General features: G+C 39.0%; 5 protein-coding genes across 5 annotated transcripts; all 5 read left to right on the forward strand.

The window, feature by feature from the left end:
* Positions 1–16,356: 16,356 nt before the first annotated feature.
* On the forward strand, positions 16,357–23,292 carry LOC104217603 (uncharacterized). Its single transcript, XM_009767894.2, has 5 exons — positions 16,357–16,399; positions 18,362–18,566; positions 20,703–20,955; positions 21,953–22,054; positions 23,005–23,292. The coding sequence occupies exons 1-5, from the start codon at positions 16,357–16,359 to the stop codon at positions 23,086–23,088; spliced, it is 687 nt and encodes a 228-aa protein (XP_009766196.2). The 3' UTR covers positions 23,089–23,292.
* A 10,727-nt stretch (positions 23,293–34,019) lies between these two features.
* Positions 34,020–35,418, forward strand: LOC104217600 (uncharacterized). The gene is made up of 3 exons (XM_009767891.2): positions 34,020–34,585; positions 34,675–34,791; positions 35,106–35,418. The coding sequence occupies exons 1-3, from the start codon at positions 34,256–34,258 to the stop codon at positions 35,181–35,183; spliced, it is 525 nt and encodes a 174-aa protein (XP_009766193.1). The 5' UTR covers positions 34,020–34,255; the 3' UTR covers positions 35,184–35,418.
* Positions 35,419–36,686: 1,268 nt separating this feature from the next.
* On the forward strand, positions 36,687–37,757 carry LOC104217601 (vacuolar iron transporter homolog 4-like). The gene has a single exon (XM_009767892.2). The coding sequence runs from the start codon at positions 36,790–36,792 to the stop codon at positions 37,693–37,695; it is 906 nt and encodes a 301-aa protein (XP_009766194.1). The 5' UTR covers positions 36,687–36,789; the 3' UTR covers positions 37,696–37,757.
* Positions 37,758–40,402: 2,645 nt separating this feature from the next.
* On the forward strand, positions 40,403–44,692 carry LOC104217602 (uncharacterized). Its single transcript, XM_009767893.2, has 4 exons — positions 40,403–40,656; positions 41,077–41,265; positions 41,666–41,800; positions 44,238–44,692. Exons 1-4 carry the CDS (start codon positions 40,582–40,584, stop codon positions 44,370–44,372), a joined length of 534 nt encoding a protein of 177 aa, XP_009766195.1. The 5' UTR covers positions 40,403–40,581; the 3' UTR covers positions 44,373–44,692.
* Positions 44,693–59,029: 14,337 nt separating this feature from the next.
* On the forward strand, positions 59,030–59,826 carry LOC138885034 (uncharacterized). Its single transcript, XM_070165919.1, has 2 exons — positions 59,030–59,338; positions 59,422–59,826. The coding sequence occupies exons 1-2, from the start codon at positions 59,030–59,032 to the stop codon at positions 59,824–59,826; spliced, it is 714 nt and encodes a 237-aa protein (XP_070022020.1).
* The last annotated feature ends 12,263 nt before the right edge of the window (positions 59,827–72,089 follow it).

The following is a 72,089-nucleotide window of genomic DNA, read 5'->3' on the forward strand; positions in this document are numbered from 1 at the left end:
TCAAACTTCCTAGGGCGCACCTTCTTATTATATGTTCTCGCCATTCTCTTCTGGTATAGCTGACCATGGCACACTGCTGCCAATTTTTCTCATCTATCAAGCTCAACTGTTCCAATCGAGCTTTGACCCATTCCTCATCATCAATCCCGGCCTCAGCGACAATCCGGAGGGACGGAATTTCGACCTCTGCCGGTATTACAGCCTCATTCCCGTACACCAACAAATAAGGAGTTGTACCTATGGAAGTCCGGACAGTAGTGCGGTAACCCAACAAAGCAAAGGGTAATCTCTCGTGCCATTGTCTGGATCCTTCCACCATCTTTCGCAGTATCTTCTTGATATTCTTATTGGCTGCTTCGACCGCTCCATTCGCCTTGGGACGATATGGGGTGGAATTGCGGTGGGTAATCTTGAATTGTTGGCATACCTCTCTCATCAGGCTGCTGTTAAGATTCGCACCGTTATCCGTGATGATCACTTTTGGGATTCCAAATCTGCAGATGATATGGGAGTGAACAAAGTCCACCACTGCCTTTTTGGTTACCGACTTGAAGGTTTTAGCCTCAACCCATTTGGTGAAGTAATCAATGGTCACTAGAATGAACCTATGACCGTTGGATGCTGCCGGCTCGATGGGCCCAATGACATCCATGCCCCATGCCACAAACGGCCAGGGTGCTGACATCGTATGTAACTCTGTTGGCGGAGAATGAATCAAATCTCCATGTATCTGGCACTGATGGCATTTCCTCACGAAAGTGATACAGTCGTGTTCCATGGTGAGCCAATAACACCCTGTTCGAAGGATCTTTCTTGCCAATACATATCCGCTCATGTGTGGCCCACAAACTCCAGCATGTACCTCTGCCATAACCGTCGTTGCTTGACTGGCATCTATGCATCTCAACAATCCCAAATCCGGGGTTCTTTTGTACAATACTCCTCCACTGAGGAAGAAACCATTCGACAAACGCCGAAGGGCTCTTTTTTGGTCTCCAGAGGCATGTTCTGGATATATCCCCATTCTGAGGTATTCCTTGATATCATGAAACCAGGGTTCGCCATCTGGTTCCTCTTCTACGGCGTTGCAATAAGCGTGCTGATCATGGACCTGGATGTGCAGAGGATCAACATACATTTTGTCAGGGTGGTGCAAGCATTGATGCTAAGGTGGCCAAGGCATCCGCAACCTCATTGTGAACTCTCGGGATATGTTTGAACTTCACCGATCGAAATCGCTTGCTCAGATCATGCAAGCATTGTCGGTATGGTATGAGCTTTAGATATCATGTTTCCCATTCACCCTGAATTTGATGTACCAAGAGGTCCGAGTCTCCCAAGACCAAGACGTCTTGGACATCCATGTCCGCAGCTAAGCGCAGACCCAAAATGCAAGCTTCATACTCGGCCATATTATTGGTGCAATAGAAGCGTAGTTGAGCCGTAACAGGATAATGGCGTCCTGTTTCAGAAATGAGTACTGCTCCTATTCCAACCCCTTTCGCGTTTGCAGCTCCATCGAAGAAAAGCTTCCAACCCGGTTCCTCAGTTAATTCCATCTCATTTGATTACCTCCTCGTCGGGAAAGTACGTTCTTAAGGGCTCGTACTTTTCATCAACGGGATTCTCTGCCAAATGATCGGCCAACGCCTAGGCTTTCATGGCTGTCCTCATCACATAGACGATATCAAACTCTATGAGCAGAATTTGCCATTTTGCTAACCTTCCCGTGGGCATAGGTTTCTGAAAGATATACTTCAATGGGTCCAAACGGGATATGAGATAAGTAGTATATGAGGACAAGTAATGCTTCAACTTCTGAGCTACCCAAGTTAGGGCGCAGCATGTTTTCTCGAGTTGAGTGTACTTGACCTCATGTACTGTGAATTTCTTGCTAAGATAGTAGATGGCCTGCTCCTTCCTTCCTGTGTCATCATGTTGCCCCAGTACACAACCAAATGAATTTTCCAAGACCGTCAGGTAAAGAATTAAGGGCTTCCCAGGCTTAGGCGGGACCAATACGGGTGGATTAGACAGATACCCTTTGATTTGGTCGAAAGCCTCTTGACACTCTGTCGTCCAACCTTCTGCAGCATCCTTTCTCAGTAGCCGAAATATGGGCTCACAAGTTGCTGTGAGTTGAGCGATGAACCTGCTGATGTAATTGAGTCTACCCAGCAAACTCATTACCTCTGTTTTGTTCCTTGGCGGTGGCAAATCTCGGATGGATTCAATTTTGGATGGGTCTAACTCAATCCCCCGTCGACTGACGATGAATCCTAGCAGCTTTCCTGATGGAACCCCGAATGCGCATTTGGCCGGGTTGAGCTTGATATCATACCTTCGGAGTCTTTGGAAAAATCTCCTTAGGTCTGCTACATGGTCCTCCTGACGCCAAGACTTTATGATCACATCATCGACGTACACCTCGATTTCTTTGTGTATCATGTCATGAAACACGGCAGTCATTGCTCGCATGTACGTTGCCCCGGCGTTCTTCAATCCGAACGGCATTACCCGATAGCAGTAGGTTCCCCATGGCGTAATAAACGCTGTCTTCTCAGCATCCTCCTCGTCCATTAGGATCTGATGATAACCCGCATAGCAATCCACAAAGGATCCGATCTCGCGCCCAGCGCAATTATCGATCAGGATATGAATGTTGGGTAACGGAAAATTGTCCTTGGGACTTGCTTTGTTGAGGTTGCGGTAGTCGACGCACACCCTGATTTTTCCATCCTTCTTTGGGACTGGTACCACATTGGCCAACCACTCGGGATATCGAGTGACCCGAATGACCTTTGCCTGCAACTGCTTAATCACCTCTTCTTTGATTTTTACACTCATTTCTGTTTTAAATTTCCTTAGTTTTTGCTTGACCGGAGGGTATGCCGGGTCAGTGGGCAATTTGTGAACCACTAAATTGGTGCTTAATCCAGGCATATCGTCATATGACCATGCAAAAACATCTTTGAATTCCATGAGGGTTTTGATCAATTCTTCCCTAACATTCGGCTCAATGTGGATGCTAATTTTGGTCTCTTGGACGTTATCAGCGTCTCCTAGATTCACAGCCTCAGTGTCATTTAGGTTAGGCTTGGGTTTTTCTTCAAATTGGCATAGTTCTCGGTTTATCTCTTCGAAGGCTTCACCTTCATCACATTCAGATTCATCCTCACAAACGACCTCTTGCATCATGAGTCAGATTCAGATTGATTTATTAGACTAGGTCGAAGATCCGCTGTGCATGCCATGTCATTAGAACCAGTAAAAAGAGAACTGTTCAGAAAGGAAAAGAACAAAACAAAATTAAAATAGGGAAAAAGAGAGAACTTTATTAAATTTGCGGGATAAAAGGGTTCACACTTTTACAAAACAAAAGTAAAATTTGGATTACACCCTGAAATAATCCGGACAAAACAAAACACACAAAACATAAATCAAAGCCTACTACCAAGACTCCCCTCGGACAGGAAGAGGAGTAACTGTCCAATTGTTGGTCTTGGCCTCAGGCCCCACAAACTGTATCTCTGTTCTGCTGGAACCTTCTCCAGCTTCTACCATACTGACATCAGCGAATAGCCTCTCAAAACTCTGATTCAGGTCCCCATCCATACCAATCAACGGTCCTAGGATCTTCGGGACTGGCAACCTCTTGGCATTTGCTTTGACAAAAGACCTTGAGAGACGTGGCACCGGCTTAGGCAGAAACCAAACCCTCTTCTTCATTTCTCGCGCTTGCTTCCTATCTACTGTGGTTGGTTTGAAACCCAATCCGAAAGTTTCCAGATTTTTAGGCAAGGTGATAGGTTGGGCAATCCCCTGAAGCTTGACTCCTAGGCCCTTTCCCAACACGAATCCATTACCCAGCATTTCTGAGACCATCATGATTGTTGCGGCAGCTACCCTAGGGTGCGGGATGATTTCTCCTTCAGAAATTTTGTCGGCCGACCCTGTATCAAAAATCTGGTAGACCCAAGGACCTTTGTCATCAGCGGTCTCTATGAAAGGTACAATGGCTCCGCCCGTGGTGCATGTTGTATCCTCGCCGTGTAACACGACTTCTTGTCTTTCCCACTCGAACTTCACCATCTGATGTAGGGTGGAGGGCACCGCTTTGGCTGCATGAATCCATGGTCGTCCCAACAGCAGGTTATAAGATACTGTGGCGTCTAACACCTGGAATTCCATGGTAAACAGGACTGGACCAATAGTCAGTTCAAGTACAACATCCCCCACAGTGGCTGTTCCGTTTCCATCGAACCCTCAGACACAGATATTGTTCTTGTGGATCCTTCCGTGGTCGATCTTTAACTGGTTCAGGGTAGATAATGGACAAATATTGGCGCTTGAGCCGTTATCCACCAATACTCGAGTTACCACCGAGTCTTCACATTTGATAGCTAGGTATAGAGCTTTATTATGCTCCGTACCTTCCACCGGCAGATCATCAACTGAGAATGTTACCCTGTTCACCTCGAAAATCTTGTTGGCAATGGTTTCCAGGTGGTTTACAGAAATCTCGTTGGGTACATGAGCTTCGTTCAATATCTTCATCAAAGCCCGTCGATGCTCCTCAGAATGGATCAGTAATGACAGCAGTGAGATCTGGGCCGGTGTTTTTCTCAGCTGTTCGACCACGGAGTAGTCCTGCACTTTCATCTTCCTCAGGAACTCCTCAGCCTCTTCTTCGGACACAGGTTTCTTGGTTGCAACTGGGTTGGTTCTTCTTAGCTCCACCGGAGCAAAACAACGACCTGATCGAGTCAGCCCTTGCGCTTCACAACTGACTTCTTCCACCTGTTTTCCTTTGTACATCACCACCGCCTTTTCATATTTCCAAGGTACAGCCTTGCTATCAATCATCGGCAGCTGGACTACAGTCTTTATGGTGACCAGTTCTCTAGGTGCCCCCTTTAAAACAACTGCAGGTGCGGGCGGAATCCCTGATATTACCAACTTGTTTGGCTCGAGTTTGCTTGTTATGGCGGATGGGCTCTTTCCCAATATCACTACTGGCTTGACGCTCTCTCCCTGTGACTGTACCCTTGTTCCCCCGCTGGTTGAGACTTCTTTCGGGGCGGCCTGGATCATCATCACTGTTTGTGAGGGTTTTCTCAACTCTCCTCCCTCGTATACCAACTCAATCATATGAGTCTCGTGGTGCGCTGGTAGTGGGTTCTGGTTGATGTTAGGAGCCTCCGGTGTCTGGACCTCGATCTTATTGGTGTCAATAAGATCCTGTATGGCATGCCTCAATTTCCAGCACTTCTCGGTATCATGTCCGAGCATCCCTGAGCAGTATTCACAACTGATTGATCGATCCAAATTCTGAGGTGGGGGATTTGGTTCTCGAGTCTGGACAGGACTAACCAAACCCAATTGCCTCAATTTGTGGAACAAAGCGGTGTAGGTTTCTCCCAACTCCGTGAAAGTTCTTTGTTTCCGCAACTTGTCATTCCTAGCATCTGGATTTCCCCGAAAGCCTGCCCCTGAAGGGTTTCTATATGCTCTCGGTGGAGGATAGGTGTTTTGTGGGGGTGCATATATGTTCTGGGGAGCCGGCGCGCGCCATTGCGGGCGAACCGGAGGCTGAGTGTATGCTTGAGCCTGGTGTACGGAACAATGTGGTTCTCGAGGTGGATAGAAATTTTGTGGTGGGTTGTATGGGTAGTTTGACCTGTGAGGTCTGGGTTGGTTGTAGTGTGGCCTGCCAGCCCTGGACCAACTGCCTGCCTCGATCGTGGTAACCTCTTCTTTCTTTCTTCTCAGCGCACCTCCCGTGCCGCTCTGAATAGCCTGGGTTGTGGCCTTGAAGGCCGAGTAATTCAAGATTTTGTCAGACCTCAGACCCTCTTCTATCATGACCCCTATCTTGACCACCTCGTTGAAGGATTTTCCGACTGTCGTCACCAAGTGACCAAAGTAGGTTGGATCCAATGTTTGCAAGAAATAGTCCACCATCTCTCCCTCTCTCATGGGAGGATCGACTCTGGCCGCTTGCTCTCTCCAGCGGAACCCGAACTCGCAAAAACTTTCCCCGGGTTTCTTCCCAGTTCTTAATAATGTGAGACGGTCAGGGACTATCTCGAGATTGTACTGGAAATGACCTGCGAAAGCTTGTGCCAGATCGTCCCAAGTATACCACCTACTGGAATCCTGCCTGGTATACCATTCTAGCATAGATCCGCTCAAACTTTGGCCGAAATAAGCTATTAGCAGCTCATCCTTACGGCCTGCCCCTCTCATTTTGCTACAGAATCCCCGCAAATGTGCCATGGGATCACCGTGCCCTTCATATAGATCAAATTTAGGTATCTTGAACCCAGCCGGGAGTTGGACGTCTGGGAAAGGGCATAGATCTTTGTATGCTACGCTGACTTGGTTGCCCAGCCCGTGCAAGTTCCTGAAGGACTGCTCCAGGCTTTTGAACTTTCTCAATACTTCATCCTATTCAGGGGCCTTAGCCGGCTTTTCAATCTCTGCCGGCACTTCCAAATGTGGATTGTAAGCCTGTGGTTCGGGGGCATGAAATGTAGGCTTAGGGGGATAGTACTGTGTATCATGAGCCTGAAACAATGGCTCACTGGTCGTTCTTTGCAAAGGGGTTGATGTTGGTCCCACAAAAATGGGAATATTGGGTGTTGGAAGAGGTTGATGGGGTGGTGGAGCTTGGGAATCATGAGGGCTTCTTTCTTGATGATAAAGGGGATTTGGGCGGCTTGTGGAAGGGCCAGAGTGAGGGTATTCTAGCGTGTGTCCCAGTGTTTCAGGGCTTTTTTGTGTTTTGGCTAGGGCTAGCTGCATTGCATTCATCTCTAGTCCCATCCTTTCAATCTTTTCCATCGCTTCTTTTAACAATTGGCCCATCGGCCTTTCTTCCTCATTACTATTCTCTGAAGTAGTCATGCTTGTTGCTACCGGTCCTTTGGATCTGGTTTGGTAAGAGTGTGTTGCCAGAATTCTTTAACAACTAACTGTCTTAATCAGACAACAACAAACTTTGTTAGCGTTTAGTGTTAACAAATTTGATCACAACACATAGAGGATGCAATGCTCCTAGGCAGTTAACCGTTTCTACATGCTTTGTTTCAAACAACATGCGTCATCCCGGCTTGCTCATTTGTCCCTTTTTAAAGTATTTTGGAAACCCTGTATTTTATTTGTATTTTCTTTTCTTTCTTTATTAAAAGCGGTCGAATCTTATGGGGATTGCCTACGTATCACGTCCCCGCGCGAATCAGACCAGGCGTAGTTCTGCCATAAAGTAAAGATACATAGAAATTCTTTCGGAGTCACTTAATTTCATTATCAAAATTTGCTATTACACATTACTTCAGACAAAATAGCAACAATACAGACTCCACAATTTTTTAACTTGGTTTGACTAAACGAAAAGAAAACAACATATGGGAAAGCAACAAAGCCAAATAAGCAGGACTCGACCCAAGCCTAATCTTCCAACTTAGGGGCCCACGAGGCATCTTTCGGCCCTTTCGCGGCCCTAGGTGTAAGGTCTCTTTGCAGGCTCTTCAACTCGTGCATAATCCGGTGGACGCAGCCCATGATGGAAACAAGGAGGGTCTTCCGAGGTGTTCGCTCACATGCCAGGCATTTCATGTAGATGTAATGCCCGATTTCGTCAATCCTTGCTCGAATGTTATCCCTTTCACTGAACAACTGCCTGATTTGTCGGTTCTTCAATCCCAGTGCCTGAGCATTGTCGGCAAGTCGATCCTGGAACAACTCCATTTGTCTTTCCATGCGGGCCATTGCATCGTAGCACTGTCTTCTGTCGGCCTGCGCATCTCGTGCTTGTTTGATGATCCGATCATGTAGAGTGGAGTTCGTCTCTCTTAATATCCCGATGCTCATTTCATAATCCCTTATGACCTGTTGCAGACGCTGTCTTCGGGCTGTTGTGCCTTTTGCCCATTTGACCTTCATCCTTGCGATGCAAGCTTCTGATTGTTCTAATTCTTCTTGGCTCTGGATGACCTGATTTCTTAAACTTGCTATCAATCTTTCGTCGGAGCGACGTTTCTGTCGGTCAATGTTATTCTTACTGGCTTGGCGAAGGCGGGCCTTCAAGGTCTGGTTCTCTTGGGCTAGCTTGTTTTTTTCCGCCTGTTCCGAGGCGACTTGCACATTATTTTCAAATACAAGTCTTTCAACTTGACGCTTTAGCTTCCCGATTTCAGCTCGGTAACCTTCCTCTTTTGCGAGCCAGCCCCATTGTTCTTGTGATGACTCAACAAAATCTTGGAGGTGAGGCCGTTTGGTGGGCCGCTCCGCAATGTTCTTCTTATTATGCCAAGCAAGATAAGCTGGTGAGACTTCACCTCTGGATACATCACCTACCCGAGTATTTACCGTCAGGTACTGGCATTCTCCCCATATGCAACGAACTGTCTTTTCAGGAAATTGGCCGTCACTGCTGACCTCGACTGCATAAGTGCTGAGATCTTCGTCCGGGTGTACTACTTGACACCTTCCTAACTGCCTCATCACCCTGTAAGGGGCATAAGGTTGAATACCTCTGAGTCCCATCAAGAGGAAGTGAGGACCAGTGGCGGGCATGTATACGATTTCTTCCACAGAAAGCCAACCCAAAGTCCAGTTTATTTGATCTGCAGTTATGGCCCGGAGATAGGATGTCCATTCTTCGAACCCTTCTGGTAATCGGAAACCTGAAACCCTCAGGTTATAACCTTCGATGCAGTCCTCGTTTGTAGACATGTAGCGCATACACTGAGGATGGCGGCACAAGTGTTCGATCATCCACATCTGCAATAACAAGTTGCATCCTTCGAAGAAATCTGCCCCGGCCTTACAAGCCGTGAGGGTCGGTATATTTCCGACACTACCATAGGAGCAAGGATGCTTTTATCATTGGTAATCAGGACTTTAACGACCCCAGCCACCTTCAGATCGATATTTCTATCTTTTCGGGGAAACACCGCAAGGCCCAAGAATGCCACCATGAAAGCGAACCGCCTATGCTCATTCCACTTTACCAGATTTCCCCTACTGCAGACACCACTTTCTGGATCATTGAATCCTCCTATGTTCCCGTACCTCTGGTATATGAATTGCAGGGTAGAAAAACCTCTATCCAGTTCAGCGTATGGGACTCCCTTGCTTATCTTCAACAGATCCATGAATTTGTGTGAATTCACAGCTCTTGGGGCGATCAGGTATTTGTGCCTCAAACCATCAGTGACGTCCATGTAACCTGCCACTTCTTCTAAGGTTAGGGTGAGTTCAAAATCCGAGAAGCGGAACACAATGTGGGCCGGATCCCAAAATGTAACCAAAGCCTTTATGATGTCGCACCGAGGCCTGACGTTCAACAAATTAACCAAACCTCCCAGGTGCAGTTTGATCTTGTCTTGCTCTGACTTTTCCAAATCCTCCCACCATAATCGCACTTCCAGAGGGATTTTGCTTCTAACTGTTACCGGCAAACTTGGACTTATGCTCATTCTGCATGTTTATTGGGGTGATTAAGCAAAGATCCAGACTCATTGGACTCAAATACCAAATTGACACACCCTTTTTTTCCTAGAAAACGAAATTTGGTTGTTTCTGAAAAGTATGATGTCACCTTAAAAACTTTCGTTCTTTGGATTGTACTTACATTTTGAAAAACAAGTTGAGCCCGATGGGGGTTGCCTACGTATCTCGCACCCTGCGAGAATCAAACTGACGTAGTTCAGGCATAAGCCGAATTTTGGAGACACACTATTTTTCTCTTAAAAATAAATCAAAGACTCTTACTTTCTAAAACAAATTAATAAGGCACACATTTTCTTTTTTTCAAAATTCTGGCAGAGCTTTAACTGTTTTCTGGGTATTGATTTTTCAAGAATAAATAATTAACTCCCTAACCGTTATTCTTTTTTTCTTCTCTCTTTTTTTTTCAAACATTCCCGATATTCAGAAGCCGGTCAGCATGCAAGCCTTGAAACAAGTAAATGCATAAAGCAAACAGGATGTAGCAGGATGGTCTTTATTCTCAGGTTGCTTGTCCTAGACGGACCCAGCCCCTGTGCTGAGTCCCCTAAGTCAAATGCACATGATGCAAATAAGCGTTCCTACTAGGGATCCGGCATGAAGTTATGTTATACTAAGCTGTAAAACCTAGGTGTTTGTTCTAGACCTGGCTTACCCGAGCGGACAACTCGAGCCAAGGATGGGAGCTGTGTACCGGTAACCAAAAGGCCATCCGATTTTGCAACTCCTCCGAATCCTCGTTCTATTTTGGCATATGACACTAACAGAAAGAAGCCACGACCAGCGTGCGCTCCTCAAGAGAGAAGAGAAGGGTTTCGGCACAGTTTATATGTACAGTTCAAATAATATCAAAGCAATAAAAGCAGCATTTAGCACATTAGGCGCAAACATGTAAAAATCAGATAATAAATAAAGCCGAATAATAACAATTATTTTAAGCTCGAATTCTTAACCCTGAACCAGTGGTTCTGGGTTCGTCCCCAGCAGAGTCGCCAGAGCTGTCACACCTCCTTTTTACACACCCGCGAGAGCGCAAGGGAGTTTTTTCCAATTAAAGGACAATCGAAACGGGATTGGTTTATTTATTTCAGAGTCGCCACTTGGGAGGTTTAGGGTGTCCCAAGTCACCAATTTTAATCCCGAATCGAGGAAAAGAATGACTCCATATTATAGTCTGCGTACCAGAAATCTGGATAAGGAATTCTGTTAACCCGGGAGAAGGTGTTAGGCATTCCCGAGTTCCGTGGTTCTAGCACGGTCGCTCAACTGTTATATTTGGCTTGATTATCTGATTTTGTACATGTTAAACCTATGTGCAAGTTTTAAACTCTTGACCGCTTTTATTATTATTTTTACGAGAATTGCAACGTCGTGAAAATATATCTCGAACCACGTTACATCAATGCACCCGTGGTTATTGACATATCTCGACTCGGTTGAGATTTGGATTTGGGTCACATAAATGTGCACCCGAATTAAGAAAAATAAATTATTAAGACGCACCTAAAGCAACTAACGTATTGTTATTTTTTGGAAGGCCGTAAAATTTGCTAAACGGCATGTCCCAAATTCTAAGTATTTTTTAATATATATACATTTAAAAGGCCCCGCAGCTTCTACATTTTTTGTTTGTCGAGGCTCGTCTCATTTATTATTAAAAGGTATTTACAACGTCATGGAAATGCATCTCGGGCCATGCCATAATCAATATACCCGTGATTAGAGACACATTTTGATTCCGTTGAGATTTGGATTTGGGTCACATAAATGTGCACCCGAGTTTAAGGAAATAACATTATTAAACACGCGCTTAAAGAGGTTATCGCATTATCATTCCGGGAGGGTCGTGAGATTTGCTAAACGACCCACCTTGGAAACTGAATGCTTCGATATTTACATTTAACGAGGGCCCCGCAGCTTGTACGTTTTTCTTTATTTTTTTGTCGAGGCTCATCTCGTCCTTATTTTAAAAGGATATCCTATAGCAACTATGTTTCTTGTCGCGTTCGTCTCTACTAATAGAAAACGGAGATAGTCCTAGTTAATTACATGCTTGCCGGTTTATTTATAGCAGGATTCAAAAATGCTTTTACAGAATAAGTAAACTGGATTACGCACACGGACAGCTGATCGGACATTATGGGCCCAAATCCAGCTCATACGGGATGGGCCAGACCTGGGCCACTGTTCATCTGATGCGGACCTGCCTGGTCCGTTTCTACCTAGGCTCAACCTCCGTGAGGTTGAGACCGTAAACTTGTGTCTTTGTCCTGTAGGTGTGGCTGATTACTAATTATAGCAAAGCAATTCATCCAAGGGAGACGAGCTTAGCTAGGAATGGATAATTTCATGCTTAGCATGTATTAAACGACATGTTACACGATTAAACCGAATCTGGGATGCAACCTGTTGTATTGGGAATGTTTTACCTAACCGCATGCATATATAGACTTACATTCAATTGTCCTACATTGACGTCTATTAGACAGGCAAGCTACTTCCAGCATCCAAACAAGAATAAAATTATTATACATTACATGATATTTAATGTAACAATCTATGTATAAAAGACATTCTTCAGGTCTTTTCATTTGTATTCATGCTCAATTTTCCAATTACATCTGACAGTGTATTAGCTGTGTACCTGGTATAGAGAACAAAAGAAGGAAAAATCAGTTGAGTGGCACACAGCAAGCACAACAGCAGCAGGTAATCAACACAACACAACAACAAACAAAGCAGCCACAATGATGAAGCTCAGCGAGTGATCGAGCAATGAACAAACTATCCCAGAAAAACAGAGTAGGAAACAACAACCCAGAGTGTTGAATGTAACAACAATCCAGTAATCCCAATAACCCCAAAAGCTCAACAAATAACCAATACAGTTCCGATAATCAAAAACTCAAACCAACAGTACACAGAAAGCTCAGTGTAGTAACAATCACAGCAGAAGAACACAGACTTCTCTTAATGGAACAAATAACAATCCCAGTGAGGATAACCAACTTGGTTTCTTTGTGCAGTTTTTTGGACAGTGTTCAGTTACAGTATTTCTGGAAATTTCTTTCTGTTTTTTTCAGTTTTCTTCAACTCACAAGACCTCTCTTCAAGACTAAAATTTTCAGCCTTTCTCTTCCTCTCCCTTTTTAAGTTCTGAAATAGCCTATTTATAAGCCAAACAACCAGTGCAGTCAAGCTGCCTGGATTCTGCCCTTTGCAGACTGCCCATACCCTTTAAACCCCATGCCTAAGCATCTTTTTGATGCCAGCCATTTGTTCCCCACGCCTGGCTTATTCCTTTTGTTCAAGAGTATGGGTTCATTTAAGTATTCATTTTAAACCCCATACTCTTGTGTCTTGTTCCCCATTGGCATTAGTATAATCCTAAATTAGTACCCTACTTGTCAGCTCATTTAAACTAAGTTTTTCTGTTCTTTTCAAACCCCAGACTACCCCTGTTAGCCCTTGATTATTACTGTCCTGCCTCACTGCAGTATCAGGGCCTTTTGAACTTCTGGAAGTCCAAATTCAAGACTTCCCTAGCCTGATTCTTTTCATTGTTTACAATGCAGTTATACGCTAAACTTAGGCAATGTCAAGCATCCAATTATCAATCAACAGGTTCGTTCACTTTGTACGAATTAGAATATTTGGACATTCAGTCGTAGGAAGTCAATCGACGATATTTGTCAAGTCGACTATACTAATTATAACAGGTAACAATCAGTCGTTCATATAAACAAATACATACAGGGACCTAAAGGGCTTCGGACAACTTTGGTCAATCATTGGGAACCTATATAGATTATTTATGCGACGACTATCCTAATCGGACATGTTTATCATAGGATACATTCAGAACACAAACAGAAAACAATTGACCAAATAAAAAGGTCTTTGACAGAGATGGAAGAAATTAGGAAAAATAACAGATAATAACAAACAATCACAACAAATCATGCTAACAACTCAATCAAAACTAAAACAAAGAAAAGAGAACACTTACTGGAAAAGTTTAAACCAAAATGACCCAAGTCCGACTTAGCTTTGACCATTTGAGGCCGAACAAACTTTAATCAGGGTGTTCTCACATGAGAACACCTTGATTAAGGTCTATTAGACCTCGAACCCCTGTTAAGGCCGGCCGGATTCCAAGGCTATTCGTGTTCTAGGTTTTGGATTTTCAGATCTGGTTTTTTAGGAGTTGTGGGTAGATTCGGACCAAACCAGGTCTGGTTTGGTCACGAGGGAGGTCAGGGGAGTGTCTGGTATGAAGATGGTGAGGTTCGGCATAGATCGAGTTTTGTCTCGAATCTTCAAATCCAGATTCGAGATGATGGGAGGTGATTCGAGGTACATGGTTAGTGAGTTCGTGCTCAGAGTGGTTGGATGTTTCAGGGGTGTGAAGGGGGTGGTCACCGGCGTTCGTGCCGCCGGGTTCTGGTGAATGGGAAATTAGGGCGGCTGCTAGGGTTTCGGGGGGGTGTCAAGGCTTGGTGAAGAAGATGAGGAAAGGTGGGGTTCGGATAGGGGGCGTGGGGTGAAGGGTCAAGTTTATATACGTAAAGAGTAATTAGATCCTGGCCGTTGGATGCATCGAGATTGATGGCCAGGATCTTTTACTTAGAACGGAACGACACCGTTTGGCCTCGGTTGGGGGTTGGTTCGGACTGGTTCTTGGGTCGGGTTTGGAAATGGGTTACTGACAGGGAGCCTGGGCCGTTGGATTGGATTGGTTGGAACGGCTGAGATGAGCCGTCCTTGAAACGACGTAGTCTTGGTATTGGACGACGTCGTTTCGATGACCTGCGGATGGGTCTTGGGTTGGCTGACTTGGACTGGTTTTGGGCCTTCAAAATTTTGAAATATCATAGGCCCAATCCGATTTCTTGCACCTTTTTTTTAATTTTGTTTTCTAATTTTTGAAATACAACTAAACTAAAAATGAATTTGAAATACCCATTAATCAATACTTAACACAATTATTCACACACATATATATATAAAAACTTTTAAATGGTTAAATTACAACCTAGAAATGCATACATATTTTTTGTATTTTGTTTGATAATGATTAAATGCAAAATGGACAGACCCACAAATGACTAACAACACATGTCACGGAAAACTCGAAAAATTGTACAGCGAAGTCATTTGTCACTATTTTTTATTTTCTTTTGGAGCGATTGTCCGTGAAGCAAAAATCACGTGCTTACAGTTACATAGAGTAAACTCTTGATGCTCTAGTGCCACACTAGAACTATTGTACTCAAAAAGTCAAATCATTGCGTTGTTAATAATTCATATGTATTGTGGGTAATTGTTGGTCCCAATTGATGTGTAATTGATTCACCTTAGGCTAGCTGAAATATCCTTTTTTCTAATGGAGGTGGGAATTGCCTTATTTGCTTGAGGAAAAGCAAAAGCTTAAGTTTGGGGGAGTTGATAGGTAGGGATTTTGACCGCTTATTAGCTCTCTTTTACTTGCGTTTTACCCAAAAAATGCTTAAAGGTATTTCCGGAATGTAACGAAATGTGCTTACTTGCAGGAATATTGGAAAACGAGCCAAAGAAGTCAAAATTAATTCATAAAAGAGTCAAAAGTGAACAAGAACCAAAACAGGGCAAAAAGGCTAGTAGTGCGAACCGCACAATTCTAGTATGGCCGTAGAAGGGAGATTCAGAGAGTAGTATTTTGGCCAGCTCAAGGAGTGCGAACGACACTGAAATTGTGCGGCCGCAGGAGGTCAAATGTAGCCGCAGTCATAATTATGCGGTCTGCAGGTTTGAAGAATTAGAGAGCTATTTCAAGTCCTAAAGCAGAGAGTGCGGCCGCACTCATTTTCATGCGGATGACAAAAGCCCTGAAATTCCAAGCCCAAATTCCCAAAAATGCGGACTACACGATAATTGTGCGGACCGCACTAGAATTATGTGGCCGCACAACCTTCACATGGGCATTTTTGTCAGATATTTTTAGCTTAGTATAAATAGAACTTTTTGCCATTTTTAGGTCAAGTTTAGTTTGCAGAGGTGCACCTGAGCCATTTTCTTTACTTCTTTGAGTAATTTTGTACTAGATTAACTTTTAAACATTAGATATTCTTTGTCTAATCAATTATTATGCATTCTATCTTAATTTCTTCTTGCCCTATAGTTTATCCAATAGTTTACAATCCGTTAGGTAGCCACCTAGGTGGAAGTCACGACCCTAGATCCTTTATCATTTGAAAAACACCCAAAACCGAAAATATTGTCTTCTAGTTTATTAATTTGAATCGATAGTTTAAATTAGATATAGAAACAACCAACAAGAATGTGGAAGTGCAAATTTAGGCATATTATACAATTACACTAAGTGTATACCTAATCCCATTTCTAACTCCCTGAGGAATCAACCCCGACTCGTTGGGTTTTATTATTACTTCGACTGACTCACTAACTATTTGTGGTGTAAGTTTGGGTGAGATCAATTACTATAACACTATCAGAAGCCCTGCAACCTTGTAAAAAGCTAGATTGAGTTGGGATGATGATATTAGATAGGTAGGTCTTGATGCGATTCACAATAATTTTTGTAATAATCTTGTAAATAGTGTTGCAAAGACTAATAGGTATAAAATGAGTAAGCTGAGTTGCATTGCATTTTTAGGAATAATGCATAAATAAGTGTTATTTATCTCTTCTGGGATGCATCCCCCGGTAAAACCATATTTGCAAAATGTGATGACTAAGTAGGAAATAATAGACCAATATTCTTGTTAGAAGAAAGGGTGGAACTCATCCATGCCACGAGATTTTAAAATTTTAAAAGAATTAATACCTTGAGTTATTTCAATGCCATCAAGTGACTTGGCAATGATGGAGGCTTCTTGCGAGGGTAAGACGTGGTATTGAGAAATTGGAAAAGATTTCAAGGAAAGAGTGGATTCAGTAGTGAATAAGGTAAAGAAAAAGTCGATGAATTTAGATTTGATTATGGGAATATTATAGCACAAATTTCCCGCTTGAACTTGGAGAGCAGTAATGCAATTACATCTTCGATGGATTAAAGTTGATAAGTAAAAAAATTTCGTATTGGCGTCACTCTCGTTTAATTAATTAATACGAGATTTTAATTTTCACAAATCTTCTTCTAATTTAAGAATTGTATTGTATTCCAGTAGGAGATCTTGTTCTAAAATTTGCAAAAAGGTACTGGTGGAATAGTGTATGGAGGACTGGAGGCCCGTTAATCGAGCGAGGAGTTTTTGTTTCTTTTGAAAATATTTTCAAAACTATGGTGATTCCAAGAAGTATCTGTGTGCATGAAATATTTTGTAGAAGACAATAGGTCTACTTGATTTTGCCATGTGCTTGTAATCATTTGGACGAAAATCAAGATGGGATGTCCAAATTATTTCAAAGCGAAATGGCTTGGTAGCAGGTGTAGTATGCCCTCATAAATTCAATAGTAACGGGAAATGGTTTGAATGAGTTCGAGGAAGGTGGGTGACTAGAGAGCCGGGGAACAAGACATTCCAAACGTAGTTTGCTAGGCATCGATCTAGACGCTCAAGAATAGTGAAACCATGATGTTGCTTATTTGTCCATGTGTAACGACTGTCTTTGAATCCTAAATCAAGAAGGTTACAATAATTTATGCAATTTAAAAGAAATTGAGATCTATTTAAATTAATAACTCAGCCTCCAATTTTTTCAGAACTATGTATTATTTCATTGAAATCGCCTGCAAGTAGCCAAGGTCCTTTATAAATATAAAAAATGCAACAAAGATTTTTCCATAATGTAGTGCGGTTGTACGAGTGTGGGCTTGCATAAATAGCAGACAATATTCATTTATGAGCTTGGAAAATTACCTGGATCATGTAGTGTATCTCCTGTTGGGTCATTGCAATGGTATCCACAGTAAGAATATTTTGGTACCAGAAAATAACAATACCACCCACGTGCCCCTCAACGGGCACTTCAACTATGTTGGTAAAGTTAAAGTCATCCCTAATGTGGTCGTGGTCTGTTACGCGGGTTTCTATTAGTTATACCAGTGAGGGACGACAGGCATGTGATTATGGATTGAAAATTACGACGAAGGTCAGGCGACTGAGCGTACTTACAATTCCAAACTATGGAATTCATATAATTATTGTTGGGGGTGGAGATGGAACGTCCTATATGGTCAGGTTATGGTCGTTGGGTTGTGCTAGTTGTAGGCGGAGGGAGGGAGTGATTACTAGGGCATAGTTCCCTACATCGGGTTTTATGGTTGGCCTTAGTAGGAGGGAGCAACGGTGCATGGTTGGAGGACAATTGAGAATAAACCATTTTGTGTACTTGTCTTTAAGGACTAAGACTTTGATCTCACTTAGCCAAATTGGTTCTGGCCTTGTTTTCCTGAAGTTGACCATGGCTTGAGCAATCTCCTTATGAACTATTTTGTTTGGTGAGTTTTGATTAGGATAGTGGGATGGAGAGTTTTTCGGAGACTAATTTATCAAATCGTGTGGTCCCGTCGGAGAGTTGGGAAGCAGAGGCAGTACACTACAAAAAATCAGTCAAATTGTGACAGTTAATTAGCGGCGGTCACCTGCCGCAAATTGTATCAAATTGTGGGACTTTATCTCTAACTGAGGCAATTAATTATAATTTGGGGATCTGCTGCATTAAAAGCAAAAGAGCCCCAAGCTTCTAATTTTTCCCATTATATTTTTGTTTTCCCTCATTTTTTTCTCCGCCAAAACCTTTTAGGCCCAAAACCTTTAGACCAAAACCTTTTGCCGTCTCTCTCACTCTCTCTCTCTAGTTTCCAAGCGACTGCCTCTCTCTCTCACCAAATTGGACTGAGAATCGACCTCTGCAGGCAAATGCCTTCTTAAGGAGATACGACAATTTCTTTTTACTAATGCGACTGTTTGTGTTTTTCAACAAAGTTTGTTACCGGTGTTCTTCAGTCCTAGTGTGGATTTTTGGATAGAAAGTCCACGGTGTTCTTCTTCAGTTTATTTGCAATTTGTCTTTCATCTTCTCCAATTCCGATTTTGTGTAACCAGGTATTTTTGTATTTTGTAAATTACATGTAGGTTTTCACTTTATTTTTGTGTTATTTTGGGTATTCTCTGTTGGATTTGAGGTTTCTCTATTTATTTGGAGTTTTTTGGTTGATTTGGAGTTTCTATGTTGATTATAGGCAATTTATTAGCTTGATTTCTCAATAAACCTAGAATTTTCTGGCATGCAATCTGTTTTATTGCCTCAATAGTACTTTAAGAACACATTACTACTTCGTCTTTCCGTCAGTTCTTCCTTCTACAATAGTTTATACCATAAGCCAATGTCCCCTTTTATGCAGTGTAGAACTCATTTTGGTTGCTCCAAGGTGAAAATGGATTGGATTTAAGCATATATCTAGATTCAAACTTGTAGCTTACTCGTTTTGCTGCTCCAAGGTAGACGGCTAAAATAGCTAACCCAGTTCTCTCTATACTGAAATGTGAAAGAGCCAAGACATTGAAATTATACCAACAAAACCACCTCCAAGGTGAAAATGGATTGGATTTAAGCATATAGCTAGATTCAAACTTGTAGCTTACTCGTTTTGCTGCTCCAAGGTAGACGGCTAAAATAGCTAACCCAGTTCTCTCTATACTGAAATGTGAAAGAGCCAAGACATTGAAATTATACCAACAAAACCACCTCACTTTAAGTTAACTGATTAAAATCCTTAAGAGGTTCATCTATAATTGAGAACTACTTTCCATCTCTTTGTTTTACATATCATTATTTTGATAAGTAAAGTATCTATGAAACATTTTGTATTTAATTTGAAACCCAAGCATTCTGCATTACTTGTTTCGTTGACTAGATTCTGAAGGCAGAGGACTCTGACACTCCAAAAAGATCTCCTGAATCCGTTTTTACAACAGCTTATATTTGACACATGCTAGCATACTACGATAAAACATCTCCAATCGGGCAATCTTTCCTCGATCCGAGGCCTCTAACATGTTTTACCACTCCTTTGCAATGTCAAATGAACCTCCACCCTGTAAAGAGGCTGGCATATCTTGCTCTCCAAAAGTTTTTCCAAAGATGGAACCATGAAGAACGTGTCGTATTCTGTCGCTTCTTTCATGTTCTGTCGCTGTGTTTTTCAGTAAAAAAAATTGATTTGTTGCTGTATTTTTCAGTTTTGGTTAGCTTTTTCTCCATTATTTCTTTAATTACTGCACTGGTATGCCTAATTTTTGGCATGGTATGTGCAGTATCATCTTTTCTTTACTTTAAGTATTCCTTAGATACAGTGGGATGTTTAATTACCACTGCGTGCAAGACTCTTTCTCCCCTGGATCATTTTGTTGCTTAGATTACTGATTTGGGGACAATGTTGCTTAGCAAACATTTATTCTAACAACTGTCCAAAAAGAATCCCCCTCTTTTCCGAGGATGTTAAGGATTTCCATAAAGAGTCATACATAGCGGGAATATTCTTATAATTTCTTTACATATAGAGTAGTAAGAATGAATTTTTTTGTTGATACTACGGGAATCAAGTCGACAAGTATTTCTTCTTTGGGGCTAGATAAATCTTTAATTGATCTGATGCAAAGTGTCCAAGCTATTGATAGCTTCTTGGTTTTACTTACTATTTATAACATGACCATACCGAGGGACAAGTGTAAACATAGCAATTTTTAGATCACTATTTAAAGTTCTTAAAGTGTAGTCGCCTCTGAATCAAACTTCAGACCTTCGAGTCTAAAGTTTGAACACAGTTCAAATTTAGACCTGCAGGCGGAAGTAGCCTCTAACAGACCCTAACTTCAGACTTTCAGGTATAAAATTTAAGTTATGGTAGTTCAAAATTCAGACCTGAAGAAAACGGCTCATTTGATTCATGATCCATTACTTATAGCTGAAGAAAAACTGTTGCATTAAATTATGCACGAGATGGTTCATTTGATTTAATCTTAAATAACATAGTTTGCCGTTATAACTTGTATGAATATCTTTAATATATGCAAGTAAGTGAGTCTTGATATATCATTAGGCATTTCTGTTATTGTAAGTTGGTTTGACATGAGTCTATATCATATTAAGAGTTTTGTTTGTATCACTTAATCTGAATGGAAGTTTCGATTAGTTTATATCAACATTTATTTAATTTGCTTATCTTTTGTTAATTACAGGTATGCCGAAGACCAAGCGTTGGCAGAACTTGCAAAAGTCAATTCAGGGGAATGCACAGCCAGCCCCGTCAGTTCAAGCAGCAACAAAGCCGGCTTCGTCTGTTCCATCACAGTTCGGTTCGTCAGTTCAGGCAACAACAAAGCTGGATTACTACCAAATCAGAGTAAACATGTCCTGTTTTTCTTCCCTCTTAATGCATCAGACCCAGCCATTCATTCTGTACCATATTTAACAGTGATGAATGATCATAAGGTATTATTACATCGTACCACTACTGGAAATTTGAAACATGCAATATAAGTAATTTTTGCAGTGTCAATATAAGTATTTCTGTCTTTCTTTCTTTTTTTCGGTATTAATTAACTTGAATAGTTCTGATATGGCTAGCGGAATAGCTTCACGTTCTCAGGGCATTTGTATGTGTAAAACTTACTAGAGCTATTTGGATAACATTAATTTACGTTTATGTCAGAGTTGCTGTTTGTAGATGGGATTTCTCTCTTTGAACTTTCCACAACACTAGTACTACTGTAAAGTAGCATATATATATATATGTAATTATTTTTTCTGTTTGTCTAAACTTGTTTTTTTTTTTAAAGATTCGAAAGAAAATAGGAAGACGCTCAAAGTGAAAGTTAGGTATGTTCTAAATTTATCTGGTGAAGAACGTATCGTGCTTGAATTCGATTACCTAGACGAACCATTTGGAGAAGCACAAGGCCTTATTGCTGGCTTTTGTGGAATTTTAGCAACTGGCTGCTCCTTATTTCCAATTCACTTTGAGAAATGGTCAGATTTACCTATATCATACTTTGACCATGTATTTGATCGAATTGTAAAGGTATAAGCTCTAATTCTTTCTGCTATACGTCTATTTTATTGTTGGACTTCATATTTGCATGTAGCAGATATGCTAACCAATGTTTTATTCTTGAAGAAATGGTTTTGTTTTAAGACAGTCGAGTCAGATGCACGACGTTATGTTTATAATTCTATTTGAAAAAAGTGGAGCGCGAATAGGCTAAACTTGTGGAGAGCATTCTATGATCCACTCAAAAGTAAAGCTCAGATTATGGAAAATATTCCGGCTGGGATTTCACGGGATCATGGACTACATTTATTGATTACCATTTTAAAGAAACAACTTTGGTATTTATTTAATTACTTCAACTTGTATGTTTGATTATATTTAGTTATTTGTGTGATTGACTTTCAAGTTAAGTTATTTTATTGGTTATTTTATTTATAGATGGCTGAGACTGGACGAAGGCCTGGACGCTCACAACTTTATCTTGATAATTATAAGAAACAAGATGGAACATATGTGAATGAGGCGGCAAAGGAGATATGTGCAAGTTTCTTCTTTATTTTTGTGATTGTTGAAGGTTATTTCTCCTTTATGGGTATGAAATCTAATATATGTATATAGCAACATCAGCATCACAAGGAACAGAAAGTTCTTCAGCTTTCTTGAAAAGTCCTCTTCTTCTCTTTGAGAAAGTTACTTGTCTTGCTGTTGTTTTATCAATTTTCTTAAGAAGTCTATTTATGTAGGGTTTTACTTAAGAACTCAAATATGGCCAGAAAGTTGGTAAGTTGAACAAATATGTTTTAACTAGATTTCTATATTGGCAGTTGGGATCTGCTCATTTGTTGTTAAGGACCACTACATGTAATATTTAAAGTGAGAGAGAACATATTGCTTAATACGAGGCAAAACGTATAATGCCTGTGAGCTTAAGTGTTCACATTCTTGCTAATGTGAGCTTTCTACTGCATGAGTTCCTATTGTCTGTATAACGCCTGATCTTAGCTCCTCAATCCAATTTATAAGTGAATTTGGGTTACCTTGTTAAGTAGTAGCACCAGTTGCCTCTATCAAGAAAATGAAATGTGCATGCGTGGAGGTTAGATAAAAGGTGGATAAGGTTTATTAACCGGTAAGAATTTGTTGAATCATTCCATTGATCCATTCTGCAACTCAATGTTCCTTTAACTGGCCTTCATTTTTTCAAGAGTTATACTGGAATCTGACACTTGATTTCTGAACATCTAGTAGTAGGTGAGCTCATTTAAGTTATTCATTTGAAAGGTTATTTTCTATGTTGCATCAGCATTTTTCCAGTTTCTTTTAACAAGTCCCAATCGGCGTGAGAAAATGAGTAGAAAAATTGCTCGTTTGGGAAGTACCATATTCATGGTTTATAGAAATTCATGTGTCCGTATTTGAAATTTTCATGGTTTATAACTCTAAGTTATAATTAGCATTCAAAAGACCTTATTGATTTATTTTGTTTGCAGCCTAGAGATGCAGCTAGTGGATCCCTGTCACCCATGGGCGCAAGAAGAACATCTGATGGCAGTAATCCAAGTGACAACAATTGAAGTTCTTTATAATTGAATTAGATAATTAATTATGACAATGTAATTATGTGATTGGAGCGGATGTTAGAATGGCTAGGGTGAATGTTTTATGTTAAAATTTAGTTTGGCGCTACTGTATGCAGCTAGAAACATTGCTAAATCTGCTTTGAGCATTTTTGTAGCCCCATCATTTATATATGAAAGTAATACTTTTGTGATGCTAAATATGTTGATATTTCTAATAAGTGTTGATATATATATTATCTTTTTTGGTTAGATTATGGTGTGGACAGGTTTATTAGTAGACAATATTCAAAGTTCAATATTTGTAAAAAATGCAGTAAAAGAAATTAATATGTTCAATGAATTGTGTGGGTTTTGACTGGCCGAACTTGTAAAAAAATATAATTTTGTTTTATAATTTAATAATCAATTTACGGGGATTGAACTGCCGCAAAATAACTCCTGCTAATTAATTACGGCAGTCGTGGCAGCGGTCGCGACAGAACTCCAGTAAATTGATTGTGGTGAGCCTTCTTGCAGCAGTTTTGTGAACCGCTGCAACAACAAATTGCGGGAGTTACCGACTGCTGCAATTTGTAAAAATAACTGCTGCAATTTAATTATTTTTTTAGTGGTAGTGGGAGGACATGTTTGGATCCAACGAGTATGAGGGATTACTGGAGTTAGAGGGTAGAACGGTAGATTGATCATATAGGGGTATTGATAGGGCAATGTTCCAATATTGTGTAGGTGGAGTTAAAGTATTATATGGAGCGAGATTGGTGTGTGGCACCACTCACCAATGGTACTGGCCATAATGTACGTCGCCAAGCTCATGCCTTCCGTCACTATCTGAGCAAGGTCGGATGGATTGTTCAGTAGAATGGTGACTTCCTGGTTGTTCATGTTCAATGTGAAGATTAGTGCATGGTCTTGGAGACCCAGTTCCAGCCAGGAGCTCGGGTCTGTTGATGAATGGGTAGTTTGGGCTGTGAAGAAGCGGGAGTTTGGATTCATCACTAGGGGATGAGACGACGGATGAGGGCTTGGAGAGGAGTTTGGTCTCTTAAGCGTGTATTTCGTCTATGGAGATATGGAGGAGGAAAGCATGGCATGATGTATTTGAGTACTAGTGGATTCTAATGTATGGGAATTGTCTGTGACTGTGAATGCGATGGAGTAGATTTTGTAGACACAGGAGTGGTTGGATTAGTCGGTGAGCTTTTTAGTGGGCTTTGGGAATTGTCATATGAAGGGAGGCCAATACACGATGGAGTTGGTATGTGGGCTTGAGTTGTAGTAGAGTGAGACAGATCGTTTGAGTGGGGGGGGGGGTTTCAGTGGTATGAATGTTATTGGATTTGGGAAAGTAGGCTTTGATTTGGGTCTTTATACTAGGTCCTTGAAGTGGATGAGGTGACAGTCTGTGAGGGCATGAGAGTAGGATTAGTAGTAATAGGGTCTATGTGGTCAGTGGGTGTTGTAGCTTTAGGGGCGGGTTTGTCTGATGGGGAAGGTCGTGTATGGGCTAGGCTAGGGAGGTGTGCATGTGTTGGAACAAGAGGTGCAAGAATGGAGCTAATATTGGGCTGACCCAAATGAGGCATAGCTTCTAGATTAGTGGAACAAGGTTCATCCTCAATAAATTCAGCGTACATATTTCTATGTGTAATATTTTTAGGGGTATTATTATCAATTACTGCTACTTAGAGTTGTTTGAATGGAAGGTGGTTTAGGGTTAGAGAACTTACCTAGGGCTTGATTTTGCACCGCCCTTCGAGAATGCGGCTGAGCTGCGTTTCCTGAAGGCTCACCAATGAGAATCTGCTTCTGCATAGGAAATTTTGATGTCGATTTTTGCGGAAAAGTGATTGTTTCCCACTTATGATCTATAGGAGTCGTAGAGCTCACTTCATTGGTATGGACTATGGTGTCATGGAGTTAGGGATTTATGGGAGCTTTGTCTGAAGCTTGAGGGTGAAGAAGATAGGTGCAGTTTTTATTATTGTGACCCAGTCGACCACAATTAATGCAAAGTAAATTGAGGCCTTCATATAGGATAATTTGCTTATGGGTGCCAATATAAATATGGGTTTTTAATATTTTATCGAGAGGCACTTCTACACAGATTCTGTCATAGCGTCCTCTAGTAGTGATAGAAGTGCATGCATCAATCTTAAGGAGTTTACCCTCCTTGTTTCCCAATTTTTGGACGATGTCTAAGTCGTAAAACTCAGTAGGAAGTTCAGGCAGACAAATCCAATTTGCAGAATAAGTTAGTTGAGCCATAGATGCGAGGAATTTTGGCTCCTATCATCTAACAGATAGAAAGTGATTTAAAATAAACCACTGCCCATCATGTAGAGCATGTGATATTCTTTTTGGAATTTTAGCAGAAAAAAATCAGAACCCAAGTCAATTAAGGGAACTTCCTCGGTAGGTTTTCATTGTGCAAATATTTTTTGTTTGAGTAATTGGTGTCCTACTTTGAGCCCAAATACTTTAACAATAACTGAGTATTTCCAAGGGAGTAATGACATGTTTTATCAAAAGAAGACAGAGGAATGAAATTATCCAGGTCGAATGCAATAATAGATACCTAAATAGGAGTCGGGGTTGAATCCACAGGGAGTTAGGATGGGAGTTAGGGGTATATATTTCAAATGAGCAATTGGATTATCTTGATTGCACTTCCACAACAAGGATTTGTTTCTATTTCTAATGTTAATCTAATGATTGCAAAATAAAGAAAACATACATGAGATAATTGTTTTTAAGGTTTTTCCAAATGGATAAAAAGCCTAGGGCTGTGACCATGACCTAGGTGTTTGCCTAATGGAATAAAGACTTTAAATCTTGTTTTGTTGATTGGGGTGTATAATAGCTCTCAACTCTAAATTACCCACTCAATACCTCTCGGTCAGAAAATGGTTTTGCACAATTTGGCTTTCCAAGACCAAATGGGTATCACCCAAAATAGTTGATAAGAGCTCAAGTCGGGTTATTACTATATCTAGGTTGAACCTTTCAATTGGGTTAATCAATCTCTCAATTCATCCAATTCTTTGTTAGCTAAGTTATCCTAGACTATGTCCCTCTTTCTCAAGTAGAGACTAAGTCAAGTAGGTATGAATTAATGTTTGAAACTATTAATTCTACAATTAAAGCATGAACTAAGCTAAATAATCAATACTCAATCATAAACAAGAACTAAATTAGATTTTCATAAAGTTTACACGCTAGGGTTGGGTCACAACCCTAGTAAAAGTCTAGCTACTCATAATGGAGTTTGAAGAAGATAGGGAAGAAAAACTAATTAAACTCATAATGGAAGCTTAAAATGAGTAAATCTAATGTAAATATACCAAAGTAATGTAAAACTTCCTAAAGTAGTAAGGAAAAATGGCTACACCAACTTTAGAGGTTCAAAACTTGACCTAATTTTGTGAAACTCGTCTATTTATACAAGACTAAAAATCTCGGACAAAAATATCCATCGGGAGGTTCTACGACCGCACAATTTCATGTGCGATCCGCATATTCTTCATCTGGCAGGAAGTAGAATTCTGTGGCCGCACATTTTTGAACTGCGGCCGCGAGGCAATCTTCTGCGACTGCACATTTCAGGACCGCGACCGCAAGGCAACTCTTGTGCGGTCAGTAATTCACAGATGCTCCTGGACTTGGCCTTTTTGCACACTCTCTGATCTTTGACTCCTAGCCCAGCTTTGCGACCGCACAATTCATGTGCGGTTTGCATTTTGCACAAAGTTCTGCTAAACTCTTCCTCTTGGTTTACGGCCGCAGATGGATTTCTGCGATCCGTAATTTCTTCTACGGTTGCAGAATTCCTTCTACGGATTGCACATTTATACTTTTGCGCCCTTTATTGCCTTATGCTTCGGAATACTCCTTTTTGAGACGGATTTTATCTCGGGAGACCAACTTCCAGTATTCCTGCAATTTTGCACAATTTTATTAGTTTTGGGAACACAATTCAATGCTTTTGGACTAAAATAAAAGCTAAAAAGCGCTAATAAGCAGTCAAAATTCTCACTTATCAAGATCTCAATAAGTTATGTCACTTAGGAACCGATACAAAATGAACGCCAACAATATATTCGATATAATATTATGTACAATATTGTAAAAGATTATGACGATCGGACCTGTAGTCCAGACACCTGAAAATGTCATGCCATTTAAATGCAAGTTATAACATGTATGACTCATTTGATTAAATCCATATGAAGATCCCTAAAGGATTTAAAATGCTTGAAGCATATAATTCAAAGTCTCAAGAAATGTACTCGATCAAATTACAAAGATATTTGTACGGTTTAAATCAATCTGGGCGCATGTGATATAATAGCCTCAATGAATATTTGCTGAAAGAAGGTTACATAAATGATGTTATTTGTCCATGTATATTTATAAAGAAAATGGCCTCAAAATTCGTTATACTTGCTATTTATGTTGATAACATAAATCTTGTTGCAACGCTATAAGAGCTCCAAAAAGCAATTGAATATCTTAAGAAAGAATTTAAGATGAAAGATCTTGGAAAAATAAAATTTTGTCTTGAACTGCAAATTGAATATTTAGCACACGAGATCTTTATCCATCAATCTGCCTATACAGAAAGGGTCTTTAAATACTTTTATATGGACAAAGTGTACATATTAAGTACACCAATGTGTGTTTGATCACTTGAAGTGAATAAGGATCCGTTCCGACCTCCAGAAGAGGATGAGGAACTCCTTGGTCCTTAAGTACCCTATCTTAGTGTAGTTGGTGCACTTATGTATCTTGCTAATGCTAACAAAGGTGGTGCAGATCCTATGGTTATGAAAATGCAAGTTATTTATCCGATCTCAATAAAGCTCGATCTCAAATCAGGTATGTGTTTATATGTGGAGGTATTGTCATGATGCTCCGCAAAGCAATCTATTGTTACTACTTCTTCAAATCATGATGAGATAATAGCTATTTATGAAGCAAGTAGGGAATGCGTATGGTTGAGATCAGTGATTCATTTTATTCAAAAAAATGTGGGTTGGAATGTGATTAAAAAACCACAATATTATACGAAGACAATGCTACATGCATAAGCCAATTAAAGGGAGGATTCATAAGAGGAGATAGAGCGAAACACATTTTACCAAAGTTATTCTTTACACATGATCTTCAAAAGAATGATAATATCGATGTGCGATAAATCCGTTCAAGTGACAATCCAACAGATTTATTCACTAAATCTTTACCAACTTCAAATTTTTGAGAATATAATATACAAGATTAGAATGCAGACACTCAAATATTTGAAACAAAATTTTCATCAGGGAGAGCAAAATATGTGATGTACTCTTTTTTCCTTACTAAGGTATTTTCCCACGGGGTTTTTCTTATAAAGTTTTTAATGAGACAGCTAGCAATGCGTATTACTAGATATGCGTACTCTTTTTCCTTCATTATAATGTTTCCCAAGGGGTTTTTTCTCTGAGGTTTTAATAGGGCACATTATATTTTAATGAACATCCAAGGGGGAGTGTTATAAATATATTATATTGTGGATGTCCATTTAGTACTCTGTTATAAATAAGCTTCCTAAAGAGGCTTACCTATATTGGACTTGTTACACCCCATGTTTTCGTACGTGAAAGTGCGCCATAAATAAATTAATGGAAGCTCGGGGATGAGATATTACATCCCGTATTTTCGGGGGTTAAGATTTCGTTGTAAAGTTAATCGACGCAAAATCGGGAATGAGATTATTTGAGGTTACAAGTATTATGCTATTTCAAACAAGGGATAAGTAAGTTCGTGAAGGTGAGAGGAGAAGCAAATCGAAGAAAGTGAGTTTCGTCAAAATTTGTCAATTTGGGATAAAAATACGGCCAGAGCTAAAATACCCGGTATTTATGAACTAGTAAAATACAAGATACCACATGACCATAATAGTAAGATATATACAGTGTATTAAAAAAAGTATAATTTTAAGTAATTTGATTTTTTTTTAATTATGTGAGTAATTGGTTAATTACCACATATAACGAGACATTACCTAGTTAATTAATAAATTTAGTGAATAATCATTAAAATTCCCCCAACAAGACCCCTAGATGACTAATATGAAAATTGGAAAGGTGTCACACCTTAAGGTGACACCAATCTTTCAATAAGGGACCAACCTAAACTAAAGATCATAATCTCCAAAATTTAGAGTTCATTCCCTACACACCTCTTTCCAATCTCATCTCTTTATTACACTGCCATTCAAGATTAGATATATTTTAAAGTTAGTGATAAATAAGAATTTGTGGATAAAAGATGATGAGCTATTTATACATACACGGTCTGTAATGATTTGCAAAAAAATGATCGCAATTTTATGAATATCTAAGGGATTGAGTTTGTTCACCTCTTCTGAAAAGGGCTCATCAAGCTTTAGGAAAATTTTGCTTTCAAAAATTCGATTACGTGAGATTTTGCAATATTAATGGAGTATCGTGTAATCTTTCTCAAGAGAATCGACTCAGGTATGTTACGGTTATCCCTTCTTTCTTTTGGCATGGTCCAAATTATACTGAAGAAACGAGCAAATACACAGTTTTCTATAAATTACTCTATTTATAGAAATAGTATAGGTGTCTATATTCTTGATTCCCTATGAAAATTATTATTATCTTCTGTTCATGGGTCTCAGAATAATACGCAGTTGAAAAAGTTTATCCGGAAGGAATATCGAGATTATTATGTATTTTTCATGCATTTCACTCATTTATACATGTGCATTGACCCATGACCAGGTGACGTTATATACGCATATATATGTATGTATATATATGTATATGAGATATGAAAAAGGTTATGACGTTATATACGCACTACCACCTGATTAGCTGGTATACGATGATGATTTTGCCCATAGTGGCCGATATGATATGATGGGATGCCCTCAGAGGCTGATGATGTTATAAAATATGTACCTATGCACGGCATGACATTCATACGCATGTGTATGACACTAAAAGTAATTTATGATTTACAAAGTTATTCCGACGTACAGGTTGAGTCATGTACCCTATATTTCTTCCATGTCTCTAATGTACTTATTTATGTGCCTTACATACTCGGTACATTATTCGTACTGAAGTCCCTTTTGCTTAGGGACGCTGCGTTTCATGCCCGCAGGTCCAAATAGATAGGTCGAGAGCTCTCCAAGTAAGCTATCAGCTCAGCGGAAGATGTTAGTGCGCTCCATTTGCTTCGGAGTTGCGTGTTTGGTTAGTATGATTTAGACGTGTATTGCTTGGTATGGCGGAAGGAACATGAAACTAAAGAATTACATCACCTAAGTAAATCAGGAGTCTGATTATTGGACCTAGAAAAATTATAGAAGTTATGCTTGAGAACATGACATAATCGCTCTTAATATCAGACGTTCAAGAGAAATAACACAACAACCATAATCTATAATGGCTCTACAAGGAATCCAGTTAGAAGAAGTACCAACCTCATAAGAAGTTAGTACGAAGCTCCCACCGAATTGTGTATGTACCAGAGGTGCGAGTATTATAATAGAGCTTCAAGTTATGGACGTGAATTAAACCTAGGTGGAAGGGAGGTTATGAAAGAGATAGAAGATATGATACGAGATTTTAAGGTAAGTAAGGTAAAGGTGAATAATGTATGACATACTCAAAGGCAGAAGATTGTGAATAGTCCATACTTCGGATAGAAGGCTATAAGCACGAGGATCCAATAACTGGGAATGATAGCGGCATCGTCGGCGGCATGTCTTCTAGCTTATGGTTTCTAAGTATTGAGAGATCTAGTTAAGAGAATAAAGAAAAGTTGGAGACGATGTGATGTCTCGCTTGACATTCCAGAATAACATAAGGAAATCTATGGTGCACGCAAGTTGAAGGAAAGTTGTGAATAGTATAAATGGATATGTATAGGTCGCAAGCTAAAGTATGGTAGAGCGACAAAGTTTTATGAAAACATGAGTAAGAATGAGGAAAGACAAGTGAAAAGGTGCCGAGAATGGATAAGTACTTAGGATTAAGTCCATAAAAACAAGAGAGATAATGGTTTCTCTAAGTTATTGAAAGTTCAGTATAGCCTGAATGAACTCAAAGGAGTCTAAGATTAATAGCATTTAGAAGAAATGAAATGTTGACCCGGTAATAAAATGAGGGTATAATTGTGACAGATAAAGGATGACATTTGGACCTTTCGATTGAGTAATCATCTAACAAAGAAAAGAAAGGGATCTCATGAATTGGATATGATTAAAATACCCATACAAGGTGAATCACATTGGAATGCTATAAAGTACGGTTATGGAAGTATAGTATCACCCCTAGGTGAATCAATCTAATTACTCCAGATGCCCCAATGAGACGCGAACCCTAAAGACGGTGTTTCATAAGAGATCAAGTTATCAGTAGTAGATGATGGATAAATATTAAGGTGAATCAACAATAGATGGATAAAAGTTCAACAGTATGAGATGAGATTAGACCATCAGTCTTAAGGATAAGCAACGAGAGCAACCTGAAGTTGGTTGCAGACCTCAATAATGATAAATCAAAGTAAGATTTATGGCATAGTATGACCTATGTAGATGCAGTAAAGTCATACGAAAGGATAACCCGGTCTATGAAATAAGATATAGCCATATTCGCAAGTTTTACAAAGTATCGAGTGAAGAATTTCAGTACACCTATAGATGCCCAGAGAGGCATCTTATTAAGCCTTATATATGTTTACAAAGTACAGCCTAAACATTGGTTAAAAGCTAAAGGAAAAAGGAGAGAAGAGTCGCATAGTCACAGGGTCAGTATCGTAAAGGATGCATGATAGAAAGTAGCAAGAGTTACGAGATTAGAAGAATTCCGGCCACAGTCCGTTGTGTGAAAAAGAGATATATATGTAGGAATACTCTGGACTTTGGATGTAATCAGAGAACAGTTGTCAGAATGGAAAGAAGAATATTAGAATATCTGTAAAAGCTATGGGTTAGGGGAATGATAAATGCATTAGTCAACATTCGAGGACGAATGTTCTAAGGGGGGGGGGGATAATATTACACCCCATATTTTCATATGTGAAAGTGCGCCATAAATAAATTAATGGAAGCTCGGGGATGAAATATTATATCCCGTATTTTTGGGTGTTATGATTTCGTTGTAAAGTTAATCAACGCAAAATCGAGAATGAGATTACTTGAGGTTACAAGTATTATGCTATTTCAAACAAGGGATAAGTAAGTTCGTGAAGGTGAGAGGGTAAGCAAATCGAAGAAAGTGAGTTTCGTCGAAATTTGTCATTTTGGGATAAAAATACGGCCCGAGCTAAAATACCCGGTATTTATGGACTAGTAAAATACAAAATACCACATGACCATAATAGTAAGATATATACAATGTATTAAAAAAAGTATAATTTTAAGTAATTTGATTTTTTTTAATTATGTGAGTAATTGGTTAATTACCATGTAACGAGACATTACCTAGTTAATTAATAAATTTAGTGAATAATCATTAAAATTCCCCCCAACCCAAACGTGGCAAGCTTCCTAAGACCCCTAGATGACTAATATGAAAATTGGAAAGGTGTCACACCTTAAGGTGACACCTAAAGATCATAATCTCCAAAATTTAGAATTCATTCCCTACACACCTCTTTCCAATCTCATCTCTTTATTACACTGCCATTCAAGATTAGATATATTTAAAGTTTGTGATAAATAAGAATTTGTGGATAAAAGATGATGAGCTATTTATACATACACGGTCCGTAATGATTTGCCAAAAAATGATCGCAATTTTATGAATATCTAAGGGACTGAGTTTGTTCACCTCTTCTGAAAAGGGTTCATCAAGCTTTAGGAAAATTTTGTTTTAAAAAATTCGAAATTACGTGAGATTTTGCAATATTAAGGGAGTACGGTGTAATCTTTCTCAAGAGAATCGACTCAGGTATGTTAAGGTTATCTCTTCTTTCTTTTGGCATGGTCCAAATTATATTGAAGAAACGAGCAAATACACAGTTTTCTATAAATTACTCTATTCATAGAAATAGTAGGGGTGTCTATATTCTTGATTCCCTGTGAGAATTATTATTATCTTCTGTTCATGGGTCTTAGAATAATACGCAGTTGAAAAAGTTTATCCGGAAGGAATATCGAGATTATTATGTATTTTTCATGCATTTCACTCATTTATACATGTGCATTGACCCATGACCAGATGTCGTTATATACGCGTATATATGTAAATATATGTATATGGGATATGAGAAAAGATTATGACATTATATACACACCACCACCTGACCAGCTGGTATACGATGATGATGTTGCCCACAGTGGCTGAAATATGATTCAAACGGCGTTATATATGTGTATATATATACGTATGTATGTATATATATATATATAGGTATATGGGAAAGGTTATGGCGTTATATACGTACCACCACCTGATCAGCTGGTATACGATGATGATTTTGTCCATAGTGGCCGATATGATAATGATGAGATACCCTCAGAAGCTTACACAGCAGCTTGTGTAATAACTTACACATCAGCTTGCAGTAATAACTTACACATCAACTTGCAGTAACAGCTTACACATCGGCTTCCTTTCTTCTATAAATAGAAGAGATTTCAGTTCATTATGTACAACAATTTGAAATAAAATAATATATCAATCTCTCTCTATACTTGTTTTCGATTTTTTTACTTTACGGTCTTTATTTTATAATATTTATATGTAATTGATAAATTGTATATGATTATATAATTAAATTAAAACTTAATTAAAGAGAGTAAATAAATTTTATACGTAGTGTATAGATAGATAAAAATCCCTGCATTAATATCAATTTGAAGCATATGAAAAGTTCTATAAAATAAGAACATATTTCACATGCGCATTGACATTTTCTTTTTCCCAATATGTCGGTCCCTACCAGTAGTTTTTTTCTTGAAAATACAATTTTATTTTCAGGAAAAATGAGAGATTTTTTTGAGTGAACTCTATCTCTTATTCCCAGCCCCTAGCCATATTCGACCATGAAAATACACAGCAACAGTCCCACGCAATTGACAATGCCTTGTAAACTACACTGTAAGCCATAATTATCTCTTCTGCCCACACATCAAGAAAAAAAAATGGTGACATTATTACCTTCTTCATCTCTTTGCAATTCCCCTTCACTTATTATCCATTCCTCAACAATAATCAACCTATGCCTGCCCAATTCAATTCCACTCTCTTCCTCTGGTTATTTCAAGAGAAACAGAAATTCAGTTGCCAGTCGTAAGCTTGGAATCGTTGCTGCTACTGAAGAAGAAAAAGACCCATCAGTTCCCACATGGGCTAAACCCGATTCAGATGAGCCACCCCCTTGGGCTAAAAATGAATCCCAGAAAGATTCTTCAACCTTTCAAGTTCCTTTCATTGTTTATTTGCTTGCTTCTGCTGTCACAGCAATTGCAGCGGTGAATTCTTTACCTTGAACCTTTTTTTTTTGATCTTTTAAACAAAGATTAAGTCTTGATGGGTTTTGTTTATTGGGTTATGAGCGCAGATTGGTTCTGTTTTTGAGTACGTGAATCAGAAACCTGTATTTGGAGTTTTGGGCTCAGATAGTGTGTTTTATGCTCCTGTGCTTGGATTCTTTGCTTTCACAGGCATTCCCACTTCTGTAAGTAGATATAGTTTTCTTCTCTATCCATGCGTTCCTGCAGTTTTGGTTAAGCTAAATTGCTTTGAATGATGAAACTAAGAATATGCAAATTTGAACTTTTTGCAAGTTCTGTCTTTAACACACTTGTACATAATGGTAACTACTCCTTATGTTTAAATTATAGGCAAACAACTTCTTTAATAGGGCTGAGGAACCAATGAAAAAGTTTCTTAATGATTGGTCTTTGTTTTGTTAGTTACATTACTACTTCTGGCAAAACAATAAAGGTGGATTATTCTGTGTTCATTTTAGCTGACTAGAATATTATCCAGGCATACCTTTGGTTCAAATCTGTTGAAGTTGCTAACAAGGAAGCAGAGGAGCAAGACCGCAGGGATGGGTATATGTGACGTCTTATATGTGATGTTTAGGTGATATCTGCCGCGTCAAAAATGCATTTATCGGATGTCTTTGGTGGTTGTTTACGGAAAACATCATTATGTTAAATGAATGTTTTGTTGAGTTGATCTTTCTAGGCAACATAACGGTACAAAAACCTGTCTTCTAAATACCTGTCATTCCAAATTATCAATTTTGTATTGACTACTTGTCTAAAAGTCTTGGATCACCAGAAGTTACTATTTCCATCTCTTGTTTGGAGAAATCAGTTTACCGACTTGTGGTTAGACAAGCTACTGGCTGAACATTTGACTCAACTTATGTAAGTTATCAACCAGTCTAGTGTTGCTTCTTAACTCTTAACTTATCGACCTTGGTAAATCGCTAACTTTCTATCTAGTCCATCATTAAACAGACTTAAGGAGCATGAGGCTTTCACCTCACAGAGTATTTACTTTAAGTTGCACTCTAATAAATAGAATTTTGAAAAAAATGTATAGTGCTTGCTCTCAAACTAATTGGTTCTTGGAAGGGATGGAAGTGAGCAGTATGAGATGTGACGTCAAATCTTGTAATGGCAGTTCTGTGATTAGAATGGAAAAAGTTAAGTTAACGAGCAGGACTAAGTTCTCCATGTTAGTTCCTCTTTTCTCTCTGTTTCAAGTGTTGTTTATTCCAGATAAAATGTACAAAGTAATTTCTTACAATAAGCTTCTTCCATTTCTCCTGAAGTAGTCAATGTCTGAATGAACTGCTTTTGATGATGGATATGATATATGGGGTTAAAAATAAACACCGGAGCAATGAAGCGTAAGTTTTATGATAGGGACTAGTTCAACTGAAAAGATGTCATTTATAGAAGTCTGAGTTCTTTTGTTTGAAGAGAATAGGATGATTGCACTGTAACCATTAGTCTACACCATTAGTCTATCAAAAACATTTTCTTGAGGTGCATCTTTTCCAAATAACAGTTCGCAAATGTTGGTGCTTAAGTATGTGGAGAATATGCATAGTAAATTGCCATCAGATCAGAATTTAGTTTGCATGAGGCAGCCATTTAAGCGGCTCCTTTGCTGCATGCCTTAATTGCAGGGGCAGGGATCGAAGGGGGCTCTGAATTTCCTTCTTTCCCCACAGACTAAGCTACTATACTGTGCCCCAGGTTAGGATGCCATACTGTGAAAAGAATCCATCTACATCACTATACATTGCTTTTCTCTACATATTGAGCAAAGAGGCTAATCGGATAGAATGAATTCTTATAATTTGGTTTGGATGATGTGCCATCTAGAACAAGACAAAGTGATGCTCTGGTTGCCTCTAATTGGAGCAACAAACAATAGAAACTTACTTTATATTTGCAGTTGGTTGTTGTCTGTATAGTTTGATGTCACCTTCTTGGCGTAAGTAAATCATTCAGAAGAACACCTACCTATGGGCTTATGTTGGTTCTTCTGGGTTTTAACGTATCAGCTTTGTTTTTTCCACGGTTCCACCTAAGTAACTATGTTTCTTGGATCTCAATATTCATCCTTTATGAACTGGGCTCCTACATATTGCTTCCACACGTTACGAGTGTGCGTACAGCTCAAAGCCACACTCCACATTCATTAAATCATGGATTCTCCTCAGTTAATTGAGAGTACTTGTGCCAAGAAAAAGGCTCATGCAGCTTCACAGGAAGAGAAAACTTCAAAGAAACTAGAGCGAGCTCAGTGGCTTCGAGCAGCAATCTTAGGAGCAAACGATGGATTGCTTTCCACTACGTCCTTGATGCTCGGTGTTGGTGCAGCTAAAGATCAAGATCAACTGTCTATGGTACTTTCTGGAGTTGCTGGAGCTTTTGCAGGTGCCTGTAGCATGGCTGTCGGAGAGTTTGTCTCTGTCTCAACTCAACGAGACATTGCAAAGTCCATTGCTGACAACTGTAGGTCAGAGAACGAGCTAAAAGGAGAAGATGGTGGATACAAAACAAAGATTCAGATAGCTTGCAGCAGTCCAACTATTGCAGAAACCAAGCAAGGAGACGCCACCAACATGTCCTTTCGCAATATACTAGCGACTTCAACACAAGGTGGAAAGCTGCTATATGAATCACCTGTGCAAATACAGCACCATATTGCTTTGACACCTGCAAGATCTCCTATGATAAAAGTTATGGAAAATGATGCAAAACGAACGATAATGCAGGAGTCAAAACAGCTGGAAAATGACAGAAAATTAGAGCCATTGCCTAATCCGTTGAAGGCTGCAGCATCATCATCACTGGCTTTTCTGTTTGGAGCCTTTGTTCCTATGGTTCCAGCTCTAGTGGTGAGTGAAAACAGGATCAGGATTGGTGTGATAGTGATTGTAGCATCTTTGGCTTTGTATTTATTTGGTGGAATTGGGGCTTATCTTGGTGGCTCATCAGTAAAGATATCTGCTGTGAGAGCTTTATTTGGAGGGTGGATTTCAATGGCTATCACATATGCTTTACTCATGCCCTTTGACAAAGATACAAAGAATGATAATGATGATTAATAAATAAAATAGCACGTTAATATCGTCAATATTACAACCTAGACTTTGTGATTAATATATATATATAGAGAGAGAATTTTTTTTTTTTGCATATGTAGTTGCTACTCAAATTGAAAACAACGGGTTCAGTTGAACCCACCAAAACCTCCCTAAATTCGCCTCTACTGTTTGTATGTCTCCCAGTGTTACAGGGGACCAAAACCAACTATGCTTACCTTCCTAAAGAAAAATAAAACACGTTTTTGGTCAACGAGGAGAGGCTAACGTTGTTAATTAAAATTTAAAAATATGATAATAATGCATGTATCAACGGAGAGCTGCAAAAGTCCCACAAAGAAAAGGTCAAACAGAGTTACTATTCACTACTTTAAATCTACATCTACAGACCTCCAAAAACACGACCATCAGGTTCAGGTCACTGCCATTCATATCAAAGGTATATTAAGTGAACTTCGTGATCAAATTTCAACTCGATCCAACTGTTAACAAAATGAAAAACACAACATTTAAAGACTACTAGTTGGATGAAAAATATACAAGAAGGAAGAACGTCCCTCTTCCTTCTTTATTTTCTTAAAAGTGCCGCCTCTCTCATCCTCCTTTTGATATGTTGAAAATCCAAGACCTAAACTTACGTCTTTGATGTGACTTTAAACATAAGTGGTCATAAGAAAAGATGGAATTGAATTAGAAATAACTTTTTGTCCGACATAATTTTGTTTTTTTTTAAAAAAAGCGCAGCAACCCATCTATACTTTAGTTAATGCATTTATTTGCCTTGTTCAGTACTGATGAAAGACTGGTGCATAACATGGCATCATAAATTGCCGAGTGCTACGCTCCTTGGAAATGGAAGGCATGCGATATATGCACAACCATTTTAGCCAGCTAAGAATGTTGTTGCTGAAGACTTTAGAAAACAATTTGGACAAATTTGGTTTATTTGAAAAGATATTCTTCACAGATGATATTGTAACTTAAGAAATATGCTTCCTTTCCGGATCAGGAGAAAAAAGAGAGTGAGATATGCTTCCTTCCGCGTCTGTTTGAATTGAATAAGTAATTAAAAAAAATTCTGATAGCATAAATTAATTTTTTTAGCATATTTGATTAAACTGATCAGTTTTAGAAGTAAAAGCTCTAGACTTGACGTACGCTCTGATGTAATCAATGAAAACACGTGAAATATTCCAAAAGCAAAGCAGCCCTAGGATTTTATTGTTGACCATTCTTTAGAACTGGCCACCAAGCGGTGTTTGATGTTTTATTTTTGCTGAGTAATTACTTACTAGATGGGATTAATTTGAGAAAAAGAAAATAATCACATACATTGGGTGTATGCATCAAAATAATAATTTTATATTATGTGTTTTGATGTATAATTTGTCACTTAATCATGATAATTGAAGAAGTATTTATATCTTTACCTCAATTTGCATCTTAATCTTAGTAATTAATTTAATATAATTTGATGCATGAACCGGGTTCTATGTTTTTTCTCTTGAATTAAATTAATAATATAAATAATGTTTTACACGTTTAGTGTGATTTGATCGATTCTAACATGTCTAGCATTTTCTAAGTTACCAATGTGTACGAGTAAAATCGGGGATAAAGTTACCCCCGATTTCCCAATGAAGAAACGAGGGACAACGTGATTTGACGTTGGCTCGGGTAAGGCGGAGGGTGCACACAGATCGAAGCCTGAGGGACGAATGATACTTCGGGAATCGGGCATGGCCAAACATGAAAAAAATCAAGCTCGAGCGAAACAAAGAATCGAGGTTAAAGGGAAGACGGTTATAGAGGACGAACGAGGAGCCGAAATATTCGCCATCAACCGGAGATTACGGTGCAGATCACATCCGATATTAATTGCGGATCGTGTTTTACAGGGAAAAAGGGAAGAAAATAATTTTTACCTTATTTAGACTTGTACTAGGGTTGAAACTCCCATACTATATAAATGGGGGAACCTTTTTATTTTTTGGGTCACAGTTGGCATGCATATCAAAGCAATAAAGTTTACTTTTGTCTTTTAACAATTGTTCAAGTGTTTTTCAGTTGTTCATTCCTTTAGTTGCAATCGAGCTCCATCTCGAGGGCTCACGGTCGGAACCGGTTTCTAGCATTCAAACCTAATGCCATGCTTAATTATTTAATCACATTTGATTTGATCGTTTTGTTTTCCTTTAATTCAATTACTCGCTGTTCTTAAATCATTCATGTTAAATTAAATCACGTATCCTTTAAATCGCGTATAAAATTTAATTGTTACTCATTTTAAGGGTAAACAACCAAAGTTATTCTAAACACTATTTTATCTAACAATGATTGTGCAAATGTGAATAAAACTTAAACTGATTGACAATATGATCACAATAGCCAAACAATGACGCAAGCCATATTCCTTGTGAAAGACAAATGTGCACGTAGACGTAACGAGCTATAGGGAGAGAAGAAACCGGCAAGTCGTTGAGATTGATCTTTGTTATCATACTACTGTATTATATAGGCCATGTTGAGATAAGAATCCAAAGGACGGAAAAAGGATTAAAAAAATCTACTAGTCAAAGATCGATGACGGATCATGAGTGTCGACAAAAGAGTATGGCGTGGAAGTTGCCATTTAATAACCCCCAACTCCCCTCGCTTTCACTTTGAGTGACCAGCTTCTATTAAGATCACCAACTGATTCTTTACCAATATTCAAGAACTGCAGTGTCCTCATCTTCAATGTCTCTTCTTTAATTCTTATTCACCTATAGCAGATAAGTCATAAATTTGTGATATATATGCACAAACACTACGTACTTACTCCATAATATAAAGAAGCTAGAGAGGAAAGTAACCCCCAGAAAAGAAAATTCCCGGCTTTTAGAAACAATGAACCGGCTCGAGAATAAAGACTTAACTTGTTCATTGCCTGTTATTCCAAGATTAGATCGACTGGATTTCTTGGTAAGTTCTTTTTTCTGTTTCAACTAAAAATATGTTAATTTGCTTCCCCCTTTTTTTTGATAATTATGAAACTTAATACAATAATCTCTGAGAAGATCAAATTAAAGTGCATACATGTTGTGGTCCATTGCAAGATACGGAACTTTGAGTACCACGTCCGTATTGTAATATGTTGATATGTGGTTTATATAGCCTTGGACTCTCCCATCTTAGTAGCTAACTTTTGGGCTGTGTCAAGAGGATTTAAATATAGAGTAACATATAAAGGTGCAAAACTAATTTTGTATTATATGCGCAGTATAATTTTTCGGCGAAGGGTTCCCTGAATCAGCCTCTGTCAAGTTCTCCATGGGTTGTATCAATACAAGTCGTGAACAATAGTCTTTCTTATTGAATAAATTAAATGGTGATTATGTACAGCTGCAGCTTCTGGAAGAGAAACATGGGCTTTCTGGAAGACATTCCCTAAATACTGTCGTAAAGAAAGCAGAAGAAGAAGAAGAGGAGGAGGAGACTCAGACTCTGACACTATCCTCTGCTCTGGAACAAGTTCATCTCAAAGGCACACTCATAGAGCGTCTCACAGCGCTCGAGAACCGAGTTTCGCAGGTTACTAGAAGAGTAGGAGATGTAGCTATAGCGTTTTCATATAGATTTGGTTGAAACTTGAATTTTTTTTTGAAGTTATGTTAAAAAATAATTTTTAGAAATTGATGTTGTGTTTGAACATGTATTTTATTTGAAAAAAAATTTAAGTCTGGTGAAAAATTTTCATCCAAAAACTGTATTAAACCAGATTTTGGAAACTTAAAAACTATATTCAATAAACTGATTATATTCCATGAATAAATAAATAATTTTGAAATTTTTTTGCCAAAAACCTATGATCAAACGGGAGCGCATGAAAAAAAAAATCATGGTTACAACTTTTAATAATCACAATCTACTTTATTTGTGCGCAGAATTATTATGGTGGTCATGTTCTTGTGTTTTAAATTTTTCCTTGTAGTTAAGCTTAGAAATGGATGAAGGAAACACGACAAGGTCGAGCTCAACAAAGTCATCAAGGCATGATTCAGTTGCATATACAGCTGCAAGGAGTGAAGAAGATGAAAAGGCCAATCTCCAGGAGAGGCAACTCGAGGTAAACATAGAACTAATTACTAATCAACGCCCATGCTTTGGTGAAGCATATTAATTGGAAAGTTCCTTTAGTTAGTGATTGAGAAAAGTTAGTAATAATGAGAAGAAAAAATAAGTTACTATACCTCATTTTGATAGAATACAAGACACTTGAAATAAAACACGTGTTGCAGTAACTTTTTTCAGCTTTATATAGTTAAATGTTTAAATTTATTAATTTAATATTTGAAGTCGAAAGCTAAAGTAATAAGTGTCTGTTCAGAAAATGTTATGTTTGTTAAGATAATCATGTATTATTAACCTATATATCTAAAAGTATTCTAACTGAATACATATATCTTCTACATCCAAATTATACACACAATTAGAATTGTTTAACACTTTATATTTCTTTATCACTCTCAAACACTCACATCGTATTCTTGTTGTAATTCAAGTTTTAAAAATCCTGAAAGAATTATGTCATACATGATGCACGCAACTGTAAGTACCATAGTGAGAGCGTAAATTCCCCAAGCATGTTGAATACATTTTCTAACATATTGCAGTTTATACACTCCCTTCGTTCCAGTTTATGTGTACGTATTTTCTTTTTTGTGCATTCCGTAAAGAATGACTCCTTTCTAAATTTGAAAATAATTTAACTTAAACTTTCAATTCTACCTTAATGATAAGCTTTTATAACCACATAAATACTCTAGACCCCCTTTTGACTTGTTTAGGATCACAAATTCCAAATGTCTTCTTTCTTTTTACGTACCCAGTCAAACAGGTTCACATAAATTGGAACAGAGAGAGTAATAATTATACTAGCATTAGTTAGCGACTTGTAGTAATTAATGTTAGGTGTTCTTACCATATTTTGTTCTCCTAATTCTTGAAGGAAGAGCAATATATTTACCATAATTGATTTTTTCATTTACGAAAAGGAAAATATAATTCTTGCATGTTTGGCTAGTCTTTTTTCTTGGAGGAAAATATTTCAGACTTCTATAAATTGGAAATCCTTCTCATTCAGTAGCATCCACAATGTAGCAATAGGGGGTTTGAGAGTAAGGGTGTTAAACGGGTGGGCCAGGCCGGGTTGCTATTTTTTGGACCCGTACGGGTTACGGTCTGGGCCGGTTACGGGTTTATGGCTTAACGGGTTTAACGGGTTCGGGTTCATCCGGGTAAAAATTGAACCGTACGGGTTACGAGTTGAGGGGGTCGGGCCGGGTTTAGTGTATTTTTTTTTTTTTGTATTTTGTATAACTATTGTAAGTTATATTAATACTTTGTATTAATTTAATGATTACAAGTTATATTAATACAAAAGTATTAATATAAATTGCAAGTGCTACATTTATTTCAAAATTCAAAATTAAAGTTTGCATTTAAAAAGTAAATTAACAAAAAATAGTAAAACTAAATTTTCATGCATAATAAATTAACAATACTTCAAATTAATCTAACAAACTAAAACATTAAGCATAAATACGTCTAATAATTTTAAAATAACACAAATTGTCTTAAAATCTTAAATACGAATTTCCGGAGGACGCTCAAGACAATACTTGATATGCCTCCTTAAACTGCCTGTGCCAGACTCTGAACGAAAATTTAAGACTTGACCACAGTTCTTGCACTTTACTTTCTGACCTTCTTCATTTTCTTCTACCACCTCAAAGTGTTGCCAAACATATGAGCGCACTCTAGAAGTACGAGGCATGATTTAAATTGAATTGAGAATTGAGAATTTGAGATTGAGACTTGAAATCTTGAAAATTGGAGAATGAGAGAAATTGAGATTGAGAAATGAGAGTTGAGTGAAGAAATGAAGAAGAGGGGGTGTATTTATAGTTTTAGAGAAGGTTAATTTTGTAAATTGAAAAAAGGTTAAATTTTTTTAAAAAAAGAGGCTATTAATGCAATTAACCCGTTGGGCAACGGATCCCTGCCAGGTCTTACCGTTGCCAACGGTTAGTGGGCCCCACTTAATTCAAAAAATAAAAAAAAAAAACAAAAAAAAAGATTGTACCGGGTCGGGCCGTGCCGGTTTAACCGGTACACGGTACTGTTCACGTGGACCGGGTTTGACCGGTCCGGTTAACCGTTACCAAAATTTAAACGGACCTACCCCTCCTACCCAGCCCCACCCGGCCCCCTATGTACCGGGCCGGTCCGGTTACGAGTCAACCCGACCCATTAAACACCTTTATTTGAGAGTCTTGTTTAGGGGAGAATTTCAGGACAAGTGTTAGCGTACTACTTGTGTTTGCCTCTTCGTGACGTAGGTCAATCGACCGAACCACGTTAAATGTTTGTGTCTCTTTTGATATATTTCTCGTTTGTTGTCTGATTTATCGTCGTTCAATGTTTGCTTTGCTACCTTCCGCATGACACCTGATTATTTCGGTCCTAACAATTAATGGCTACATAAAATTGTTACTTCGCAGGAAGAAGCCTCGACTACTAAAGCAACATCTTTAGCTGAGAAAACAGATCACAAAGTTGTTGGTAATGCTAAAATGAGAAGGTATCCAAGTAAATCCTACAGAAAATGGCTTGGCTGGCTGCATGTGAGATGTTAAAGTCCGAAAATTAATGTATACCTCTGATTTGTTGTTTCATTAAGCTGCTGAAATGCAGGATCGTCGCTTTTGCATGTGACAACATGCTGACATTGAAGAGAACAGAGATCTTATTTGTTTTTACGTTTCAAAGCAATATATACCTGTAGCGGATTATTTGCATAGCGAACCCTCATATGATCAAGAGAAATTTGGGCTTGTAGCTTCAAATGGATTGTATGTTAGTTTGATGCTTGCTTGAATTCGACTCATCCATAGTTGGTTGTGAACTAGTGATTCTTATCCATCATATATATTCAATATTGATCTAGAATTTTACATATTGTTGGTTTGGATTTTTTATATTTACTAGTTTTAGAGCACGTGCGTTGTCATGTGTGAATTCCGTCAATTAGTAAAAGTTATATACATAATAAACAAATTATTAGAAATAGTAGTTGACGTTCAAAATAAATATAATATTTGCTTAAATGAATAAAATAAATGTTATTATGTTGACACAATTTTTAAATTCAATATCATCTTGACAAGCGAAGATAATAGAAACATTTAATATGAAAAGAAATTCTTATCATCTTTACCATGACTGAGAACGCTGGTGGTATATGTCATGAAAAACAGAAAAATAAATTTCTTCGATAATAGACTATTTCTTCATAATTTAATTATACAATAAATAAATCAATATTAAAAAATTAAGAAACCGTTGTTGTTGGAACAAATTCCAAGAGAGAGAAAATAAACAACGGGACAATTCCAAATAAAATATAAATTCATTATCCTAAGAGTTTTGTCAACTTAAAAATAATTTTACCAATATGTTGAATTTCAAAAAGAACTGAATATGATTATTTAGCTAATTTGTTAATTCAAAACTTGATTTTTATTTTCAACATTATAGGAGATCATTTCTTTTATTGACTCAATTTCTTAATATTAGTTCATCCCAATTTTTAAATATTCAGCGGTAAGTTATAATTTCACCCGCTAATACATTTATCTCATAGGATAAAATAATCGATCTAATATTTTTATCTTTTGAATCTCTGTATTTGCAGAATCATTAGTATTATTGACTCTTGCCAACTACTTTCTTGATTTCTCTGTCTCTCGCTTTTTAAAGTATTTTCTTAGTTATTTGTTTTATTAGTTTAATTTTCAAATATCTTTTTTCAAAAAAATATCAAATAGAAAAATATTATTTGTGTAGAAAAATAGTTCAAATATAATACAAAAAAAATATATTATAGTTCATATCTTGTACTGATATTACCGACTATTAGTATTTCTTTCATACTCTCTTTTACTATCTTGCGTTTCATTTTCTAAATACCTTGTATTGTTATTACTTGCTATCACTACTTCTTCCATCCTTTTTTTAGCCGAGAGTATATTGAAAACAGTCTATCTGCCTGTCTAGGGTAGGGATAAGGCTGCGTACATCCTACCCTTTCTAGACCCCACTTGTGAGAGTACGCTGGATTGTTGTTGTTTTGTTTGTTGTAGATTATAGTTCATACATATAGTTGGAATGTAACTTGAAGGGAATTAAAGTTATGTTACATGTTCAAACATAAGAGTTTATATTTGATAATTAAAATATGAATTGATTATGAAATTTAATTAATCCTAGTATAGTTCAACAAGAAAATATTTAACAAAATTTTAAGGTGATTTTGAAAAGGGAATAATTTTGTAAAGATTTATAACCATTATTCACGTATAAAATTGTATACGGTTTATCTATGAAAAGTTTGCTTCGTATATAGAGTCATGGTGGATATGTTTACTACTTCTGGAGGAATTAAACTTGAAAAATAATAATCTGATTGTACTCTTTTTTTCATCATTGATCTTTTTACACTTTTTACAAGAACTAAACTTGAGAAAATAATTGGGGGATTTGCGGCCGTACCTTGTATTTGTGCCACTTTTTAACCTATACCCTATTTTTAAAAATTATTGATTTGGTAGCGAGTTGATAAAAAATCAGTAATAATATGACACTTACATCCCTGATAAATCGCGTGATCTGCAACGTCATTCATGAAAAAAGATCTCCTCATCTCCTCTCAGCAGCTTTATCAAAAAACCACGAACTTCATGCTAATGTAGCATGAAGTTGTTTCATGTTGAAACTAAAACTTCATGCTAATATAGCATGAAGTTGTTTTACATTGAAGCTAAAACTTCATGCTAATGCATGCTAAAGTTATTTGTCCTTCACTCTACAGTTTTGTCATGAGTGCTGAAGTTATTTAGTTCATTTGCTAAAACATCAGTTTAAACATCCTGAAGTTATTTAGTTCATTTGCGAAAACTTCAGACTAAACATGCTTAAATTTTTGTCTTGTAGTATGTAATTTTCTAATGAGTTTTTGCTAATGCATGCTGAAGTTATTTAGTTCATTTGCTAAAACTTTAGTTTAAACATGTAAAGTTATTTAGTTCATTTGCGAAAACATCAGACTAAACATGCTTAAGTTTTTGTCTTGCAGTATGTAATTTTCTAATGAGTTTTTGCTAATGCATGCTGAATTTATTTAGTTCATTTGCTAAAACTTCAGACTAAACATGCTTAAGTTATTTAGTTCATTTGCTAAAACTTCATGCCAAAACATGCTGAAGTTTTGTCCTGTTGTCACGATCCGGATTTTCCACCCTCGGGAGTTGTGATGGAGCCTACTAATGTGAGCTAGGCAAGCCGACTGTTTGGACAAATTACCCTTTTACCCATTTTATATTCTTTGACAATTATAAAGCAATAACATGTAGACAACGGAATTTACAATAAGCGGAAGGAAAACAATAAATTATCTGAATATGTATCCAAAACAACTATTTGAGCATCGACTACTCAGAACTGGTGTCACAGTTTCACAGACGATCTAGGAATACTACATACAAAGTTTGAAAGATAAAAGATACACTGCTTTTGAACTAAGCAAATGAAACAGGAGTAAAGGGATAGAGGGAGACGCCAGGGCCTGCGGACTACCTTGGATCTCCGTATGGACTTAAGGCAACCACTCGATCTACAGTCCAAAAGCTGCTACTCCGGGATCTGCACACGGTGTAGAGTGTAGTATCAGCACAACCAATCCCATGTGCTGGTAAGTGCCTAGCCTAACCTCGGCGAAGTAGTGATGAGGCTAGGACTAGACTACGAAATAAACCTGTGCAATTAACTATATACAACGGAAAAGAAGAACAATAATATACAGTCAAGTATGGCAGGGGTAACATTCTGCGGGGAACTATCAATTTAGAATAGAAAGACAACGAGTAATTAAAAGAGACAACATATCTCAGATATCAACAAAGAGTCAGGAATCAATAAGTGCACGGTATCTCCCTACGTGTTTTTACTCTCGTCCTCACTAAAGCAATCAAGTAATGAAAAATGTGCACGGCATCACCCTTCGTGCTTTTACTCTCTACCTCACCATATAATCAATATAATCGGCACAGAATGGTACATCGTGCGGCACGACATCACCCTTCGTGCTTTACACTCTTTCCTCATAAATCATACACGGCATCACCCTTCGTGCTTTTACTCTCATCCTCACCAAAACAATCAAGTAATGAAAATGTGCACGGCATCACCCTTCGTGCTTTAACACTCTTCCTCACCCAAACAACAATCACAAACAATAGGGCAAGGGAATAAATGAAATTATAATAAGAATCACGGCAAGGGAACAATAGTTCAAAAATCAAGTCCCCGCAAGGGAACAACATCATAAGAAGCATCAACATCCCGACAAGGGAGATAACATTAAAAGCAACAATATCCCAGCAAGGGAGATAATATAATGATTCTCTTCTCTTTTTTCACTTTTACTTATCAACTCACTTCACAACTTGAGCCAATGCTCTAAAAAGTTCAATTACCAATTATACTTTCACATTTCATTATACAACTTGAGCCAACGCTCCTCAATATTCAAATATCACAATTACTTCCACAAACTTTGCGCAACAATGGAAATCATCACCAAAGCATGAAGTATACAACGAAGTCATAATAACTACAATATAAGACTCACGGGCATGCTTGACACCAACATATAGATACTCGTCACCATGACTATACGTTGTACTCTGCAAATACCACATAGCAAATAAGACTCGACTCCTAATCGCTCAAGCTAAGGTTAGACCAAACACTTACCTCGATGCCACAAACACAATTCAAGTCTCTACTATCGCTTTACCTCTTGGTTCCTCCATCAATTCGCTCGTATCTAGTCATAAGTTACTTAATTACATCAATAAATGCTAAATGAATCAATTCTAATGCATAAAAATGAGTTTTCTAAAGTTTTACCCAAAAATTCAAAAATCACCCTGAGCCCACATGGTCAAAACCCGAGGTTCGAACCAATACCCGATTACCCATTCCCCCATGAACTCAAATATATAATTTGTTTTGAAATCGGACCTTAAATCGAGGTCCAAATTCCCGATTTTTGAAAAAGCTAGGTTCTACCCAAAAAACCCAATTTCCCCCATGAAAATCATTGATTTTGAGTTGAAATCATGTGAAAATATGTTAATGATTGAAAAAAACGAGTTAAAATTGACTTACAATCGATTTGGAAGAAGAGTTGTCTTTGGAAAATTGCCCAAGAGTGTTTTGGTTTTGAAAGAGTGTGAAAAATGAAAGATTTTTGGCTAAGTTATAAAATTGCGGGTTGAAGATGCTGTAATTACGACCAAGGTTCGCAATTGCGGACCCTGACTTCTGCTAAGCTCGCATTTGCGAAATAGCTTTTGCATTTATGAATTGGGAATCGCGAAAAACATGTTGCATTTGCGACGACTGGCTACAAACTGGGGGATCACATTTGCGATAAATCCCTCGCATTTGCGAGGTAGGCTGGCCTGGGCTATTTTCGCATTTGCGAACAGGCCTACAATGCAATAGCTGAAGTCTGCAACTTTCCAAGTCTAAAATCCACCCCGTGGCCTATCCAAAACACACTCGAGCCTTCGGGGCTCCAAACCAAACATGTATACCAACCTAAAAATATCATACGGACTCGCTCATGCATTCAAATCACTAAATAACATCAACAACTGTGAATTTAGCATCAAAAATCATGAAATTTCTTAAAAACTTTAAATTTTCAAAATATTTCTCAAATACGATCTAATTCACATCATCTCAAGTCCGTTTATTACCAAATTTCACAGACTTATCTTAAATCACATATAAGACCTGTACCGGGCGCCGGAACCAAAATATGGGCCCGATACCATCAAATTTTAAACAAATTTCATTTTCAAAAACTAATAAATATTCCAGAAAATAATTTTCTTTAAAAATTTATTTCTCGGGCTTTGGACCTCGAAATTCGATTCCGGGCATACGCCCAAGTCCCATATTTTCCTACGGACCCTCCGGGATAGTCTAATCATGGGTCTGGGTCTGTTTACCCAAAATGTTGACCGAAGTCAACTTAATTCATTTTAAAGCCGAAATTCATCATTTTTCACATATTGGCTTTCCGACTACGCGACTGGACTGCGCACGCAAGTCGAGGTGAGACAGAAAGAGGTTTTTAAGGCTTTGGAACGTAGAATTTACTTTTAAAACAAGTGATGACCTTTTGGGTTATGACATTCTCCACATCTAAAACAATCGTTCGTCCCCGAACGGATAGAAGAAGGAAGTAACTGAGTCGGGGAAAAGATGGGGATAACTGCTCCGCATATCGGACGCGGACTCCCAGGTCGATGCCTCAACAGGCTGACCTCTCAACTGAACACGAACAGAAGGAAAATTTTTCGATCTCAATTGATGAACCTGTCGGTCTAGAATATCTACCGACTCCTTTTCATAGGACAAGTCCTTGTCCAACTGGACAATGCTGAAATCTAACACGTGGGATGGATCGCTGTGATATTTCCGAAGCATGGATACATGAAACACTGGATGCAAGACTGATAAGCTCGGTGGCAACACAAGTCTATAAGCCACCTCTCTCACTCGATCAAGAATCTCAAACGGGCCAATGAACCTAGGGCTAAGCTTGCCCTTCTTCCCGAATATCATCACGCCCTTCTTAGGCGAGACACTCGAAGCAATACCCGCTCACCGACTATGAATGCCAAATCTCGAACCTTACGATTGGCATAACTCTTTTGCCTAGACGGAGCTGTACGAAGCCTATCCTGAATAATCCTGACCTTGTCCAAGGCATCCTGAACCAGATCCGTACCTAACAACCGAGCCTCCCCCTGCTCAAACTATCCAACCGGTGACTGATATCGCCTACCATACAAAGCCTTATAAGGAGCCATCTTGATACTTGGCTGGTAGGTGTTGTTATAGGCAAACTCTGCTAAAGGAAAAAACTGATCCAACGAGCCTCCAAAGTCAATGACACAAGCTCAGAGCATATCCTCCAAAATCTGAATGGTCTGCTCGGACTCCCGTTTGTCTGAGGATGAAACTTTGTGCTCAACTCAACCCGTGTGCCCAACTCTCACTGAACTTCTCTCCAGGAATGGGAGGTAAACTGCGTACCTCGGTCCGAAATGATAGACACGGGCACACCATGAAGGCGAACTATCTCCCAGATATAGATCTCAACTAACCTTTCGGAAGAATAAGAGACTGCCACAAGAATGAAATGTGCTGACTTGGTTAGCCTATCAACAATAACCCACACTGCATCGAACTCCCTCTGAGTCTGTGGAAGTCTCACAATGAAGTCCATAGTGATGCGCTCCCACTTGCACTCAGGAATCTCAATCTTTTGAAATGAACCACCGGGCCTCTGATGCTCGTACTTAACCTGCTGACAATTCAAACACCGAGCCACATATGCAATGATATCCTTCTTCATTCTCCTCCACCAATAATGCTGCCACAAATCCTGATACATCTTCGCAGCGCCCGAATAAATAGAGTACCGGGAACTATGGGCCTCCTCGAAAATTAACTCTCGAATCCCATCCAAATTAGGCACACAAACTCGACCCTACAATCTCAAAACTCCATCATCTTCTAAGGTAACCTGCTTGGCACCTACGTGCTACACCGTGTCTCTAAGGACACACAAATGAGGATCATTATACTGCCGATCTCGGATATGCTCCAATAAAGAAGAACGAGTGACTGTGCAATCTAATATACGGCTGGGCTCAGAAACATCCAACCTCACGAACCGATTGGCCAAAGCCTGAACATCCAAAGCAAACGGTCTCTCACCGACTGGAATATAAGCAAGACTGCCCATACTAGCTGACTTCCTACTCAAAGCATCAGCCACCACATTGGCCTTTCCCGGATGATATACGATGGTGATATCATAGTCCTTTAATAGCTCCAACCACCTTCTTTGCCTCAAATTTAGCTCCTTCTGCTTGAACAAATACTGCAGACTCTTGTGATCCGTGAACACCTCACATGCCACGCCATACAGATAATGCCTCCAAATCTTCAGCGCGTGAACAATGGCTGTCAACTTCAAATCATGAACCGAATAGTTCTTCTCATGAATCTTCAACTGCCACAAAGCATAGGCAATGGCCTTGCCATCCTGTATCAACACCGCACCAAGTCCAATACGAGATGCATCACAATAAAATGTATAAGGACCTGAACCTGTGGACAAAACCAACATTGGTGCCGTAGTCAAAGCTGTCTTGTGCTTATGAAAGCTAACCTCATACTCGTCCGACCACCTGAACTGGGCACCCTTCTAGGTCAACCTGGTCATTGGGGCTGCGATAGATGAAAATCCCTCCACAAACCGATGATAGTAGCCTGCCAATACTAAAAAACTCCGGATCTCTGTAGTTGATGCTGGTCTAGGCCAGTTCTTGACTGCCTCATTCTTCTTCGGATCAACCTAAATACCCTATGCTGATACAACATGACCCAGGAATGAAACTGAACTCAGCCATAACTCACACTTCGAAAACTTAACATATAACTGACTATCTCTCAAAGTCTGAAGAACCACTCTAAGATGCTGCTCGTGCTCCTCCCGGCTGTGGGAATAGATCAAAATATCATCAATGGAGATTATAATGAATGAATCCAAGTAAGGCTTGAACACTCGGTTCATCAAATCCATAAAAAATGTTGGGGCATTTGTCAACCCGAATGACATCACCAAGAACTCATAATGCCCGTACCGAGTGCGGAAAGCTATCTTAGGGACATCAGATGCCCTAATCCTCAACTGATGGTAGCCAGATCTCAAGTCAATCTTCGAAAATACCTTGGCACCCTGAAGTTGATCAAACAAATCATCAATCCTTGACAATTGATACTTATTCTTGATTGTAACCTTGTTCAACTGCCGGTAATCAATATACATTATCATCGATCCGTCCTTCTTCTTAACAAACAACACCGGTGCACCCCAAGGCGAAACACTCGGTCTAATAAAACCTTTCTCAAACAAGTCTTGCAACTGCTTCTTCAATTTTTTCAACTCAAGTGAGGCCATACAATACGGTAGGATAGAAATGGGCTGAGTGCCCGAAGCCAAATAAATGCAAAAGTTAATATCCATGTCGGGTGGAATACCCGGCAGGTTTGAAAGGAATACCTCAGGAAATTCACGAACAACGGGCACATAATCAATAGAAGGAACCTCAGCACTAGAATCACGAACATAGGCCAAATAGGTCAAACGCCCCTTCTCGACCATACGCTGAGCCTTCATATAAGAGATAACACTACGGGTAGAATGACCAGGAGTCCCTCTACACTCTAAACGAGGTAAAATTGGCAAGGCTAAGGTCACAGTCTTGGCATGATAGTCCAAGATAGCGTGATAAGGTGATAACCAGACCATCCCTAATATGACATCGAAATCAACCTTGTCCAGAAGAAGTAAATCTACACGAGTCTCAAGACCTCCAATCACAACTATACATGAACGATGGACTCGATCTACCACAATAAAATCACCCACCGGTGTAGACACATAAACAAAAGCACTCAAATAATCACTAGGCATGACCAGATACAGTGCAAAATAAGATGACACATAGGAGTATGCAGATCACAGATCAAATAAAACTGTAGCATCTCTGCTACAAACCGGAATAGTACATGTGATAACTGCATCGGAAGCCTCAGCCTCGGGCCTGCCTGGAAGAGCATAACATCGGGGCTAGGCCCCACCACCCTGAGCTACATCTTTGGAATGACCTGCTGCTGGCTGGCCTCCACCTCTAGCGGCCTGAGATCCACCTCTAATACCTCTACCTCCACCTCTAGCACCTCTACCCCCACATCTAGCTAGCTGGGCGGGCTGTGGAACACTCGGTGCCTGAACCATGGCACGGGGACCCTGATGCTGAGAGCTACTCAATGCTCGAGGGCAAAACCTAGCAATGTGACCCATATCACTACAAGTGTAACAAGCCCTCGGCTGCTAAGACTGATGACCTGAATGACCACCCTGAAAACTCTGAAGCGGCGTGCACTGATAGGAGTTGGTGGTGCACTATAGGACTGTTGATCAGAATACTGCATATGGGAACCACGACCACCTGAAACACCATAAGAAACCTGAAGTGCTGACTGGAAAGGCCTAGGAGGATGGCCTCTACCATACTAATCTCTGCCTCCAGACGAGGTACCACTGAATCAGTCTGAATGATGAGGCCTTTTATTAGACTCCTGACCACCTCCTTGCGATAGAACTATCTCAACTCTTCTGGCCACATTGGCCGCCTCCTGTAAAGAAATCTCACTCCCAGTCTCCTTGGCCATCTGAAATCGAATCAGTTGAATAAGTCCCCTAATGAACCTCCTCACATTCTCTCTCTCGGTGGGAAGTATTATAAGAGCATGACGAGGCAAGTCGATGAATCTAGTCTCATACTGAGTAACAGTCATAGAACCCTACTAGAGACACTCAAACTACCTCCGATAGATCTTTCTCTCTGAGTGATGGGAGAAACTTCTCTAAAAATAGCTGAGTAAACTGCTCCCAAGTCAAAGCTGGCGATCCGGCTGGTCTAGCCAAACAATAATCTCCACCAAGTCTTGACGGATCCAGATAAACAAAAAGTAGCAAAATCTACCCCATTGGTCTCCACTATCCCCATGTTTCTGAGAACCTCATGACAACTGTCTAGATAATCCCGGGGATCCTCAGAAGATGCACCGCTGAAAGTAGTAGTGAAGATCTTGGTGAACCTGTCCAACCTCCACAAAGCATAGACAGACATAGCTTCTCCATCACCAGTCTGAGCTACCACACCCTGCTGAACTGCTACAACTGGCTAAACTGCTGGAGTCTGGAACTAGGGAGCTACCTGCTCCGGAGTGTGAGTAGCAGGAGTCTGGGCTCCTCCTCCAGCTTGAGAGACGGATGGCACTACAGGAAGCAAGCCTGCCTGGGTGACACTCTCCATAAGGCCCACTAAACGGACCAGAGCATCTTGGAGTACTGGGGTAGCAATAAACCCCTTTTGGACCTGAGCTGGGCCCACCAGAACTGTATGGGCTGGAACCTCATCATCAAAGTCAAACTGAGGCTCCGCCGTTGGTGCTGCTGCTCTAGGCTTAGCGCTGCCCCTACCTCAGCCTCTAGCACGACCTTGACCTCGCCCTTTGACCCTCGTGGGAGCGACTGCTAGGGGCTCGGGCTGATAGTCAGTGGATGAGGAAGCGTGTGTTCTCGCCATCTGCGAAGGAACATAGTAGAAGTTCAATTAGCATTGGGAAACCAAATCGCACGACAACAAAGAATAAATGTGAAGTTTTTCCTATCTCTGTAGCTCTGGGGGATAAATACAGAAGTCTCTGTACCGATCCCTCAGACTCTACTAAGCTTGCCTATGAACTATGAGACCCATGTAACCTAGTGCTCTGATACTAACTTGTCATGACCCGGACTTCCCGCCCTTAGGAGTCGTGATGGATCCTACTAATGTGATCTAGGCAAGCCGACTGTTTGGATAAATTACCTTTTTACCCATTTTATATTCTTTAACAATTATAAAACAATAACGTGTAGATATCGGAATTTACAATAAGCGGAAGAAAAACAATAAATTATCTGAATATGTATCCAAAACAACTATTTGAGTCTCGACTACCCAGAATTGGTGTCACAGTTTCAGAGACGATCTAGGAATACTACAGAAAAGTTTGAAAGATAAAAGATACACTATTTCTGAACTAAGTAAATGAAACTGGAGTAAAGGGATAGAGGGAGATGCTAGGGCCTGCAGAACTACCTTGAATCTCCGTATGGACTGAAGGCAGTCACCCGACCTACATTCCAAAAGCTCCTGCTATAGGATCTGCACACTGTGCAGAGTGTAGTATCAGCACAACCGACCCCATGTGCTGGTAAATTCCTAGCCTAACCTCGGCGAAGTAGTAACGATGCTAGGACCAGAATGCCAAATAAACCTGTGGAATTTAACTATATACAGCGGAAAAGAAGAACAAAAATATACAGTCAAGTATGGGAGGGGTAACATAGTGCGGGGAACTATCAATTTAGAATAGAAAGACAACGGGTAATTAAAAGAGACAACATATCTCAGATATCAACAAAGAGTCAGGAATCAGTAATTGCACGGCATCGCCCTTCGTGCTTTTACTCTCGTCCTCACCAAAGCAATCAAATAATGAAAAATGTGCACGGCATCACCCTTCGTGCTTTTACTCTCTACCTCACCATATAATCAATATAATTGGAACGGAATGGTACATCGTGCGGCACGACATCACCCTTCGTGCTTTACACTCTTTCCTCACAAATCATATACGGCTTCACCCTTCGTGATTTTACTCTCGTCCTCACCAAAGCAATCAAGTAATGAAAATATGCATGGCATCACCCTTCGTGCTTTAACATTCTTCCTCACACAAACAACAATCACAAATAATAGGGCAAGGGGATAAATGAAATTACAATAAGAATCCTGGAAAGGTAACAATAGTTCAACAATCAAGTCCCGACAAGGGAACAACATCATAAGAAGCATCAACATCCCGGCAAGAGAGATAACATTAAAAGCAACAATATCCCGGCAAGGGAGATAATATAAAGATTCTCTTCTTTTTTTTCACTTTTACTTCTCACTCACTTCACAACTTGAGCCAATACTCTAAAAGGTTCAATTACCACTTATACTTTCACATTTCATTATACAACTTGAGCCAACGCTCCTCAATATTCAAATGTCATAATTACTTTCACAAACATTGCCCAACAATGGAAATCATCACCAAAGCCTGAATTATACAACGAAGTCATAATAACCACAATATAAGACTCACAGGCATGCTTGACACCAACATATAGATACTCGTCACCATGACTATACGTCGTACTCAACAAATACCACATAGCAAATAGGACTCGACTCCTTATTGCTCAAGCTAAGGTTAGACCAAATGCTTACCTCGATGCCACAAACACAATTCAAGTCTCTACTATTGCTTTACCTCTTGATTCCACCACCAATTCACTCGTATCTAGTCACAAGTTACTTAATTACATCAATAAATGCTAAATGAATCAATTCTAATGCATGAAAATGAGTTTTCTAATGTTTTACCCAAAAAGTCAAAAATCTCCCCGAGCCCACATGGTCAAAACCCGAGGTTCGAACCAAAACCCGATTACCTATTCCCCCACAAGCTCAAATATATAATTTATTTTGAAATCGGACCTCAAATCGAGGTCCAACTCCCCAATTTTTGAACAACCTAGGTTCTACCCAAAACACCCAATTTTCCCATGAAAATCATTGATTTTGAGTTAAAATCATGTGAAAAGATGTTAATGATTGAAGAAAACGAGTTAAAATGGACTTACAATCGATTTGGAAAAAGAGTTGTCTTTGGAAAATGGCCCAAGAGTGTTTTGGTTTTGAAAGAGCGTGCAAAATTAAAGATTTTCGGCTAAGTTATAAAATTGCAGGTTGCAGATATCGCAATTGCGACCAGGGTTGACAATTGCGAACCCAGTCTTCTGCTAAGCTTGCATTTACGAAGCAACTTTCGCATTTGCAAAGTGGGAATTGCGAATAACATGTCGCATTTGCGACGACTGGCTACAAACTGGGGGATCACATTTGCGGTAAATCCCTCGCATTTGCGAGGTAGGCTGGCCTGGGTTATTTTCGCATTTGCAACAAAGCATTTGCATTTGCGAGCCAGGCTTTGCAAATGCGAAGCCTGCAAGCCTGCAATGCAACAGCTGAAGTCAGCAACTTTCCAAGTCCAAAATTCACCCCGTGGCATATCCAAAACACACCCGAGCCCTCGGGGCTTCAAATCAAACATTTATACCAGCCTAAAAACATCATACAGACTCACTCGTGCATTCAAATCATTATAATAACATCAAAAACTGAGAATTTAGCATCAAAATCATGAAATTTCTTAAAAACCTCAAATTTTCCAAATTTTTCTCAAATACGATCCGATTCACGTCATCTCAAGTCCGTTTATTACAAAATTTCACAAACTTATCTTAAATCACATATAAGACCTGTACCGAGTGCCGGAACCAAAATACAGGCCCGATACCATCAAGTTTTAAATACATTTAATTTTCAAAAAATCATAAATATTTCAGAAAATATTCTTTAAAAATTTATTTCTCGGGCTTGGGACCTCGGAATTTGATTCTGGGCATACACTCAAGTCCCATATTTTCCTACGGACCCTCCGGGATTGTCAAATTACGGGTCTGGGTCCGTTTGCCCTAAAATGTTGACCAAAGTCAACTTAATTCATTTTAAAGCCAAATTTCATCATTTTTCACAAATTTTCATATATTGGCTTTTCGGCTACGTGCTTGGACTGTGCACGCAAGTCGAGGTGTGATAGAAAGAGGTTTAAGGCCTCAAAATGTAGAATTTACTTTTAAAACAAACACCTCCAGTCTACAGTTTTGTCAATAGCCTTAAAGGGTAAAAGTGTCTTTTTAAAATTCTTTTAACAAAAAAATGAGTAAGGATGCAAGCAGAAAAATGAAACGGGTATAAGTTAAAAGGGGTGACCAAATAGGGCCCCCATGCAATTTTTACAAAATAATAGTACTCATTTACAATCCTAAATATTAGGAGTTCTTACATAATTTTAATAAGAAATATTTGTTGCAATCAGCTTTTGTAATATCTCTAAGGCATATATAGATTTACCAAGCAGAGATGAATTAGAGAGACAAGAAGAAGAAAGACAACAGAGAGTTTGGAAGTTCAATCTCGATACATCCAAGAATAATCAGACCATTTTATCTTTGCTTAATCAAAGGAATCTGAGACCTTCATCTTTGATGAGATTAAACAAATCAGAGCCATCCATCTGTGTTGACGGAAAGACACATGGCAAGCAACTAATACTAAATTCTAGAGAATTCTTCACACGTGAGAAGAGTGTGAGAAACTTGTAGATATCAGAATTTGTTGTATTCTTATTTACATATTCCTTGTTTGTTATACATAGAGCAATATCACTAAGACACGTAGGATAGAATAACAAATTTTATTCTCTTTGCTTTGTATATTTACACATGTACAGTGAACAGATAAATACACAATCAGAAAATTCTTCTAAATTCTTGTTTTTTCTATTGTGGTATCAGAGCAACAAGGTTCTTGATCCGATCTTTCTTCTTCTTCAAGCTTCTTAGCAAATCTCTCTAATGACAAACTCTGATTTGCCTCCTTCTCTAGCAAATCCATTTGTGGATTCTGGTTCTTCCACCACTACTGAGTCCATTCAGCCCACTGTCACTAATGAATCTTCTTATCCCTTTTACCTTCACCCATCAGACTCACCAGGGATGATCCTTGTTAACTCAATCTTCAATGGTAAGAGTTATGGAGGTTGGCGTAGGGTTGTCTTCATAGCTCTCTCAGCCAAGAACAAACTTGGATTCATAGATGGATCTATCACTGAGCCAATAGCTTGTTCTCTTTCTTTTAAGGCTTGGAATAGGTGTAATGACATGGTGATCTCCTGGCTATTGAATCACTCTCCAAAGAAATTGATGAGAGCGTTCTCTATTCAAAAACTGCCAAAGAAATACGGAAGGAGATGGAGGACAGGTTTGGCCAGAGCAATGAAGCTCTCCTTTATCAACTGCAAAAGGAACTTAGTGACTTAGTTCAAGGAAATTCTGATGTTGCTGGATACTACACTAAGTTCAAAAGAATCTGGGATGAATCGGATAGTTTTGATACCTATGTCCATTGCAGTTGTGAATGCTCTTGTGGAGGAAAGAACAGATCTCTCAAATCTCAACAAGATGGTAGGCTCATTCAGTTTCTCATGAGACTGAATGAGGCATACTTTGGGGTAAAGAGCAACATTCTGATGGGATCTCCACTTCCAAGCATCAATCATGCTTATTCTCTGTTAATCCAAGAGGAGAAACAGAAGGAAATTCATGCTGCTCAACATCCAGTTGACCCTACTTTCATGGATGCAAAACAGTAGTAAGGTGCCCAGAAATTTGTTAATATAGAGAATAAGGAAAACTTTGAAGGAAAAAGAAACAATATCATATGCAACTATTGCAAGAAACCTGGACATACAAATGAAAGGTGCTACAGAATCATTGGTTTCCCTACAGACTTTAAGTTCACTAAAAACAAGAGGTTTCAGAATGGAGTACAAAGTAATACTGTACTCACATCAGATGATAATGCAAATCAATCAGTGGCTAATGCAGAAAAGGGTATTACTTAAGAATAGTACAATAACTGTCACACCTCCTTTTTACCCATACCCGTAAAAGGCTATAGTATAAGGGAGTTTTTCCAATTAAAGAACAATCGAAATAGGATTTATTTATTTAAAGATTCAGAGTCGCCACTTAGAAGATTTATGGTGTCCCAAGTCACCGGTTTAATCCCGAATCGAGGAAAAGTTTGACTCTGTTTAACAGTCCGCGAACCAGAAATCCGGGTAAGGAATTCTGTTAACCCGGGAGAAGGTGTTAGGCATTCCCGTGTTCCGTGGTTCTAGCACAGTCACTCAACTGTTATAATCGGCTTAATTATCTGATTTTAAAAAATCTTTGAAACCTAAGTGTTTTTTTCTAACTTTTGGAAAACCGCTTTTACTTATTTAAAGAATTAATTCAAGGTCATTTAAAACATATCGCAAGCCACACCACATGAAATGTACTCGTGGTTCACGACACACTCTATTTAACCTTGATGGAAATTAGAACCGAGTCACATGAAATGCACCCCTGGGTTTTAACACGTTTACTTCTACTATCATTATTCAAAATTATGGTAGGGTCACATGAAATGCACACCCGAGTTTAGGAAAGTAAATTATCAAAAACATCGCGCCTAAAATAATTACGCATTTATTTTTTCTATGTTATCAATTTATCAAAAACGATCATTTCTACCTATTAGACCAATATGTAATTAAACTATGACACGAATCCAAACTAATGCGATTTAATACAAACAGAATAGTCTCGTCGTTATCTCTTATAGTCTATTTATAACTCTTACATGTTTTAAACATTAAACCTACGTCTCAAATTATTGTTAAGGCATATACTTATCCTGGTTCCACACAGCGAAAGTTAATTCACAGAAACAACCAAACATCAGTGGTTAAGGCATACACTACTGACGATATATGTTATCCTAAAACAACCATACATGAAAATGAAGCAGTAGTGCACCAGCAAAGTCCATCAAAACTATTTGAAAATGGAGTAATAAAGGAACTGATCTTTTAATTAAAAAAAACTGAAATCTTCTAGTGCAGAAGAATCAAAAATAGTGAGAAGGATCCCGACGGACCTCGGACGGAAATCCAACGACTGACTAACGCCCGACCAAAACATACGTCGGCGATTCTAGCGGGACTTTTACTGACCGAAAAACTCAACGACGACATCGACGACAAACTCGAATCTCCGACTGTACCTCGATCGCGATTTCAATAGATTGAATGGACGATAGTTTGTAATAAACCAAGTGAAGACTGAAACCATATCCACGTGCCTCTCATGCTCACAAAACTCGACGGGTTCGCTACTGTCCCTTTCCCGCTCTGTGCGTATGTGTGGCTATGTGTAAGTGTTTTCCGGTGAGAGGGAGATGAGGGTCATGTTTTTTGTGACAGAATGAACGGGAGGAGATTGGCTACTGCTGTGCATGGCTATTCATGGTGTTGGCTGGTCGTTTGTGATGTGAAGCTTCGCCAAAAATGGCAGTTTCGCGGTGAACGGAGGTCCAACGACGATGGTGAGTTGGGTGAGGTTGCTTGGTTCTGTTTATCACGTCTGGAACTCGTTAATCCGATTAGCTGGTAGAGCTCATTTTTCTGGTGAGTTTCAGGCATAGACGGGGTCATATGACGATTAACATTTAGGGGTCGTTGGTGTTTTCTCCGGCGAGCTGGGTTGTTCCCGGTTTTGGGGGCTGTTGGGATATGGGGTTGATGAAGAGAGCAGGGGTGTTGTTTGGTTTATCTCACAAAGCAGTTCTGGAAAGGGGGGGTGGGGGGTCGTGAAGAAGACGACACAAGGGGGTGGGGTTCATTGGTGCACAACCTTTTCAGCTTTTTGTTCGTTCTCAGCCTTCTTCTTCGTTATTCATGCGCAGTTTGGCTGCTTTTCATTCCAGCTTGTTCAACGAATAAGCTTTCTTCGTTGATGAAGAAAGCGATCCGATCTGGGGGGGCTGTGCACAACTTTTTTCTTTTTTGCCTTTTTTTGTCCGTTTTTCTTATTCTTTTCCCGTTCCTTTTATTTATAGTCTATGTTTTTTGTAGGATTTTAGGTTAAGGGGTATGAGCCTAAGAATTATGGGCTTGACAATTGTGGTCTAGGTCCAAAATTAGGCCTAAAGATGGGTTGCTCGAGCCCAAGCTCTATTCTTTCGCTGCGAACGAGATTAAAAATACGGCCCCATTTATTAATTAATCCTACTATTCAAATAATTATTAAAATAAAACTAACCATTAAAACAAATCTATTTTTGGTATTTTCAAATATCATATTAAAATAAAAATACGATACTATTGTTGTATATATTTTTTAAGATTATTTTAGATTAAAAATGACTACAAAACATTAATGAACCTATTTTTGTGATTTTTTATTTTCTTGTAATAAAATTAAAGTAAAAGAGTCAAAATTACTTAAAATATCTATATTATGCCTAAATTAAATATTTGCGCGCTAAAATATGAAAAATCTTGGGGAAGGTCAAAAATCACATGTCTACATCTGCCCCTCTTTAACTGAAAACGTACAGAGTTTTCAGACAAAGACTGACTAGACAGGTTTTTGACCCGAACCTTATTTGTAGAGACTAAAACTGAGAGAGAAAGGGAATGTGACCGAGCCCTGGTATCCGGGCTGCCTACATATCCTTGGCTATAAAGGAATCAAGCCATGTGTAGTTCAGAAATGAGTGAGATGACGGAGTATGCCGAGGTGGAGATCCGGTCGAGATGCCGTTCACTCGAGGTTCCAGTCCGCGGCCCCTGTTATTACATCAAAAATTAAATGAAAAAGACTAACTAAACCTGTCAACTACGAGTTACAAGATTCCTATCTATAAGTCTTCTGAAGCTTGATCTTGAGTCTTGAATGGTTCTTCATGCAGACTTTAGATTTGAACCTTGGCGCTTGTTAGCTGCAGGTGCTAGCTCGTTCTTCTACAACTTTTGGGTCAGGAGCGGACATGTAGTGCTTGTGACTTCCACCACGTCTTAAGAAATTCACATCTTTCATCAACTTCTGCATTTGGATTCACCTCTTGCCTTTCTCTCTTTTTCTTTATTGTGACTAACTTCTGTTGATCACCTCGGACTATTGACTCGCATTCTTGCCGCGAGATTCTTTGGTTGTTGACTTGAATTGCAATCTGAGATGTTTTTCCTTTTCTTCAGGTAGACACCTGACTGTTGAACTCGAACCATCTTCTCTTGTTACTTGACACTATTTTCCTTTGCGCCTTGAACCATTTTCCCCTGAAACTTGAACTGTCTTCCTTCGAAACTGCTTTCCCTTGAAACTCTAGTTGTCTTTCTTCGACACTGCTTTCCCTAGAAACTTGAGTTGTTTCCCCTTGTTCTCCAGGTGGGCGCTTGATTACAACAAAATAGACAAAACAAAGAAATTTTTCTGCCCCAGTTTGCACTAGGAAGATTTGTGAGTTGTTAGCAAAATTTTAAACCACTTGTATTATTGATTCAATGATGAAATTAAACTAAAGAATAGACTAGGAAACTATAAACTAAGCTTGACTAAAGTAAAAACTGACCCTATTCTCCAGGCGGGGCCCCTGACTGCTAACTTGAAATGTATTCTCTGCTCTCCAGGCGGGCTCCTGGCTCCAAAACGTGAATATATTCCCATGCTATCCAGGTGGGCTCCTGACTTCAACAAAATAGACAAAACAAAGAAAACTTTCTACCCCGGTTTGGTGGCTGGGCATATATGTAAATGTAATGGATCACATTACCAAATATCAATAAGAACTTGAAAGCTGAAACTTGAATTGTACTCCCTTGTTCTCCAGACGGGCTCCTGATTGCTGACTTGAAAGTATTCCCTGCTTTCCAGGCGGGCTCCTGATTGCTGACTTGAAAGTATTCCCTACTTTCCAGGCGGGCTCCTGACTTCAACTTGAAAGTTCTCCCTGTTCTCTAGGTGGGCTCCTGACTTCAAGATAGACAACACAAAGAATTTGAAAGCTAAAATTTAAATTGTACTCCCTTGTTCTCCAGGCGGGCTCCTGACTTCTACGCTTGAAAGTATTCCCTGCTCTCCAGGCGGGCTCCTGACTTCAACTTGAAATGTATTCCTTGCTCTTCAGGCGGGCTCCTGACTTCAACTTGACAAAACAAAGAATTTGAAAGCTAAAATTTAAATTGTACTCCCTTGTTCTCCAGGCGGGCTCCTGACTGCTGACTTGAAAGTACTCCCTACTCTCCAGGCGGGCTCCTGACTTCTACGCTTGAAAGTATTCCCTGCTCTCCAGGCGGGCTCCTGACTTCAACTTGAAATGTATTCCTTGCTCTTCAGGCGGGCTCCTGACTTCAACTTGACAAAACAAAGAATTTGAAAGCTAAAATTTAAATTGTACTCCCTTGTTCTCCAGGCGGGCTCCTGACTGCTGACTTGAAAGTACTCCCTACTCTCCAGGCGGGCTCCTGACTTCAACTTGAAATATATTCCCTGCTCTCCAGGCTGGCTCCTGACTTCAACATAGACAAAACAAAGAGTTTGAAAGCTAAAACTTAAATTGTACTCCCTTGTTCTCCAGGCGAGCTCCTGACTTCATAATAGACAAAACAAAGAATTTGAAAGCTAAAATTTAAATTGTACTCCCTTTTCTCTAGGTGGGCTCCTGACTGCTGCGCTTGAATGTATTCCCTGCTCTCCAGGCGGGCTCCTGACTTCAACTTGAGATGTATTCCCTGCTCTCCAGGCGGGCTCTTGACTTCAACAAAACAGACAAAAACAAAGAAAATTTCCTGCCCCAGTTTGGTGGTTGGGGACAAATGTGATTGTAAAACTAAATCATATTACCAAGTATTACTAAGGATTTGAAAGCTAGGTCCCATTATTCAGGGGGGTCCTAACAACTCTTAACTAAACGAAAATTTAAAATTTAAGTTATATGTTCTACAGGTGTGACTTCTGCTAAATCTTGCTATCTAAGAGGATCTTTAAACTACTCTCCATTATTCAGGAGGGTCCTGAAAATCAAAAGTCCAATTTTATCTTAAGAGTGACAACTTTTATGGCTGAATTATACTACCCTACAACAGACTTTACGCTAAATGTTGTTATCTAATCGAAATCTTAAAGCTAAGTCCCATTATTCAGGAGGGTCCTGAAAACTCTTAACCGATTCTTATCTCAAGCATGCAAACTTCTAAACCAACTTATATTCCTTTGGGATACATTTATGCTAGATTATGCTATTTCTAAACTTTAAACTAGGTCCTATTTTCTAGGAGGGTCCTGAAAATAAAAAATCAAACCTGTTTGGTGACTGCCTTTCTCCACGGAGGGTTTCTTCGAAACAACCAAAATTTCCTGCCCCTGTTTTAATCAAAAAAAAATTTTGTCAGTTTAAATGTGGTGGTTGGTTTGTGGCCTTGACTTTGAGGGAGATTGCTCCTTCACTTCCCATGATAACTGATTTCCACTCAAGGACCTTGCTTGATTATGGACTAACCACTTTCTTTGTCATTCTTATCACAGAAAATACTTCTGATCCATTCCAACCTAATACCCTTCATCTATTGCATTGTGCTCTTGCATTGACATGTACTAAACCGTTGTGTTTCTCATGAATTCCAAAGCACGACAATTGCCACCCACTCATCGCGCATGTTGTTTTTCTTGACTTAAACCACTAGACCTGGCCTTGAGGTCTGTTGCTCCTTCACTTGCCACGATAACTTTGATTTCTGCTCGGAGGACCTCGCTTGTCACTAATTAAACACCTTTTGTCGATCTTACCACAGAAAATACCTTTGATCCGTTCACCAAACCCCTCCATCTTGTTGCATTGTCTATGAATTGATATGTACCAAACCGTCGTGTTTCACCGAAAATACCTTCGATCTGTTCAAATAACACCCTCCATCTGTTGCATTGTTCCTGAATTGATGTGTACCAAACCTTTGTATTTCATAAGGATCCCAAAACATGTTGATTATTACCAGCTCAATGCGCTTGTTGTTCTTTCCTGACTTATGACACTTTGATGTACTGGCCAGATACCGTTTTGTGCAATTGAAAAGCTGGTGGCAAATTTTGAAGTCATTTCTCACTTATTTTGACAAAACAGACTCAGGAAGAGGAAGTAAACAAGACAAAAGGAACATAGTAAAGGGCAAATGAAAGAGATGATTCCTAACAAGAAGATTACAAAGTAGAAACCTATCAGATATGGATACCAACTCTAATGACCATGACATGCACCTGTAGCCTGTTATGTGGAGCAAGTCTGATGTTCAACCCCTGTTATACCTCTGAACCGTGAAACTGGGCTTCAATGCTCCGATCATCCGATCTGATTCACAATCCTTTTTCGACTTGTAGTGCCCGAAGGGTTTTCACCATCAAGCCTATCTCATTTTGTTCTTTCTCTCAACTTACCGTCGCCTTACGGTGCCCACGAGGGTTTTCACCAATAAGACTCTCTCATTTTTGGATTTCTCTCAGCTCCCGTTGCCCTACGGTGCCCATGAGGGTTTTCACCAATAAGACTCTCTCATTTTCATTATTTTTCTGCTTGGACCAGAGTGTTGCCCCTAACATGAATTACCTTTACTTGCTCGACTTGGCATTTCTCAAAGACTGATCAGAAGGTCTTTCTTTGGACCGTAATGTGGGCTTTTGGATGGGGTTAAGAAGAAAGGATATCAAAGGCTCGAAACAATTCAAATGGGTTCAAAATTACAACTTTCGGAATCAGATTTCTGACAACAACCACAACTTCTGCCCCAGTTTCTTGTTTGGGACTTTTTGATTTTATTTTGATGGGACCGAACCGTGAGGCTGCCTATGTATCCTTAAAAGGAATTAGGTCGAACGGAGTTCATGTCATAGAAATTACTTTGTTGTTGTGTTTTTTTCTTTTCTCTTTCTTTTTTTTTTCTTTTGCTTTTCTCTTTTTCTTTTTATTGTTTTTATTCTTCTTTTCTCTTTTCTTCTTTTTTCTTTTTTTCTCTTTTTCTTTCTTTCTTTATCTTTCCTTTTCTTTCTCTTTTTCTTTCTTCCTTTTCTTATCTTTCATGCTTGTGTTTCTGATATTCGTTACTGATTCCGAAAGAGTGGTATGAAAGAAAATAAATAAGGCTCAAAAGAGGTGACGGGGGATAAAGTGTTTAGATAGTAGAACAAAATGCCTTCGTCATTCCAACCTTCAAAACATGCCAAGTACAAATAACACAATTAAACAAATCAAGGAAAACATTCGTAACATCTTTTGGTTGCGCCAGACTTAATGACCGTACCCACACATTCGCCTTCTACATTTGTTATATACAAAGCACCATTCGACAACACTCTCACTCTCATTACCATGAACTACCCCCTACAAATTTGGGGTAAACTTGCTTTATCTTCAAATTGATGCGGCATGATGCATTTCAATAGGGGTTCTTTATGTTCTATCTGCCACAGTTTCACACAATTCGGGCTTGAAGTGATCTCAAAATGCCTTTACGTATTTCCCTCAAATGTCCCTACATCTTCAACATTGTTTCATTGCTTCGTGATTAAACTGACTTTTAAAACCAGGCTGAGAATTACGCGTGCATGTCATGTCACTAGAGTCAACAGGAAAAAGACTATAAAAGGAAAAGAGAACTAAACAAAAATGACTAAAAATAACAGAAAATTGCATTAGACGGATGGTGAAAGGGTTTGAACAACAAAACCAGCAAACTAAACTGAGTTACAACCCTGGAACAAACCTAGACAACACTAAACGAGTTACTACGAAAAATAAACTAGGCAAAATAAAATGATAGAAGGGTTTGAATCACAAGACAATATCTGGATTACAACCCTGAAAATAACCTGGACAACAAAAATGACAACAAAATAAACCACCAAGACTCCTCTCCAGCTAGCCAAGAGACGAATCGTCTTTCCAATTACCAAGCACGTCATCTTAGCCACTGGGTTTCCCATCAATATTGCCAAAACCATTGACAACCTCAATATCATTATCTTCAGTCCGCAAGTTCCCAAGAGGATTCGCATGCTCCCTGTCACTGTCATTGATCACAATTATCCCTTCTTGAATCATTCTTTCTATTTCCCTTTTCAAAGAACAACAATCTTCAATGCTATGCCCTTGGACATTAGAGTGGTACATGCATCGTACAGTAGGATCAAAGCCTTTTGCATATGGGTCTGGAGTATAGCCGAGGAGCGGCTCAATCAGGCCAGAATGCTTTAACTTTTCAAACAAGCTTGTGTAGGACTCCCCAATTGGCGTGAAACTATTTCTTTGCCTTTGTTCCCTTCCCTGCCCCTATTTTCTAGGGTTGTTGGGTGCTCAAAAATGTTGTGAAGGCAAAAATGCATTATGCGGTGCTGGCGCTCGCCATAGGGAGTGACCTGGTGGTTGGACATATGACCGGACATTGTTCGGAGGATGATACTGAGGTGGATTATGTGGAGCTCGGGGATAGGTTTGGGGTTGGAGTTGAGGCTGGGTATATTGGTGAAGCAGACCTTTTGGTCCACATCGTGACTCTGAAATAACCATGGTAAAATCATCATGTTCCTTCTGACCCAACAAGCTTCCTGTGTTGTTCTGAATTGCTTGTGTTGTGGCTTTTAAAGCAGAATAACTCATGATCTTGCTAGACTTCAACCCATCTTCTACCATTTCTCCCATTTTTACCACATCATTAAAAGACCTACCCACAGCCGTGATCAAATGCCCAAAGTAAGTTGGTTCTTGAGCTTGAAGAAAGTACTCGACCATCCCTTTTTCTTGCATGGGAGGATGGACTGTGGCAGCTTGCTCTCTCCATCTGAGCCCGTATTCCCTAAAGCTTTTATTAGGTCTCTTTTCTATCTTGGCGAGGGACATGCGATCTGGGACAATTTCTATATTGTACTGAAAATGCATGGCAAAGGCCTGAGCCATATCATCCCACGTGTACCACCTGCTAGCATCTTGGCGGGTGTACCACTCTAGAGATGCCCCACCCAGACTTTGACTGAAATACGCCATCAATAATTTGTCTTTCCCACCGACGCCTCTCATCTTACTGCAATAGCCTCTCAAATGGGTCATGGGATCTCCATGTCCGTCATATAAATCGAACTTTGGCATCTTAAACCCATCAGACAGTTGGACGTCACGAAACAAGCACAAGTCTTTGTAAGCCACGCTCATCTAGCTCCCTATCCCTTGCATGTTTCTTAAAGACTGCTCTCAGATTTTCACCTTTCTGGATATCTCATCTTGCTCCACTATCTTAGCAAGCTTTTCAGTTTCACCAGGAGGCTCAAAATGAGGAATGTGAGAATATGGATCCGAGACTTTGAGAGTTGGTTCTGGAGCGCAGTGTTGGGCATCAGGGACTTTGAATACAGTCTCGTTAGAGGATCGAGGAAAAATAGCTGGAGGAGAAGCTACAAGAGCATGAGTGGCCAAAGGAGCAGGATATGATGTGCTTTTGAGGGGTGGAGTGTGAAAAGGTTGTGGGGAGATATCAACAGCAGTGAGAACCTGGACTTGTGATAGTGATGGGATGGTTGCAGGGTTTTCAGTGTAGTTAGTGGGGAATGAAAGTGGAGGATGCCCCCTGATCCAAGACTGATACATTTCTGCCATCTGTTGTTTCACTCTTTGGAACTCCTCTTTCAATTCAGACTCCGACTCCACAAACTCCCTTGCCGGGTCAACAACTCCTGTGGCCAAGTTTTTGCTAGTCATGGCTACCTTGCCCTTTGGCCTTGTATTGAATGGATGAGTTACCTTAAGAACCACAAATCAACCACCCTTCTGCTATGAATACAACAAAATAAAGCCATCACGTTAGTGTTAGGGCATTCAACATAAGATAATCTCACTTTATGTGCAATGCACCTAGCCACAATTATCGGTTCTAAAATGACTTCAAGGGTACAAAGGTCAGTTGGCATCATCCCAATTTGTTCATTTCAACCTCTCTTTTCTTTGTTTTTCTAGTACTTGCTGGCTTGCCCATTTTCCTTCATTTCTTTTTCTCTTTTTTTTTTCATCACTCTTTCTTTCTCTCATATCTCACATCCCACAATTTCACCCCTTTTTTCCCTTCTTTTTTTCCTTTTTTCTTCTTTTTTTTTCCTTTTTTTTTAACAGTAAAAAAAAATGATTCGATCGAACCCTATGTAGGTTGCCTACGTATCATGACGCTGCATGAATCAGATCTTTGCGTAGTTCTGGAATATCGGGAATAAAGGGAACAAACTAACATTATTTTCCTTTTACCTTAATGACTACTCTGACGAGAAAAGAAAAATAAAAAAACAATTCTCTTTCTTTTTTTTTTTGAATTTTCTAGACTTAATGTTCTATAACCTATTCTAAACTCAAGCTTAACGTTCATATATATTTTTTCGAAACAAGCAATGAAAAAAAATAAAACAAAATGCTTTTGGATTTCAATTTTGATTACCTAAAAAAAGAAATTCTAATGATAAACAAAAGATAAAGTATTTTTTACTATATACAATATCCTAAAGTTCTAATGAAAATAAAAGAATTTTTTTCATTTTCACTAATTTCCCAAAGAAACACCTCAAAAGAAAAAATCTTTTTGGATTTTGGAATTAACACCTTAAAGGAAGAAAATTCTCTTTTTTTTTTTGAATTTGGTCCTAATATACTAAAGGAAACATAAAAAAAATTCATTTTAAGTCCTAGATATTAATTGCCTAAAGGAAAAACAACCTCAAAATTTTCTTATTTCTAGAATTAGCATTCTAAAGAAAACTTATAACGGAAATATAAAAATGCGACATCTCTTTTTTTTGGATTTTTGAGTTACATCACATTTTTCAAATATAACAGAAAATAACAATAATAAAAAGACTTGACATTACTGTACAAAAGTAGAAAGTAAAAGACGACATAAAATGAAGAACAGACTCAGAACATAAAAATAAAACAGATCTCCTTAAGCAACTCCTGAATGCGGTGGTCCTGGGGTATCTCTCATGCTCAAACTCCGGTAAGTGGATCCACACCTATATGAGAAAACTTAAACCAACACTATGTGAGACAAAACATTCCCTACTAGACACATGCAAGACATGATTGAGGCTATTTTTGCAAAATAACTTATTTGGCCAAAAAGTGGTTAGAAGTGCAAAATTTGGCTAAGACCCCGCGAAGCCAAGAACCTAGGATTTACTTGGAAGACCGGACCCTATGTGGGTTGCCTACGTATCCCGCCCCGAGAGACGAGAATCAGGTTCGCGTAGTTCGGGCAAATTGGATACGGGCGAGAAATAAAAATAACAACTAGTTTAGAGAAAATATTTTTGTTTTCTTCTTTTCTTTCTTTTTTTTTTGAAAAAAGATGAAACATGTAAACTCTTTTTTTTTTCTTTTCCTTTTTTTTTTGATTTTTGATTTTTTGAAAAATGATGAAAAAGTACAAAATCTTTTGAATTTTCCAAGCTCTGTTTTTTTCTTAACAAAATGTAACAGAAAACATAATTAGGCCCCACTCGCTTTATCTTCACACTTCACCCTCTCTTTTTCTCTTTTTTTTTCTTCTTTCTTTTTTCATTGTTTTTTATTTTTTTTTCTTCATTTACCCTCAGCTATCATTAGTCCGCCAAATGACCCTTTACCCTTGAAGAAATGCAACATGTAGCACATAGGATGCATCAAGATGGTCTTTTTATTTCGGGTACACATGTCCTAGATAGACCCAACCCCTGTGTTGAGTCTCCAAAATCAAATGCACATGATGCAAACAAACGTTCCTATTTAGGGATCCGACATGAGGCTGAGTTATTCTAGGTTCAAAACCTGGGTTTATTGTTCTAGACCGGGCTTACCCGAGCGGACAGCTCGAGCCGGGGAGGGGGGCAGCGTACCGGGAATACAAAAGCTTCACCGGCTTTGCAACTTGTCCGAACCTTGTTCTAAATTTGGAATATGACTCTAACGGAAAAGAAGTCACACGAAGTGCACACTTCTTCATGATTTAGAAGACTCAGAGAGAAGAGGGAC

Source organism: Nicotiana sylvestris, chromosome 2, assembly GCF_000393655.2.
Source record: "Nicotiana sylvestris chromosome 2, ASM39365v2, whole genome shotgun sequence".
In the NCBI taxonomy this organism is placed as follows: Eukaryota; Viridiplantae; Streptophyta; class Magnoliopsida; order Solanales; family Solanaceae; genus Nicotiana; species Nicotiana sylvestris.

Bases quoted from the DNA above. Each gene is read 5' to 3' on its own strand.
- LOC104217603 (XM_009767894.2), top strand. From the start codon at position 16,357: ATGCCATCAAGTGACTTGGCAATGATGGAGGCTTCTTGCGAGG. The intron at 18,567-20,702 runs GTATTTTTGTAT...TGTTAATTACAG, and splicing joins TTCCGATTTTGTGTAACCAG to GTATGCCGAAGACCAAGCGT. The intron at 20,956-21,952 runs GTATTATTACAT...TTTTATTTATAG, and splicing joins CAGTGATGAATGATCATAAG to ATGGCTGAGACTGGACGAAG.
- LOC138885034 (XM_070165919.1), top strand. From the start codon at position 59,030: ATGACAAACTCTGATTTGCCTCCTTCTCTAGCAAATCCATTTGTGGAT. The intron at 59,339-59,421 runs GTGATCTCCTGG...GAAATACGGAAG, and splicing joins GGAATAGGTGTAATGACATG to GAGATGGAGGACAGGTTTGG.
- LOC104217601 (XM_009767892.2), top strand. From the start codon at position 36,790: ATGGATTCTCCTCAGTTAATTGAGAGTACTTGTGCCAAGAAAAAGGCT.
- LOC104217600 (XM_009767891.2), top strand. From the start codon at position 34,256: ATGGTGACATTATTACCTTCTTCATCTCTTTGCAATTCCCCTTCACTT. The intron at 34,586-34,674 runs GTGAATTCTTTA...TTATGAGCGCAG, and splicing joins CTGTCACAGCAATTGCAGCG to ATTGGTTCTGTTTTTGAGTA. The intron at 34,792-35,105 runs GTAAGTAGATAT...AATATTATCCAG, and splicing joins TCACAGGCATTCCCACTTCT to GCATACCTTTGGTTCAAATC.
- LOC104217602 (XM_009767893.2), top strand. From the start codon at position 40,582: ATGAACCGGCTCGAGAATAAAGACTTAACTTGTTCATTGCCTGTTATT. The intron at 40,657-41,076 runs GTAAGTTCTTTT...GATTATGTACAG, and splicing joins TAGATCGACTGGATTTCTTG to CTGCAGCTTCTGGAAGAGAA. The intron at 41,266-41,665 runs GTTACTAGAAGA...TTTTCCTTGTAG, and splicing joins TCGAGAACCGAGTTTCGCAG to TTAAGCTTAGAAATGGATGA.